The sequence below is a fragment of the Natrix helvetica genome, assembly GCF_964273705.1.
Source record: "Natrix helvetica genome assembly, chromosome: 5".
Classification (NCBI taxonomy): Eukaryota; Metazoa; Chordata; class Lepidosauria; order Squamata; family Natricidae; genus Natrix; species Natrix helvetica.
This window is the reverse complement of record NC_138551.1, coordinates 119,486,340-119,558,428: the sequence shown is the minus strand read 5'-3', so window position 1 is coordinate 119,558,428 and position 72,089 is coordinate 119,486,340. Positions and strand designations below refer to the sequence as shown.

Genomic DNA, 72,089 nt, shown 5'->3' with positions numbered 1-72,089 from the left:
CTTCTCTGGCTTGGTGGGATGGTCAATGGTTCTCATGGAGATTGGCTCGCATAGAATCTATCTTACCACTTTTCCTGTTCATTCTCTCACACATACACTTTTAGTACCGTGCATAGGAATCATTTTTTTAAAAAAAAGGTTTTTTAAAAGGTGTCAAATTCATTGGCAGTTGGTGAACAACAATTTCCTCTGAATGACTTTCACAGAGTTCTCTTTAGCAAGATTTATTGAGGTGAAAAGGAAGGCAGTTATACGAATTACAATCATTCAACCGTTTCCCATTTGGAAACATGTAGATATGTTATTTGACTCCTGCATACTATCTAAGTGGAAATAATTCAAGTATTCTTTCAAATAAAAGGACATTATACCATTCTTAGAATATCATGGTGTTTTTTCTCAAGTTTTTACATTTGTTCTGGCTGTAAGATGCTCCTTTGTGTTCAGGTCTGGCCTCAGAAGAATAATGTAGCACTTGGGGATGAAGATGCAGACCAGCAGACCAGCGCTGGAGGCCAGGATGGAGAAGACCTGCACAGCCACCATGTATTTCCCTTTGGTGCTCAGGTAGGTGGGCACAAAAGTCACCCAGACACTGCAGAAGACCAGCATGCTGAAGGTGATCAGCTTGGCTTCGTTGAAGGCCCCAGGCAGATTCCTGGCCAGGAAAGCCACTGTGAAGCAGATGACAGCCAGGAAGCCCATGTAGCTGAGGGTGATGTAGAACATGACAACAGCCCCTTCGTTGCATTGCAGGATGATCTCTCCATGCTGGGAGTGGAGGTCAGAGTCACGGAAGGGGGGAGAAACTCCAAGCCAGATGGAGCAGATGATAATTTGGACTGCTGAACAAGAAAGGATGATGGAGTTGGCCAAGCTCTTCCCCAACCATCTCTTCACTCGGTTTCCTGGTTTTGTGGCCAGGAAAGCCAGCACCACTGTGATGGTTTTGGCCAAGAGAGAAGAAACGGCAAATGAGAAGATGATACTGAAAACCATTTGTCGGAGAAGGCAGGTGGCTTTCCTTGGTTGACCAATGAAGAGAAAAGGAGACAAGAAGCAAAGCAGGAGGGAGACCAGGAGGATGTAGGAGAGGTCCCTGTTGTTGGCTTTGACAAGGGGAGTTTCTCGGTATTTAATGAAGATGATTAAGACAAGGCCTGTAGTTAGGAACAAGAGTAGGGCAAAAGAGACCAGGATGATTCCCAGATGTTCTTCATAAGACAGGAAGGTTATAACTTTGGGGATACATTGGATTCTGTCCTCATTTGGATATTTGTCATCTGGACACTTGGTGCATTTTTTTGTATCTGAGAAAAATAATAATATTCCCTTACTATTCTCTCCTTTTACCTTTCAGGAAATACCTTATTTGGACAAGTGATACCAAGAGATATTGTCTAGGATGCATTTATTAGTACCTCTAGTGAGAGACTGTAAGAACTACAAGACTTTTTTGTTTAAAAAAATCAATTTTTCTTTAATCGTCTATGAAAGTGAGAGAAGAATTGGGACCCAAATAATTTCCTGTGTGATGTTCAGAACCAAACATTATTATTTCATGTATGTAATGAATCAGTTCCACTTCCTTTCCTCCAGTCTCACCAACCTTCCTGAGTGGAGAAGGTCCCCTCCGGACAAGGAACGCAGTCATAGCAGCAAACTGGCTCTCCTTCTCGAGCCCTCTTGACAAATCCAGGATGACAACTTTGCACACATTTGGACTGAGGCAGAGACTGAGCAGAAAAACAAGGAATGCCAAAGAAAAGATGTTAGGACTCTCCGTCCATGGAAAATGGAGGGAGAAATGGATGGAGACAAGTAGCCTCTGGTCTTCACTGAGGTGAATATGAAATCTCTGACGACTTCTAAACAGATGCAGGAAGTATAACAACTGGCAGATTCTTCATTTAGTTCCTCCCTTTTGCTTTTGGAATTTAACATTATAATAAGGTAATTTTCTACTTAATTGTGGGAACAAGGTCACCATGGTATGTGTGCAGATCAGTTTTCCTGATTGGAACACATATATGGAATTTGGGACTGGAATAAATTGAGTAGTAAATGCGGGTTGAGATGGATGCCCACTGGGAGGACCCAAATTAGAAAGCTGTGTTTGCAATGACAATAGCAATGCTTAGATCTTAACAGGAACTTTCAAACTGAGGAAGTTACTAGCTGCATAGGAAACACGTGGTGAAAGCGCTTTAGCAGGTATAGCTAAAAATAACCATATTAGGAGAAATGCTTCATGTAACCAATAATATATTATTTCCTTATACGCTCTTAATAAAAGGGGGTTACAGATTACGCTCTGTGCCACTCATGCATCGAGGAACCTTGTGTGTTGTCTTCATTATGGGTGGTCCACTCTTTGCGGGGGGGGGCAAACCCGCAACTGGTGACCCCGACGTGATCTACAGAGATACGTTTCAGACCGCCCATGCCCATTGGCCGGAGAGGTGGCCGTGCACATTCGACTCGTCTGAAAAACGACAAAGTCTTTCGTGAGTATGGGCGGAAAGCTCTCCCAACAGCGAACAGCGCATTTGCAGGAGTTGGGGAGCTAACTGAATCCTCTACTAAAATTGCCTCAAATGGAGGGAAATCTCTCCCTCGTTTGACAAAAAAGGAGTTAATTGGCCTTCTGTCTTAAATTTGGAAACAGTGTCCATAAAATTTCGAATTGGACAAAATTGGGGGAATATTTCCATGCGGCTGCTAGAGCCAGTCCAAATTTTGACTACGTGGCGCGTAGTCATGGAATGATTTATTATAAATTTGATAATCAGGTGCCTGCAGAAGCAATACCTCCCCTGTATGATTCTGCAATGGCTTGCACTCATAGTAACTGCTTTATTACAGGAAACCTCAAGACAAGCGTTATTTTAAAAGAGAGTGTAAAAATCCAAGGAGGGGCATGTCTGTAACATCTCAGCCTCTCTTTCATCAGGGATCAAAACCCTAGTATATCATCATATGGAATTTTGTTCAAAAGTACAAAATGATTTCTCTATTTTTTTCCCTGTCTTCCCAGAAAAGGGAGCCTATCGTTTTAACAACAAACTTTTTTCCTTTCCTCTCACCCCCCTCTTTTTCTCTGGTGAGAAGGCAGGAGGGGGGGGCTGTGTTCTTTTCACCATTTTTTTTTCTTTTCTCTCCCTGACGTCTCAGACTGAGAAAGGCAGGGTAAAGGGTGATATTTGATGCCTGTATCTGAAGTTTTAATTCAACTTTGCTTTTTGGAAAATTTTAATATTTTATTTAGATTGTTTGTTTTATTTTTGAAGCTGTTTTTTTCTCTTTTATGTTTTTATGTTTGTGTGCACTTTGCATACTTAACAGATGGCACGTTTGTTTAATTGTTTGTTGGTCTGTTGTTTGTTTTTTTGTCTGTCGGCAGCGCTAGTTGCTGCCCTATTAGGAATTCTTACAGAGATAACTTAGAAATTACAATATGTAGTCAGAGAGAGTGAATAACATTTTTGTTTGAATCCAGCTCAGTTTACAAGGAAATCTAGAAAGACAAATTGATAATGAGGAACTTTCTCTGAGATTGGCTTATGAAAATGCTAATAGGGATTGTCAAAAGGTTCTTCAACCTATAGCAAATCGTCCCGGGGTTATTTTAGCTGATTTCCTTCAGGCTTGTCACATCGTGGGTACAACTGACCACAAGATGGGGGCTTTTGCTGCTGCGTTGCAACAAAATGGCGCGTTTCCTGTTTCTTCTTTTTCTGCTTCTTCTTCATCTGCTTCTTCCCGCCCTACCGGAAATTATTTAATTGTGGGAAACCTGGTCATTTCAAGGTTTAGTGCCGTGCCCTTGGGGGCGGTGCAAACAGGAACAATCTACAAAGAAGCTCCAAACCAAAAACTGTATCTTTCCTCTGGAACTCTCCTTTCAACCCTTTGCCTATCACAGATGCTATAATAGTGTTTGCTGATGGAAGCAAAAAATATGGTGCATGTGCCTGGCAGTTGAATGGCCAATGGCAAAATTACTCCTCCACAGTCCTCTGCCCAGCATGCAGAGCTGTATGCATCTTTGCTAGCATTTCAACAATTTTCTGATCAGCCTTTTAATCTCATTTTGGATAGTCTGTATGTCTCTCAAATTATTTCTTCTATCTATGAAGCTTACCTTTCTCCTTCTATTGAACCTACCTTGTTATCCCTTTTTCTTTCTCTACAAACTCTTATTTCAAAAGGACAACACTCCTTTCATGTTTCTCACGTCAGAAGCCATCAGCCTTTTCAAAGACATTTATGAAACAATTTGATCTCTCTTCAACAGAAGCGGCTGCAATCATTCAACAATGCCCCACATGCAGTCATCAAGCACATTCAGGGCCTATGGGAGTAAATCCCAGGGGCACTGAATCCTGACAGATCTGGCAAATGGATGTCACCCAATATGCTTCATTTGCCCCGTGGAAATATCTACATGTTTCCATTGACATTTATTCTGGTTTCATAATGGCCACTTCGCAAAGGGGTTAGGCCACCAAACATATGATAACCACTGCATTCGTACCTTTGCAATGTTGGGATGCCCAATTGTCCAACACACACACAATTGGCTTGCCCTGTGGTTCTCATGGCCAGGGAATTGCAGAGCGAGCTAATTAGACTCACAAACATGCCCTGAATAAATCAAAAGAGGAAAAATGCCTCGGCCTCCCAGCCTTGCAAAACAAACTCAATCCTTGTTTATTTACTTTGAATCAATTGAATTTTTCAATTTCTAATTCGACCGCTTATCAGAGGCATTTTCAACAAAAAACAAGTTTGCCTCTCTGGTATATTTACACCAATTACCAGACAAAACATGGTTATGACCGATTACTTTAATTACTTGGGGTGGGGCTAGGCTGCTGTGTTTACATCTACAGGGTCCAGCCAAAGATGTTGTGCCACCAACCCCTGACTCCTATCCCAGAGATGGCAACGGCGACTCTACACCAACCCGATCCTGTCATGCCAGTCATCCAGTGACATGGGGAGATGTGAAGAATTTAACCACTAAAGCGCACCCGAGAATTTGTGTGCTGCAATTTTTGTGTTTAATTGATAATAACTGTATTTTGAGCTGTCATATCACCCAGACATTCACTTGAACAACACATGAAACAAGACTTATGGGTACAGCTTGCATACATCACACAAACTGATGCCTTTTGTTTGTCTGAAGTGTATATATGGAAAATTTGCTTTCTACATGTTTAATCCCAAAACCACATCTCACGTTGGCCCAGAGTCAGGTTTATGCTTTGTATAGACAACTGCAGGGATATCCCTCTCCTGATAATAGCTCCTTTTCTAGCCTTTGTAAGAAGATGACTTTACAAACCATCACACTACAATCCTGTGCAAACATGGAAGGGGATGGACCTCTCTGATGCCTTTAGTGGATGGTGGTCAAAATTGCCTGGCTTGCAAACTGTAGTTGTGCTTATTGGAATGATTGCTTTAGGCTGCATAATATTACCCTGTGTTTTGCCAATCTTTGTTCATACTATCTCTAATAGTTTATCATTGTTAGCTGAAACAAGGGTAACAGCACGAGTTTATGCGTTGCTACACACTCATGGCTCCTATCAAATCCTGCCTTAGGAAGATGAGGTGTCTGCAAAAGTTCCCCTCACCTTAAACAGTGAGGATGAGAACAAGGACACCACTGAACAAGCCTCTGGCAGCATCCCCTCGCTCACTGCACCCTTCGCATTAACCAACTGAGAAGGGGACGAAGAAGAGTGTCTTTAAAAAACAAAAACAGAGGAGATGTGGGAACAAGGTCACCATGGTATGTGTGCAGATCAGTTTTCCTGATTGGAACACATATATGGAATTTGGGACTGGAATAAATTGAGTAGTAAATGCGGGTTGAGATGGATGCCCACTGGGAGGACCCAAATTAGAAAGCTGTGTTTGCAATGACAATAGCAATGCTTAGATCTTAACAGGAACTTTCAAACTGAGGAAGTTACTAGCTGCATAGGAAACACGTGGTGAAAGCGCTTTAGCAGGTATAGCTAAAAATAACCATATTAGGAGAAATGCTTCATGTAACCAATAATATATTATTTCCTTATACGCTCTTAATAAAAGGGGGTTACAGATTACGCTCTGTGCCACTCATGCATCGAGAAACCTTGTCTGTTGTCTTCATTATGAGTTAGCCCACTCTTTGCGGGGGGGCGAACCCGCACTTAATAGTCTAGAGGGATGGAATTGAAAAAAAGATTTAAGTATGATGATATATTCATATTAAAACTGAAAATAAAATTTACTATAAAAATTTTAGGAAATGTTTATTCCACTAGGTTTTTCAATAAAGAATAAAACAGTGATGAAGAAAGAAACCTCTGACCAGTAAGATCTTGAAAGGTTTCCATAAAACATGGCAAAGCTCCTCCACTTAGGTCCCATCTGTTGAAGAACTTCCATTAGATGACACCAACTGGCATGGAAGGTCAACCACCCTGGAGACTGTAGGCTTTGCCCACTTGAAATGGGACCTCAGGCTTTGGAAAACAGAGAAAAGACACCAAAATTTCTCCCACCTTATTGAGCAACTTTAGCTGTGAAAGAGCATTTTGTTTGATAGAAAATCTCTGTCTTATAAAATATGCCAGAATTTCTTTCCTGGGATCCTCCTTGGGGAGAACCAAGAAGCCATGAATGGCCAGATCTGCTCTTATCTCTCCATTTTGGTCCAAGTACAGTTTTCTCTGAGAAATATTCCAAAATTCATTCTTCTCCAGAAAGGGATGAAACTAGAATGGGAACATCCAGAAATTTGAAAAGCAGAAAACTTTGTTTGTTATCCCACATTGAATCTTTCTTTACAATTGTCTAATCTCCAAATATAGGATACAAATACTGCCAGTCTCTTCATAAGTGAACGGAAAGTTTTGATAAAATATCAAATCATATATTGATAAAATATAGAGAAAATATAATTGACACTGTTAGGAATATAATCTAATGGTTGGGTTGGCAATATATAAATCATATAACAATGCTGTACCTGTTTCTTTAAATCATGCTGTAAAATGTGATTGGCTGCTGTTTCCTCAACCGGCCATAAGATGGAGCCAGAATCACTGTTAGATGTTGATCTGATCTGATCTGAATGTTTGGAAGCTGGCTGTTAGAAGTGCCGTGAGCTATTGTATGTTTTTGCAACTGCTAGCAAACTTTGTGTACTGAACTGGTTATATGATACTGGACTATGTTATTTGGATTATCCCTTAACTAAAAGACGTTGATGACTTACTGTCTTCTCCGTGTATGACTTGGACTGTTTGGTGTACTCTGATACCTCTATTTCCATGAAAGTAAAAGCCTATTTAAACTGTAGTGTCTCTGTATGCTGGCTTGTGTGTTCCCCAACACAACTCTCACAACGCTTCTCTGAACGCACTCACTCTCCCAATGGGGAGCTTACCTAACAGATACAGTTGGTCAATTATAGGGAACATTTTAGAGCAGATAACAAATAAAATGAACAGAGAAAAAAAAAGATTATTCATAAACTCTTTGAAAACAACAGATTGATTCCCAGAAATCATGGGTTGATCAAGAAGAAATCTGTCAGGCTAATCTCCCTTGTAATCCTGATGGAAAACACCTCCAGATCAGGGGTGGGTTCCTACCTGTTTGGACCAGTTTGGCTGAAACGGTAGTAACCTGGTGGCCTGGGTTGCTGGAACCAGCAGCAACCCAGGCTGGCCACACCCCTTAACCGGTTCTCTCGGCCATATTGTTTTTGGCTTCTGTGCATGCGCAGAGCAACCGGCAGTAGCGGTAGCCAGAACCCACCCCTGGCTCGATCCCACTTAGGAGCCTCAGTTTACTCGTGACCCCATTGGCCTTTCTCCCTGCCTCTGCTGGCCAATGTGGCTCACGAGTAAACTGCAGCTAGGATCTTCCATGTTTTGCACGCCCAAAAACGGCATGGAGGCATGGGCGAAATCTGGGAGGGGTGTGCATCACATGGGATGGCACCTGGCCAGCCCTGCTGTCGCAGCAGCCATTCAGGCAAGCCACTCCTCACCTCCCCAGACCAGGCCCGCAACTCGCACCACACCGAGGTTGCAGTCGCCACCCACTCCCTTTATTCACCCAGCCAGCAGGAGCCGCAGTGGCACTGGTCATGGCTGAGAGCTTTCTTTGCCAGCTGGGAGCCGAAAAGTTCTCCCTTTTAAAGCCTCCAGTGATGGAGCTTTCGGATCCAACTGCTCTTTAACCAACCACCAACCAACAAACCAGGGCTTAGTTTGGAAACAGAAGAAGAAAGAACTGGTGAGTGGCTGCACCCAGGCAGGGAGGGATGTTATGGGGGGCTGGGGGAGTGAGCGGGAGGGTAGGAGGTCTCTGAGTGAGTGCTGGGCAAACTGGCAGATGGATGACTTCACTTTCCAGTCGCTGGTGAGTGGCTGCATCCAGCCGGGGGATTGGAGGGGGCAGCTGAGGAAGCGCTGGGCAAGCAGGCAGGAGGGAGACCTCGGAGGCTCATTGTCAACCCAGATTTGCATGCAGTCAGCTACAGTTACGCACAATCAGGTGGCTTAACGGTCGGGCATGGGGAGTTGGGGGATGCCGCTGGGCAGGAGTGGACGGCAAAGTGGACCGACTCAAAAAGGATGAAGGGGATCTTCAGTGGAGCCGGTTGAGGGAGCAACCCTTGGCTTATTAAGTCTAACTGTGGTTGATGGGCCTTGCCTTGGGGTGGGGGGTGGGCCAAAATTGTGCCCCACTGTGATTGTCTCACAGTGCAGGGAAAAACCTTGCACAGTAAAGAAAACCTTCTCGTGAGTGTGACGTAATTAACAATTTCTCGAACTCTTGGGAAGTTTTTCTTTACTGTGCAAGGTTTTTCCCTGCACACAATGTCTGAGAGACGCTCACAATGAGGTGCAATTTGGGGGTGGTGGGTGGGGCAGGGGATGCGCTGAGCCAGGCCATGAGATGCACATCTTACTGGAGACTGGCAGCTCCGGATCTTGTGGCTTTTGGGGGGTTTTCTTTTTAAAAAAATGCCTCTGCAGAGGAGCTGAAAACCTCTGAGGTTGCTTTGGGAGAGGGAAGACGGACAGCTACCCCCCCCCCCTTCCTCCCTGGGTGTCTGCAGCCTTGGAGCAACTCTGGGCCCTTCCACACTAAAGAAAATCTTCGGGCGAGTGAGAAGTTGTTCATTGCCTTTGCTGTGCAAGGGCCGGGAGTTGCTGCAGGCTCCGAGGCTGCAGGCGCCCAGGGAGGGGGGAATGCTGCCCATCTGCCTGCCCCCTCCAGAAGCAACCTGGGTTTTTTTTGGGGGGGGGATCCCCAGAGCATGTTTATTTTGCTCTGGTGGAGGGTGGAACGGAAAATTGGGGGGAAGAGGAAGGGAGATCCAGAGGAAACGGGAGAGGGTCTCCATCCCCTCTTCCCAGGCGGCCCACAATGTTGAACAGTTTCTGATTCCTCTCTCTCTCACTCTCCCATTCTTTCTTTTTCTTTCTCTCTTTCTTTCTCTTTCTCGCTCTCACTCTCTCTCTTTCTCTTTCTTTCTTTCTTTCTTTCTTTCTTTCTTTCTTTCTTTCTTTCTTTCTTTCTTTCTCTCTCATCTCCCATTCCAGCACGCGGTGTAAACAAGCCGCCTGTCCTTCTACCTCCTTGCAAGTCCCCCGCCTCTGGCTGCTCCATAGAGAGAAGCTTGCTTTCATGGAAGAGGCACCAATCCAATGGCACCACCAGTATATTGCCTGCGCCCAAGGAAGTTAATCAGCCGGGCTTTCCTAGGATGCGAGCGATGCTGCCGGGCGCTCGGAAAGGACTTTGGTGACCGATTGGAAATGAGTGAGTGTATGTGGGTATAATGACAGGTTTCACCCAAAGGAGTTTTTGTTTCAGGTGGGTCTCCTAGCTTTGGAAGGAGGAAAGGAAGGGATAGAAAGAGAGAAAGAGAGAGAGAAAAAGGGAGAGAAGAAAGAAAAGAAAAAAGAAAGAAAAGGGAAAGAAAGAAAAAGAGAGAAAGAAGGAGGGAGGGAGGGATGGAAGGAAGAGAAAGAAAGAAAAAGAGGGAGGGAGGAGAAAGTGAATGAGATATATTGGATGGCTGGATAGATAGATACATGGGGGGAGAGAGAGAAAAAGCAAAAGGAAGGAAGGCTTCAGAAGACTCTTTGAAACAGCAGAGCAATCTAGGGCTGGAAGGGACCTTGGAGGCCATCTAACCCCCTGTTCCAGCAGGAGACTTTATATCCTCTGGATTATTTTGGTGCCTCTAACAGAGAGGAAAATTGCCAGAAAAGGGAAGGAGTTTACTAGGACAAGGCTGCCATGCAGAGGAAGGAAGAGACAGTCCTTGACTCATGACAATTGAGCCCAACATTTTGGTTGCTAAGCAAAAGCGTTGTTAAGTGAGTTTCACCACATTTTACTCAATCCATGACATCTCCTGGCTCTAACAGTCATGTGCAGACTAGGGAATAACTGATCTGAAGGCCTGTGCAATGTTCTAATGTGCAGAGGTGATAGTTAAATGTGTGGCAGACTCTGGGTGTGTTTTTCCAAACACAATAAGTGAGGTTGAATGTGTATAGTTTTAGACAAGGGCTGTGTGTGTGTGTGTTTGTGTGTGCATACACATACAGTATATATAGTAAATAATGTATCTTTTTGTGTGCCTATAGACAGACTATAGTATGTAACATGTATGTACACATATGGCATATATACATAGGATTAAATTGTATATTTTGGATGTTCAATAGTAGTAAATAAATAGGGAAATTCTCATTGAGGTGAGGAGAGGCCAGACAAGGTACCCCTTGACGTGGGTGATGTCAAATTGGCCACACTAACCCAGTCACAAGACCATCAAGCCACGCCCACAGAACCGGCAGTAAAAAGATTTGAATCCCACCACTGGATACAACCCTCTTCCAATCAGTGACACATGTTACACACAAGTGTAAGATCTGCTCACTATTATTCCAGAGTGTCAGACATGGAAAAATAATTCAGCTACAAGAGAGGAGATTTTAGCTGAATGAGAGAAAAAAATATGATAAAAGGATGAGCTGTTTTAGAGCTGAGCAAGTAAAGCAGAGAAGTTCAGTCTCATCTTCATGGATTGTCTGAATGCAAAGACTGAGCAGCCATCAGTTAGAGAAGCTTCAACTGGGATTCCTGCAGAGAGGAGGGGTTGGGCTAGATCAGTGGTTCCCAAACTTTTTCAGTCCACCGCCCCCTTGGTGCTACAAACTGATCCTCGGTGCCCCCCACTCAGTGTTGGAATTCAATTTTTTTTACTACCGGTTCTATGGGTGTGGCTTGGTGGGCGTGGCTGGTCATGTGACTGGGCGGTTTGCAGGACGGAAGGAAGATAGTAACAGTAAAATTCAAAACTGTAACAATTAATTGCACATTTATTCAAAATCCAATTTAAAAACCTTTTTAGTTAATGTTAATTCAACAAAATTGTTGAACATGATCCAGTGATACCAGGTTTTCAAAATCTGATAGTCATTTATCAAGAACTTTAGTAACTAGTAATTTAGTAAACTCAGTAAAATTTAGTAACTACTTCACTGTTCTTAGTAGGTGATAATTCCTGTGTAGATATTGAAAGAAGTAATCTCAGTAAGGTATTATCACAAAGCACAAAACTGCAACAGATCTCATTAAGATATCACAAACGTACACAAAAAGATGTTGTTGTAAGAAATCCAAAATGGATAATAAACACTTTTGTCTTTTATCTAAAGTTTTTCATCTTTAGATCAATGACCTTAATTATTATTTCTCTCCCTCACAAACATACACATATACCAGTGGTGGGTGTCAATTTTTTTTAGAACCTGTTCTGTAGGTGAGGCCTATTTTGTGGGCATGGCTTGGCGGTCATGTGACTGGGTGGGAGTGGCCAACTTGTAAAATGTGGTGAAACTCATTTAACAATGCTGTTGCTTAGCAACCAAAATTTTGGGCTCAATTGTGATCATAAGTTCTCTTTATTTTTCTTTCTTTCTTCCTTCTTTCTTTCTTATATCTCTCTTTCCCTCTTTCTTTCTTTCTTTCCCTTCCTTCCTTCCTTCCATTCTTTCTTTCTTGTGTCTCTCTCCTTCTTTCTTTTCTTCCTTTCTCTTCTTTCCTTCCTTTGTTCCTTCTTTCTTTCTTGTCTCTCCCCCACTTACTTTCTCTTTCCTTCTTTCTCTTTCTTTCTTTCTTTCTTTCTTTCTTTCTTTCTTTCTTTCTTTCTTTCTTTCTTTCTTCTTTCTTTTTCTCTCTCTTTCTCTCTTTGTCTCTCTTTTTCTCTCTCCCCCTCTTCCTTCCTTTTATTCTCTCTTACTCTCTCTCTCTCTCTCTCTCCCACATTCTCTCTCACACACACATAGCTCCCAATTGGCAAAAGCTCGGGAGAGACGCGCAAACGGCCGCAACTCGAGCCTCCTGAGGAGGATGCTGGACACCGGGCGTGGCCGTGGTGCCCGCTAATGCTCTTCCGCTGCTCCCTGTAATGCAGGCTTCTTGGAGAGCATTAGGTTGCAGGCGCACCGATTCCAGCAGCTGCGTTTTCCCTTGAAATTTGCTGTCCGGGCAACCCGAAGGGGACATTCTCCCAGCGGCATCTCAGGCACTCCCACTCTTAGCCGCGAGGGAGTGAGGACGGCTGGGTGCAGTTTGGCACCTCCCAGCTCCCCTCAGATCATCAAGGGGCCTTGCACGCCTGCTCGCTCACATGGCCTGCATGCTTCCAGCGGAAATGGAAAGTGCAGGGATCTTAAGTAGGGCGGGGGAGGCTGGAGCGGGAGGTTAAATAAACAAATTTGGCTTCGCTTCCTTGCGCGGCAAGAGAGAAAGGTGCCTGAGACGCTGCTGGGAGAATGTCCCCTTCGGGTTGTCCTTTAGCAGCCCCCTGCTGCCACCCCTTGCCTCTTAGCGCCCCCCTAAGTCACCCCACCGCTCCCCAGTACCACCCACTTTGGGAACCATTGGGCTAGATGGTGTCAGGCTCTCCTCCAAATTTATAAAGGTTGTCATGCCACAACATATAACTGTTGTGCTGTTGTTGCTCTAGCCCCACCTAGTGGCTGGGGGCAGATAAGCCTAACTATATGGACTGAAGCCAGACTCCATTTTCTGTCAGCCTTTGGAGAAGACGGAAGCAGCCATTGTGACCGAGACACCTGGTCATCCAGAGATGCCTCCGTCCCCCACACGGAGCATCGCTGGAGAGGTTCCAGCTGCTTCTTTCCTGGCTGTTAGTTAATGCTGCCTATCTCATATTTACATTTGATTTCCACTGTTTGCATCTCCTCAGTTTTACCTGCCCTCTTCTCCCAATAAAGCACCCAGATCCACGCCAGGCTCCCTTTCATTGTAGGAGAATAGGGGGGCTTAGCTGCATGTCCAGCTGCACACAGACCCACGTGCAATGGGGACGGAAGAAAGGTGGAATTCCACCAGGCTCATCACAAACCCACAAATACAGGGATTTATTTTAAAAAGAATACAGCATTTTCAAATTAGCAGTGCAAAATATAAAAACGCCATGGTATCTACTCTTTGGAACCATTAATTCCCTGAGTAATTAAATTGGCCAGATCTGTTGAGATGGTTCCCCTCCTTCTCCTCTGGATTCCTTCTCCAACGTATCTAAGATTAATGGATCCATATCGGGACCCCCATACCTGCCACGGCTGCAGCCTTGGAGACCCTGACATATTTTCTCCCTCCTTCCTTCTCCTCCTCAATCTAGAGCAATAGGCGGCATTCAAGGCCTGGGCCAGAGTCTTCAAGCGACTGTAATATTGAGAGTAATTTGGGATCTGGATCCTGTTCATTTTATCCTGGGTCTCCAGTGGGGCTTTCTGGGTGCATCTTCTCCGGCCTTTGAAATAAAATATGTTCTTTGAAAGAGAACAGTGGAAATAATGATCTTGAAACTTTTCCTCCACAAAGAAAAAGGGTTCAAAGGCAGAATCTTCTGGCCTTTTTTTCAACAGATAACAAAACTTCCAAATACTATGAATGTATTTGAGAAGTCTGCGCTTGTCTATTGGATACTCTGCAAAACTGGTGAGGATCCAGACTTTTCCTTCAATGGGCCCTGGCAGACGCATAAGTGTTAAATGGAAAGGAAGAATTCTGTTCCAAATGGAATCAAATTCTATGAAGTGAACAAAGACGTTGACTTGTCTCCACTTAGAGAGGGAATCCCTGAGGTATGCAGTATATCCAGTCTTTGAGAACAGTTGTGATATAACCACACAAATTCCATTCCTGACAAGCAGAAGAGGGAAAGTCCTCATGAAATTTTCTCCCTTCTCTGTGTCTGAAGCAAAGAGGCCAATCAGGGTCCATCTGAAATGGAGGAGCAGTTGGACAATTGCTGAGTACTGGATCCCTTCTTTGGGGAGCATCTGGTGGAAAAAGGGGAATCGACTTTTATCACTCAGAGCCTCTGAAGCTCTTGCAAAACTGATCTGAAAAAGGAATTGAAAGGATTAGAGCCATGATGGGGAACCTGTGGCATGCAGAGCATCCTCTCCTGGCATGCCAGCCGCCCCAGCCCAGCTCCACTAGCATCCACATGCAGATGCTCCTCCTGCTGGCCAGCTGGTTTTCAGGCCTATGTCGAGGGCCAGGGCGGGGGACTTGTGAGTATGCAGTGTGGGGGGACTCACATTGTGCAGCAAATTCTATCTGGCTCGAAGTGAGTGTAAATGGCCCCCCAGTGCTTCATTGCTTAGTTGGAGGCTTCCTTCAGCCTTCAAACAGTTGCAGGGAGGTGGGGGTTGCTTCGAGGTTGGTGATGGAGGCTTTCCAGGGCCAAAACAGAAAAATAACCCTGCACTTTCTGTGCCCAATTTGGGCCTGGAAAGCCTCCTGCACCAACCTGGAAGCAAAGAAAAAAGCCCCCGCAACTGTCTAAAGGCTGAAGGAAGCCTCCAACTGAGCGAGGAAGCACGGGGGGGGGGGGGAGAGAACCAGGCAATTCACACTCACTTTCAGCCTGCCTGGAGTTCGCTGTCAGGGCAGAAATGAGAGCCTGTCCTGTGGAGCCCACTGCCGCTTGGGCGAGAAGTACAATGACAGACAGAAGAGGAGAACAATGGAGAGGCTTTGCAGGAGCCGGCAGGGAACAGGTCAGGTGGGGCTGGCTGGCTGGTTGGGGAGGGAGGAATCATGGTGCTTAGGTACATAGCAAAAGTGAAATTTGATCACAAGACAAGGAAGGTTTCCCCTTTTGCATTGGAGCATCCATGAAGGGACAGGAAAGACCAAGAAAAAGAAGGAAAGAGAGAGCAAGGAAGCAAAAAGAAGGAAAGAGGGGAAGGAAGAATGAAGAGGGGAGGAAAAAGAAGGGAAGGGAGGAGATTATTAGGAGAGAGAGTGAGGGGGTGAGGTAAATCCTACCTTAGCACTTTATCACCAGCAGCCCTGCTGACTTTTACCATCCTCTTGTCCCCTCCTCCTGACCTCTCCTGGTGGTCTCCCAGCCTATCATTAAGGATGCTTTGGTTACAAAGCTAGGTCTCATAAGGAGAGGGAGTGGGCCTCCCTCTGACCCACATACATTGCCCTCCTGCACACACCATGGGCAACCAAGGAGAGTGAGCAAAGCAGCAATGGGAACACGCCTACCATGGCCTCCAAAGTCAACAACAATGGGTCCCTCTTTGAAATTGAGTTTGACACCCATGAACTACCAGATAACCTGAGTGCTGCATGTGCTGCTCTCAAACTTACAAAGTATGAGTCAAGATTAGAAAAATTATCAGCGTGCATTCAAGAGCAAACCCACATTAATCTAAAGCCTGCCAAATGCAAACATTTACCTTTAAATAAAAAAGGTGTTTGTATCATTGAAAGTGCTGTTATTGTGGGGGGGTTTTCAGAGAAAAGATGTTAATCACGTATGAGTTGTTTTTCTAAACTAAAATCTCATTATTCAATTCATTAAATTGCCACGTTGGAACTCCGAGATAAATAAGTGGATTTTGGATTGCAGTTTGGGCATTCGATTTCTAAAAGGTTGCCATCACTGGATTAGAGCATACACAGAGTGTAACCTAATTCAGCTTTTGTTAAATTGCTGTTGAGAGAAGCTCCATTGTAACCTAAAGTGCCAACTACATAGATAAAACCTCTAGGCGAATTCCCAAGCTTACCCTAGCAAAGAAACCTCTTGTGAAAAGTAAAATGTGGATTCTACCAAGTAGCCTTGCTTGTAACTTGAAATGTGTGTTCAGCATTCCCTAACAAAGCTCTGAGCTATACACCAGAAAATGTATTTCTTTTCCCTTCTAAAGTCAATTATTTTCAGAGCGCTGAGAAAAATCATGAAATTCGCATGATATCTTTATGTTTCTATAGCAGTGGCATTCTGTGCAAGCTGTGTGATGCCTATTCCTGTTTTTCTATCTCTGCCTGCTCTGTTAAGGTGTGAGACAAAAAGGTCGTCCAGTCTTTTGCTTTCTGCAGAAATAAAAGCTGATAATCCGTAGCCTCATCTTCAGAGTTTCATTGGACTTATCAGATTCTGAGTTGCATTCAAAAACCTTACACAATGAAGAATGCTGTGTTATATTTGGGGTCAGATCAAGTCCAAAATATTAGATTTTAATAAATCCAATCTTGTTCTCATGAAAGCATTAGAATAATTTGTTAATTAGACATTGTTTGAAATATTAACGGCAATATTGGCAACATTGTATAATAAAAGTAGAAAATAATAAATTAAAAAACTATAAACAATGTAAATCCTATTACTGTATTTCACCCCTACAATTTATTTCAATTAGGTTAAGATGTGCAAATGCCAACTGAATTATTCTATTCCAATAAAGGGCCTACTATAATTTTTGAGGATTGCTGCATATTTTAATGCTTCTACAGCCCAGATTCTTCGTGGAGGAATCTTTTTAGCTTCTTCTCCAGTTGTACAAGAAAAAGGGAGACCTCAGTTCCTAATACAATTTGTCAGTAGTAGAATCCAAGATTGGTCTTTTAATTGAAGTTTTCTCCGTTCTAACAGCCACAATTTTCAAAGTCTGTCAGTTTCCATAGATTAAATGCCAATATCCATATTTTCTGATTTTTGACGAAGCAAAAATTATGTAAATTCCCAAATCAGCTCTGAGGGGCAGCAGCTGGAGTCCTTTCATCCACCCCAAGATCGTCCTCGGAGGCTGTGATTGGGTTGGTTCTGCTGGTGGTTTCTCTCTGAAGCCCCAAACATCAGATTGATATAAGAACATGGGGGAAGCCTTGGCCTCATATACTTCAATAATTGGGGCTGAGGAAGCTGGAGAGCTATGAGGTTTTCTTTTAATCATCATTTTCACTCATGTCTTTGATCTAAGAGAAAACTACCCCAGGTAATGAAAGGTCTTACTTGCTCTATTGGCTGACCATCTATGGCTAGGATGTCATTTCCCAAAGACCATAACTTTTGAACTTGATTTATTAATTATCAGATAATTATTATGAAAAAAGAACCCAAGTCTTCCTCACAGAGTATATAATCCAATGTGTAAGTATGATAATATCACAGTGTAAATCAGCATGGTCCAATAGGTATTTAACATGCTAAACATATGTACCCATAACAGAACTTATAACAAAATAAAAGAGTTGGAAAGGATCTTTGAGGTCTTCTAGTCCAACCCCCTGTTCAAGAAGGAGACCCTATACCAGGAGTCCTCAAAAAATGTCCTGCTGGCCAGATACAGCCCACTGAAGACATTATTCTGGCCCACGTGGGATCACAAGGCTGCCACACCCAAATCTCCCCAGCCACCTGCCAGCCCCCACCCGCCAGCTGAGCTCAGGCCTTACCTTCACAAGCCCCATGGACTGAAACTGCAAAGTAAGACCAAAGTTTTTGGCCAGCAAAATGCTTCTGGGGGCCGAGGAGGCCAAAAACGGAATGCACGGAAGCACAAAGAGGGGAAAATGGTGCCCTCTGCCTCAGCTTCTTAACTTGGGCTAAGTGGCACATAGAGCCATGTCGCCTGGCACACATAGCCTTGCCCGTTGCTCTTCCGGGTTTCTTATGTGCATGTGTGCATGCTGATCAGCTGGTCTTTGTGCACATGGCAGTGCCAGAAACTGGAAGAGCTGGTCTTTATTTATTTATTTATTATCTATTTTTGGATCCTTCATAAGTCCTGGTAAGTCATTCCTATCTATACTGAATAACAAGTGTTCAAATATGCACCTTTCCCCTCCCCCTTGGTAAGCATAGATCCTTCTTCTCATGGCTCCATTGAGCCCAAACCTCCCTCTCAAACAAGGCCTTGGATCAGGGCAACAGTCTGAGCTCCATTTTGAGGGCAATACATTGTCTCCTTGTTTCTCTGTTTATTGAGTCAAATGCTGCACTAACATCTAGAAAGCATGCAAACCTTGTTTTTCCTCACTAACATAGATTAGGTATTTCAAGACAAATTTGTTGCCAATATTAGATAATAATCTATGCATTATTTCTTATAAAATCTATATAGCATTCGTCAGAGTTTTGGCAGTGTGACTAGTAGTATGTGATAAACCCAGGAACAATAACACAGCACACAGGGTCTTAAAACAATTAACAGTGGTTTATCTACAAACTATATACAGACATATACAAGCAGGAGGTAAATTCCCTTTCCATTCACTACAGACACAAGGAGAGAACTGAATACAGGCTGAGAGAGAGAAACACCCTCTAATGACCACCTATATATAGACTCCTCTTAAAACAGTAAATGAGTTGTGTGGACCCCACCAGAGTCTTAAAGAGGCAATACCACAGCTGCAATGAATCAGCCTCATTGCATCAGCCACATTGCATTAGCTTACTGATTACAGCTTACAACTTTACATCAGCTGGTAGCTATTAAATCCTCAGTAACTTGACACATTTAACTCTTCCTAAAAACTTCTGTTTCTTCTGCAAGGAATGCATTTTTCTCAAGTTTAACTAAGAGGATCATGGCATAAATTTTTAGCCACAATATCTGCTAGTCTATTTGGCCTATAATTTCTAGAGTCCATTTTATTCCACTTTTTAGATAGATAAAATGCTACTATTACCAACTTCAATCCGACTGGATATTATTTATATGTGGAAATGAAGATGCCAATAGAGGCCCCAACAATCAGGGATATATTTTGATCAGTTAAATAGTTGGTAGAATGTCTTCTCCGGGGAATGTATTGCTTGCATTTCAGGCCTTTTATGATTAATCTCAATATGAACATAAAGGGGTAAAATATTGACATTTTTGCTAATATGGAGAAAAGCAGCTCTTGAACTCCATGGAGAAGACATGATTGCATCTATTGCTCACCAACCACCCACCACCCCTCACTTTACCAGATGGAGAAAAACACACAAACCTGTGGGACTTTGTAGGTGCTTCCTAATGTTGACATTTGGATGGAGATGTCCCTTCTAGCTCCATCAATAAGAGCCATGAGGTTCTCCTTCCTTCCACAGCCGTAGTTGGGGACATTGGCTTCTCCAGTGGAGAGAATGTCCAGCAAGGCATCTGAACTACGGAAAGTGCTCATATAGTTGTCATGGAGGCTGTAGCCAAGTGTGAGATTGTGCAGGAACTGGGAATTCTTGTTGATCGTTTGAATGTTGAAAAGGATTTTTAAGCCATATGACAAACCATAAGAATCCCTATTGTAAAAAAAGTGTTAATATAATCAACAGCAAAAACAAGTACTTTTAAAATATATATAATCTTCCAGAAACCTATTGGAGCCTTAAGCCAACATTGATCCAGAAGCAACGATCAGTTATACAAATATGGAAATTGGCTGAGGTACGGCAACTACAACTGGTTCCACCACTACTTTAAATAAAATTCATTATTCGAGTGATAAATTAAGGATTGAAGTGAGAGAGGAAAATAATCTGCAGCCCTTTCAGCTTTTTTTCAGAACCCTTTTTGAGTCTCTTTCACAAAATCAGACAAGAGAGAAGCCGTGGAAATCAAAACCATTCAGGAAATTAGACATATCTCCCAATATAGGAATAAAGGAAAAATTAAAAAAACAGAAAAGGAAAGTGTTAGAATGGAGGGAGTGCAACTCCATCACCCTGAATAACTTACGGATCTTGGAAAACAAACTGAACAGAAGGAGCCACATTGAAAACCAACTTTATATGCAATCTTTTCTTTCCAGTGGTGAATATGCCAATGAGATGGTCTCCTGGACTGTAAAAGCTCTGTGGTTGTTTTCCATCCTGGTTCTCCAAACTCAACGGGCATTTTACTCTCAGCTTCCCAGAGACTGGATGGGACAAAAGCAGAAGCAGAAGCAGAAGCAGGAGGTCCATCATTCATGGGGTGAGTCAATCAATCTCCTTCCTGTTTCTAAAGAAGAATTAGAACAATTCAAAGGACTCTCACAAGGTGGAATATGATCCAGTGTCTTTCCTGATTGAAACACAGAGAAACAATCAGCTTCACCTGGAAAAGAGAGAGACGTACATTCAAGAGCACAGACCCTGCCTGTCCCAAAACTCCATATTTCTCTGCCCAAAGTCTCTCCTGGAGGATTCGGCCAAAGAGCAGAGCTGAAACTTTTATCATAATTCTCCCTCTCAGGAGGGATCCCTGGATAATTCAACCAGTTCTTGGACTCAAAGGTTGTTGGGAAATTCTCTGGAGGGAAATCAAAGGGAAATAATCCCCATGTGATTCATAATAACAGGGGCACAGATGGAATTAAATCCATCATCTAGAATTGAGAGTTTTGGGATCTCCATGCTTGAAACTGGTCCCAGAGGGAATACACAGCACCTGTGGCTGAAGACAAAAAGAAATGTGACATTTGTTGGCATTGTGGTTAAGGAGAAAATCCCAGAGGCCAGTTAATGCCAGACCAGAGCATGAAAATAGACCTAAAATAGCTGCCTGCTGCGTTGGAGCCAAAATTTACTTTATTTTGAAAGCAAATGCTCAAAGGCACCACACAAAAGGGCTGATGAAATTGTGTGGCCAGACTCCAAGAACAAAATAAACTTTAGTGAAAAAGTAGTTACCAGAAGTTTGCAGAGTTAAAAAAAAATCACACACACACATACAAACAGAGGTTAGGAAAAAACCAAGTGAAAGAGATGGAGAAATCAAGGCTGCCCCTCACCCCACATTAGGAGGGGAGGGGTGAAGGGGAGCTCTTGCAGGGATGCCAGTCTCTGCCTGGCTGAGTGGGGAGCCCCACTTAGGAGGAAGAAGCTGGGGAGCCTTGTGTTGGGGAAGGGAAGCCATTCTGCAAAATCCCCATCCAGGTTCCATCTTCTGAGTCTCGAGAAGGGGGGGACCATATCCCATGTTGCACGGCCACCTCTTTCTATGTATGGGGCACCCAGGGGAAAGCAAAGCCCAGACCCACGGAGAAAGCCCAGGATGGCCAGGAAGGAGGAGGGGATGTGGGGCATTCCTGGGATGAGACCAACCTGGTTTATGGATCCCAGGGTTGAATGTTGGGGCTCCGTGTCTTTCCAGGAGAAGCTCCTATAGGGGAGAAGCCATGCAGGGCTGGGTCTTCCAAGGGGGATCCGGGGTTGTCTGGGAGGAAAAGGCAGCCAGCCTCACTCTGGAGGGGACCTTCTGTGACTCTGAGGAAGATGGGGGTCCCTGTGGCCCCTGCAGAGCCCCCACACCCCGCAGCTGAGGAGACCCTCTTCATTGCAGCCTTTTCTGGGGAGGGAGCTTAAGCCCCCCCCCTCCCTCTGCAATTCCGGGAGGTTTTGCCTTTTTCTCATCATCCCCAAAGCTCTGAATGTTGCTCTTTATTTGACCCCCCCCCCTTTGGCTTGGCTTCTTCAGCCTCTTCTCCATTAGGCTGAGGGCAGGGAAGCTCCCAGGCAACCCCTCTTCCCCTCTCCCCCCATTTGATTGGCTACAGGGTTGTCATGATGAAGGGGGCGGGCCAGGAATAGAGGCAACCACTAAAGAGAGGGAGGGCGGGATTTTTGTCTTCCTTGACAACCTGAGGATTTGAATGCGAAATCTGCTTTCTTTTAGGAAACCCTGCTCAGATGAAGCTCAGAATTAGAGGGAGGGAAGGGTCAGAGGAAACGAAGGGATATTTTAAAATATATTTTAAAAACCAAGTAAAATGTAGTCTTTGACAGAAGAAAAATAAAAAGTGAACACCAAACAATGAAAAAATGATCAAACTCAGTAGAAAAAGTTGTTTAGCTCCCTAGAGTGTGATCCACGAGATATACAGCAATTAAAAGCATAGAATGATAAAAATCCAGCCTTAAGCAAATCTATTGGAGACGCAAGGCAGAAAGATGGGAAGATGAAGGGAAATTGGACGTTAAAGAAAACAGTGTCGCCAAAGAGCTTATAGAAAATAGCTAAACTAGATATAGTGTTAACATTACTTTCTGCTCTGGTTGAAAGAATTTAGAATTTCTCTTTAATTTTAAAAAAATGTGTAAGCTTTCCTATTTGTGAAATAAAAATATTTCCCCAGCCATTGAAGGGAGAGGTAAATTCCCAGATCAAAATCAAGCTTCTAGTGCTTTGTGAGTATGGAGTCTGGTATGTCATTAATGTGGGATGGGTGGCTCTATAAATCATTTAAAATAAAGAGATTTCTGGGACTGGAGCCGAAAGTCCACAATCTCCAACTGCCTCTTCAGCCCAGACTGACCTCACATTGATCTGAACTGATTCAGTTGTGTCATACGAATGGGCCTCCTTCTCCTTTTCTTATCCTGGATTATGATGGATGGTTAGGAGGAGCCATTTTGCGGGCTTGCCTTCCTGCTCAGGGTGGGCTACTCATAATGAAGACAACACACAAGCATTTCCTCGAGGTGTGAGTGAGCCCAGAGCGTGTTCTGACCCCCTCTTTTATTAACAGCGTATAAGGAAACAAAAGCATTCTATCATTGGTTACATATAGCATTTAGCCTAATATGGTTATATTTAGCTCTACCTGCTTAAGCAGTGTTTTCAAATATGAGTATCTTAACGGCTTGAACCACGTGTTTCCTAGCTGCCTCAGCCTGGAAAGTCCCTGTTAAGATGGTTTCGATATTGCTTTGCCTTTGCAAGCACAGCTTTCTAAATTGGGCCCTCCCAGTGGGCATCCAGCTCAACCCGCGTTCAATACTCAATTTATTTCAGTCCCAAATTCCATATATGTGTTCCAATCAGGAAAACTGATCTGCACATATACCATGGCGACCTCGTTCCCACATCTCCTCTGTTTTTGTTTTATTAGAAGCGATCCTCTTGTTCAGAGTCACTGCCTGAAGTACAAGGATCCTTGAAGGAGGGGATGCTGCCAGAGGCTTGGTCAGACATGTCTTTGTTCTCATCCTCACTGTTTAAGGTGAGGGGAACTTTTGCAGACACCTCATCTTCCTGAGGCAGGATTTGATAGGAGCCATGAGTGTGTAGCAACGCATAAACTTGTGCCGTTGCCTTTTTTTCAGCTAACAATGACAAACTATTGGAGATAGTACGAACAAAGATTGGCAAAACACAGGGTAATATTATGCAGCCTAAAGCAATCATTCCCACTAGAGCGACTACAGCTTGCAAGCCAGGCAATTTTGGCCACCATCCACTAAAGGCATCAGAGAGGTCCATCCCCTTCCATGTTTGCACGGATTGTTGGAGACCATGGTTCGCATTCTCAGGGCAGGTGCCAGGCAGTGGGAGGATTTTTGTGCAGGGTCTGTAATTCCCGAGAGCTTCCTTGTGGCAGAATTATTCCGTTTGATGCACAATTCCGCAGGAAATGAGATAAAAAGTGTCACTGAGTAAGTTTTGTTCATAGTGTGATGGTTTGTAAAGTCATCTTCTTACAAAGGGCCAGAAAAGGGGCTATGATCAGGAGAGGGATATCCCTGCAGTTGTCTATACAAGGCATAAACCTGACCCTGGGGCAACGTGAGAGGTGGTTTTGGGATTAAACATGTAAAAAGCAAATTTTCCATATATACACTTCAGACAAACAAAAGGCATCAGTTTGTGTGATGTTTGCAAGCTGTACCCATAAGTCTTGTTTCATGTGTTGTTCAAGCGAATGTCTGGGTGATATGACAGCTGCTGATGCCAAAGTACAGTTATTATCAATCAAGCACAAACAAATTCTCAGGTGCGCTTCGGTGGTTAAATTCTTCACATCACCCCATGTCACTGGATGACTGGCATGACGGGATCGGGTTGATGTAGAGTCGCCGTTGCCATCTCTGGGATAGGATTCAGGGGTTGGTGGCACGACATCTTTGGCTGGACCCTGTAGATGTAAACACAGCAGCCTAGCCCCACCCCCAAGTAATTAAAGTAATCGGTCCTAACCATGTTTTGTCTGGTAATGCTGTAAATATACCAGAAGAAGAGGCAAACTTGTTTTTTGTTGAAAATGCCTCTGATAAGCGGTCGAATTAGAAATTGAAAAATTCAATTGATTCAAAGTAAATAAACAAGGATTGAGTTTGTTTTGCATGGCTGGGAGGCCGAGGCATTTTTCCTCTTTTGATTTATTCAGGGCATGTTTGTGAGTCTAATTAGCTCACTCCGCAATTCCCTGGCCATGAGAACTGCAGGGCAAGCCAATTTTGTGTGTGTTGGACCACTTGTCACAAAAGTCTGCAAAGGCAGTACTGATGTAAGCAGGGCCATTGTCTGTTTTGAGTTCCTTTGGGCGTCCCAAGGTTGCAAAGGTACGAATGCAGTGGTTGATCACATGTTTGGTGGCCTCACCCCTTTGCGGGGTGCCATAATAAATCCTGAGTAAATATCCATGGAAACGTGCAAATATTTCCACGGAGCAAAGGAAAGGTATAGAATCATCCATTTGCCAGATTTCACAAGTCCTCACATATTTATCCTCATGTTCCGTCCTCAAAAACATATCTCTGACTTCCTCTCACTATCTGAAATCCTCTCTTCCAATGACCTCTCCATCTGCTACTGTCCTTAGCAACCTGCTTTTTTCTTCCTCTGTCTCTGCAACATCCATTACCTTCCAATAAACAAAGCACATATCATTCCTTTTCCCACTTCCATCCTGACTTCCAAATCAGGCCAAATACTTGCTACCACATTCTCTTCCCATCTATAAGCAAAGTAACCCTTTTCAGCACCAATATCTGATCGTCCTTCTAAATTTCCTTGTAAACTGAGCTGGATTCAAACAAAAATGTTACTCACTCTCTCTGACAACATATTGTAATTTCTAAGTCATCTCTGTAAGAATTCCTAAGAGGGCAGCAACTAGCGCTGCCGACAGACAAACAAACAAACAAACAAACAACAAACCAACAAACAAATAAACAAACGTGCCATCTGTTAAGTATGCAAAGTGCACGCAAACATAAAAACATAAAAGAGAAAAAAAACAGCTTCAAAAATAAAACAAACAATCTAAATAAGGTAATTTGAGTCAATACTCTGAAATATAATTGGGTATGAGAATATCAAAAATTTCCAGAAAGCAAAGTTGCAGTAAAACTGCAAATGCAGGCATCTAATATCACCCTTTACCCCGCCTTTCTCAGGCTGATACGTCAGGGAGAGAAAAGAAAAAAAATGGTGAAAAGAACACAGCCCCCCTCCTCCTGCCTTCTCACCAGGGAAAAAGAGGGGGGTGAGAGGAAAGGAAAAAAAATTGTTGTTAAAATGACAGGCTCCCTTTTCTGGGAAGACAGGGAGAAAAAATAGAGACACATAAATCATTTTGTATTTTTGAAAGCCATTCCATACGATGATATACTAGGGTTTTGATCCCTGATGAAAGAGAGGGCGAGATGTTACAGACATGCCCCTCCTTGGATTTTTACACTCTCTTTTAAAATAACACGTTCCTTGAGGTTTCCTGTCTTGTAATAAAGCAGTTACTAGGAGCGCAAGCCATTGCAGAATCGTACGGGGGAGGTGTTGCTTCTGCAGGCATCTGATTATTAAATTTATAATGAATCATTAGACATTCCATGACTACGCGCCACGCAGTCAAAATTTGAACTGGGACTCTAGGAGCCGCATGGAAATATTCCCCCAATTTTGTCCAAGTCGAAATTTTCAGACTCCCCTTTTCAGGGTATGATGGACTTTGTTGCCAAATGTAAGACAGAAGGCCAATTAACTCCTTTTTTTTTCAAACGAGGGAGAGATTTCCCTCCATTTGAGGCAATTTTAGTGGAGGATTCAGTTAGTTCCCCCAGCTCCTGCAAATGCGCTGTTTGCTGCCGGGAGAGCTTCCCGCCCATATTCACGAAAGATTTTGTCGTTTTTCAGACGAGTCGAATGTGCATGGCCACCTCTCCGGCCAATGGGCATGGGCGGTCCGAAACGTATCTCTGTCATGGAGATCATGTCGGGGTCATCAGTTGCGGGATTGCCAACCCGCAAAGGGTGGGCTACTCATAATGAAGACAACACACAAGCATTTCCTCGAGGTGTGAGTGAGCCCAGAGCGTGTTCTGACCCCCTCTTTTATTAACAGCGTATAAGGAAACAAAAGCATTCTATCATTGGTTACATATAGCATTTAGCCTAATATGGTTATATTTAGCTCTACCTGCTTAAGCGGTGTTTTCAAATATGAGTATCTTAACGGCTTGAACCACGTGTTTCCTAGCTGCCTCAGCCTGGAAAGTCCCTGTTAAGATGGTTTCGATATTGCTTTGCCTTTGCAAGCACAGCTTTCTAAATTGGGCCCTCCCAGTGGGCATCCAGCTCAACCCGCGTTCAATACTCAATTTATTTCAGTCCCAAATTCCATATATGTGTTCCAATCAGGAAAACTGATCTGCACATATACCATGGCGACCTCGTTCCCACACCATTTGTCCGTTCCAGAGCAAAATCGAGAGCAAGGCCATTTTTGCGTGTGCCGGGACACGGCTGAAATGCTTCTATCGACACGCTCACATAATGTGTGTCCCAGGGGTGAGCTGCCCATTCTCAGAGTGGCTGGCATGGCAAGTTGGGTCAACTGTAAAACCCTCATTTATCCACAAACGAAGAGCGGAAGTTTTTCCCAATCGCTTCTTCTTCCAAGGCCTTTTATGGGTTTTATCCATTTCACACCCCCATTTTCAGTGGAGGCAAACCCCCTGCACAGCCTCCCAGAGAAAGGCCTGGGCTGCAGCCATCTCCCCTCTTTTGGTAGCAATGACTACGAGGCCCATTGTTTAAACCATGACATGAATTCCAGAGGCTTTGCTTTCAAATACTAACTGCCATTTCTTTAAAAAAGACATAATAATAAGGGCATCTGGGGCAGGGGATTAAATGGGTAGAAAACATGATAAGCCCACAGCTTCCTCCTCCTGCTGGATCTTTACTGACCAACAGAGAGTCCCCCAAACTCCCAGGTAGAAGTTTCTTTCTCAACCTGTAGAAAAGAAAGATCTCCCCACAAAGGACTCTATAACTATTGAGACTTACAGTCCCTCTGGGGAGGGGAAGGGAGGGCAGCGCTCTGGCTAAATGAGGGTGGCGGGGGGGGGGGGCAAGTGGGAGCTGTCCTAGGGGGCGAGTTCTGGAACTGCCGGGCAGAGCGAAGGGAAAGGAGGAGCTGGGATTCTGGCAGCCTAGGGGGGGGGGGGAGTAAAGGAGGGCCCCTCTTATTCTCTGGGGGAAGAAAGAGGGAGGATTGAATACTGCTGGGATTAAAAAGAAGCCCCAAGGGACCACGGTCGATCAGTCACGGCCACTCAGGAGCCTCCACGGTGCCCGGAGACTGGGAAGGTCTGGAGGGGGAGGAAGCGGCTCCACCTCAACCCGAAGAAAAGGGAAGTTTCAGCCCACCTGGATTTTCTCTTGCCATTTTTATATATCCCCCAAGTCAGAAGAAACCCCTCCTTTTCTGGGTGTGGCTGTCTGTGGTTGGGGGAGTGAAGAAGGGCCAGGCTGTTTCCCTCACTTCCCCCCCCCCCCGCCTGCTCCTTCCAAGGATACAGAAGACGGGGCAGGGTGTGTGTGTGAGAGAGCTGATGGGCCTCAGGGCAATTGCCGCTGAGAAAGTCAGGTGGAAAGGGGGCTTTTTTCTCCAATTTGCCCTCGGCTGCCCCTCCAGGGGCTTTTCAGAAGGCAGCTGCCAGCAGAAGGAGCGCCTGGTCCGACCAAGACCGGGGAAGCGATTAAGGGTGTGTTTCTGTTGGCGGGGGGGGGGAGGATTGAGGGAGCTCAAATCTGCAGCTGATGAAAAACTCCAGGTGATGCTGCTGCTCTTGTAGCTTTACCTGGACGCAGGCATGAATAGGGCGGGATGCTGACACCTTCAACGCCCACCCAAGAGAAGAGTCGCTTCCCTCCCCCCCCAGCCTCCAAATTGGCTGGGAGGGAAGAGGTGCAGGGAGCCCCCGCAGTTGGGCTGGGAAGAAGACTCCTGAGTTCCAGTCCCACCTTAGTTCTTATTGAATGGGGGTGTGAAGAACAGCTTCCATAGGTGCCTCTTCCTAGAAACCTCAAAGTCCCCTCCCACAACCCTTATTCATCCCACAGCTTCTTCCTGAACCTTCCCCCCCTCTCTCTCACACACCCACACATACGTTTAGCTGTAGGAACAAGTGCCCGAATTAATTTTTATAAGGTGTCACATTCAGTAGCTGTTGCCCAACAATAAATTCCTCTGAATGACTTTCACAGATTTCTCTTTAGTAAAATCTATTGAGCTGAAAGGGAAGGAAGAATTCCAATCATTCAACAATTTCCCATTTCGAAACATATAGATATGATTGTCTTTGACTCCTGCATACTATCTAAATGGAAAGAATATCTCCTTTCAAATAACAGAAATATTAACAATTCTTCCAAAATCATAATAGTGTTGTGTCTCATGCTTTTATAGTTGTTCTGGCTGTGAGATGCTCCTTTGTGTTCAGGTCTGGCCTCAGAAGGATAATGTAGCACTTGGGGATGAAGATGCAGACCAGCAGACCAGCACTGGAGGCCAGGATGGAGAAGACCTGCACAGCCATCATGTATTTCCCTTTGGAGCTCAGGTAGGTGGGCACAAAAGTCACCCAGACACTGCAGAAGACCAGCATGCTGAAGGTGATCAGCTTGGCTTCGTTGAAGGCCCCAGGCAGATTCCTGGCCAGAAAAGCCACCGTGAAGCAGATGGCAGCCAGGAAGCCCATGTAGCTGAGGGTGACATAGAACATGACAACAGCCCCTTCGTTGCATTGCAGGATGATCTCTCCAGGCTGGGAGTGGAGGTCAGAGTCAGGGAAGGGGGGAGAAACTCCCAGCCAGATGGAGCAGATGATAATTTGGACAGCAGAAGAAGAGAGGATGATGGAGTTGGCCAAGCTCTTCCCCAACCATCTCTTCACTCGGTTTCCTGGTTTTGTAGCCAGGAAAGCCAGCACCACCGTGATGGTTTTGGCCAAGAGAGAAGAAACAGCAACTGAGAAGATGATGCTGAAAACCATTTGTCGGAGAAGGCAGGTGGCTTTCCTTGGTTGACCAATGAAGAGAAAAGGAGACAAGAAGCAAAGCAGGAGGGAGACCAGGAGGATGTAGGAGAGGTCCCTGTTGTTGGCTTTGACAAGGGGAGTTTCTCGGTATTTAATGAAGATGATTAAGACAAGGCCTGTAGTTAGGAACAAGAGTAGGGCAAAAGAGACCAGGATGATTCCCAAATGTTCTTCATAAGACAGGAAGGCTATAACTTTGGGGAAAAGTCCCTTTTGGGAGAGGGGGCTGTCTACAAATATGAATAATAAATAAATAAAATAAATAAATAAAAATTGGACTCTTTTCTTATTTGGATATTTATCATCTGGACACTTGGTGCATTTTTCCGCATCTGAGAAACCAAAAAGCAACTTTCTTTAATATTCTGTCATTTCTGCCCAACTTACAAGAAATACCTTCTTTGGATAACAGCTGATGCCACTGGCATTTTCTAAGAAGTATTTCTTCGCTATTTCATTAAAAAGAGCATAAGGATATAATTTTCTTTTTTAAAAATGTAGTTAAGTATATTAAGCTGAGGAAAATTATAGGATGTTAATGTGTAGAATCTTCATAGGAACTTACATTATTAGAGGTTAATAATGAATCATACAATCTTTTTAGGCAAGCATCTTGAGTCCTGCCACATGACAGTTAATATACTGGACTTCGAGGATACGTACAGTATCCTGTAACATCTGGAAGCAACTTGGAATTAAGAAAAAACTTGCTAACAGTGAGAACCATTAACCAGTGGAACAGCTGGCCTTCAGAAGTTGTGGGTTCTTCAACATTGGAGGTTTTTAAGAAGAGACTGGACAGTCACTTGTCTGAAATGGTATCAGGTCTCCTGCTTGAGCAGGGGGTGAACTAGAAGACCTCCAGGGTACCTTAAAGCTCTACTCTGATTTATTGATCTACATGACTGGCAGACTATTTGTGTAATGAGTTTCCCCCATAAATATCCACAGCACCACATTATGGACCAGTGACACCTTTTCAGTGATCCTCAAAGGGAGGATCCAATATACAGTGAATTGCAAGGTCTTTCAGAAGGTGGATCTAAAACAATTCATCAAGTTTCAAAGAACTCAGATCTTCCTAGAAAGGTGAACTTAGCAGCACATGTACAAACTAAAAAGCAGAAGAGATATTTCCTATGCTGTTAGTAAAGCTTGCCCAATCTGCCATCACTTCCTCCCATCTCTTCCTAGCCCCTCCTTCAAAGTCTTTTTGATTTACTTCTTTTTAGATAAATAATTGTGCAGGTGATAAATAAAAATAATTAAAAACATCTGTCTTTTAACTTAAACTTTCATGAAAATATTCTGGATGGATCCAGTTCCACAAAGCCTCTCATTTTCCTCAGTGTGACCTACCTTCCTGAGTGGAGAAGGTCCCCTCCGGACAAGGAACGCAGTTGTAGCAGCAAACTGGATCTCCTTCTCGAGCCCTCTTGACAAATCCAGGCTCACAATTTTCCGCACAGTTGGACTCAGGCGGGGACTGAGCAGAAAAAATAGAGATGCCAAATAAATTACATTAGGACTCTCCGTCCATGGAAAATGGAGGGAGAAATGGATGGAGACAAGTAGCCTCTGGTCTTCACTGAGGTAAATATGAAATCTCTGACTACTTCTAAACAGATGCAGGATAGGATAACAACTGGCATATTCTTCATTTAGTTCCTCCCTTTTGCTTTTGGAACTTAACATTGTAATAAGGTATTTTCTATTTAATAAAATCTGGAGGGATGGAATTGAAAAAAGATTTAAGTATGAAGATATATTCACATTAAAACAGAATGAAGTTTACCGTAAAAAAATTAGGAAACTTTTATTCCATTATTTTTTTTAATATACAATAAAACTGATGAAGAAACAAACCTCTGACCAGTAAGATCTTGAAAGGTTTCCATAAAACATGGCAAAACCCCTCCACTTAGGTCCCATCTGTTGAAGAACTTCCATTAGATGATACCAACTGGCATGGGAGGCCAACCACCCTGGAGACTGTAGGCTTTGCCCACTTGAAATGGGACCTCAGGCTTTGGGAAACAGAGAAGAGACACCAAAGTTTCTCTCACCTTATTGAGCAACTTTAGCTGTGAAAGAGCATTTTGTCTGATAGTAAGTCTTTGTCTTTCAAAATATGCCAGAATCTGTTCCCTGGCATCCTCCTTGGAAAGAACCAAGAAGCCCCAAATGGCCAGATCTGCTGTTATCTCTCCATTTTGGTCCAAGTAGAGTTTCCTCTGAGAAATATTCCAAAATTCATTCTTCTCCAGAAAGGGATGAAACTAGAATGGGAAGATCCAGGAATTTGAAAGCAGAAACCTTTGTTTCTTATCCCATATTGAATCTTTATTCTACAATTGATTAATCTCCAAATATGGTTAAATAGGATACAAATACTGCCACTCTTCAAAAGTGAATAAAAAAAATTGAGAAAAAATTATCAATCATATGCTAATAAAACATAGATGATATAATTGACACAATTGTTCAATTACAGGGAACATTTTCCAAAAAAATAAATAAACAGAGAAAAAAAGAGATGATCCATCAACTCTTTGAAAACAACAGGTAGATTCCCGGAAAGAATGGGTTGATCAAGAAGAAAGTTGCCAGGCTAATCTTCTCCTTGGTAATCCTGATAGAAAACACCTCCAGATGTGCTAATTCTACTTGATTGTAATTTGACATTAACAACATTTTGCAAATTTGAAAGAATAAATCTCCCACTAACTATTTTCTCATCCTGAAAAGTTAGCCAGGATCCTTTCTGAGTTTCTTTCTCTCCCATTATGCAGCTGCAGGATTCTCCCCTCTTATCTGATCCTTCTCTAGGCAGCCTCTCTTTTGCGATCTTAGAGTAAGCTAATTTGATGTGATTTAAAGAATATAAAGTCTTTCAACTTACAAGCCTTATTTGAAACTTCATTTAAACAGTTTAATAAAATAACAATGGTTTTAAATCAACTTAAAGGCGATAAAGGGAAGGAAGAAACAATTGTTGAATCGGATGGATTGGATGGATGGACTGGAGCTTAATTTGCTGCTGGCATCCCTGGAGAAGGAGTCTGGTTTGAAGGCAGGCTGCTTGGAGATGGCTGGAGAGGCCATGGACCCTGAAGACTCAAAGTGGACAGAACGGAGGACTGATGAAATGGATTCTTTCAAGAAGATTGAGGGAGATTGGGGGATGGAGTTGTCATATTTAAATGGAAAAGAAGTCTTAAGAGCCATTGTTTTTCCATTTACAGGAGGTCCTATGACTTTGGGGAAGGGAAAGCAGTTGTTGGGAAAGATCCTAATTAAAATTTTAAGGCAATGTATTATTATTAAGAATCAACCAAAGATGTTTAACCCTGGACAGATTCTGGATGGATCAGAGATAATGATTGTGGTGGTCTGTAGTAGATAAGAAGCGCCTATAAATATTCTGTGAGTTAAATACAATAGCAGATTACACAGACATTTGAAGTTTTGAAATTTAATTTTATTGTTGGATTGCCTGTTAACTTCATTTTTTATATACAGCAGATAGATGACAAGTCAAGTAGTTGTAAATAGGCGTATAGTTTATAATCGTGGGCCTATTTTCTCTCTCTCTCTCTCTCTCTCTCTCTCTCTCTCTCTCTCTCTCTCTCTCTCTCTCTCTCACACACACACACACACACACACACACACACACACACACACACACACACACACAATATAATTTACACCCTCTGTTGGGCTTTGAATTTGAGCTTGTATTCTGATTGGTTGTCAGACTCGCATGGGGCCAATCATGGTTAACTTTGTAGGTTGTCTTTTGAGTCCCAGTCCTGGTTGAATCTTCCTGGTTGATGATGTAATGAAGAGGGTTTGGGCCAATTCCTATTATGGCTGGGGGCTAATCCTACCTTTGTTGGACATTGACTGAGGGTATTTGCTTATGAACAGATCTAGCCATCTCTTTATCTGTTAAGTGCTGATATCTGCTGTGGGTGATTGAGGAGGGTGGGGCCTATTAAAAGGGACCCTGCTTCCTGCCTAAAAAAACATGTTTCTCCATTTCCCAACTCAAGGACCAGGTCCCCTTGCAGCAGAGGTGGGATTCAGCAGGTTCAGACCAGTTCTGGAGAAGCAGTAGCGGAAATTTTGAGTAGTTCGGAAAACTGGAAAATACCACCTCTGACTGGCCCCACTCCCATCTATTCTCTGCCTGCCGAGTCCCACCTGATTGGGAGGGAATGGGGATTTTGCAATATCTTTCCCCTGCCATGCCCACCAAGCCACACCCATAGAATCAGTAGTAAAAAAAACCACGGCCTTGCAGGGACCAAGCTTGGAGGCGAATTTGCACAAACTCTGCGTGAACTTCAGGGAAGGATAATGAAGCCAAGGAAGAGCTCAAAGGAGTTGCTCTTAGCCTTGAGGAAAGACAAGAAGGAGAAGAGCTGAAAATTAGGAGGAGTCTGGGAGCCCCTTTTCCAACTGACACAATCTCTCCGTTGGAGAAGGGAGGATACAGCCCTCTTCCAATTACTGACACACATTACATACAAGCCTAAAATCTGCTCACTATTATTCCAGAGTGTTAGACATGGAAAAAAGAATTGTTAGAAGAGGAGATTTTAGCTGAATGAGAGAAAAAAAATATGATAAAAGGATGAGGTTCCAGCTGCTTCTTTGCTGGCTGTTAGTTAATGCTGCCTATCTCGTCTTTCTATTTAATTTCCACTCTTTGCATCTCCTCAGTTCCACCTGCCCTCTTCTCCCAATAAAGCATCCAGATCCACGCCAGGCTCCCTTTCATTGGAGGAGAATAGGGGGGCTTAGCTGCCTGTCCAGCTGCACACAGTCCCACCTGCAATGGGGACGGAAGGAAGGTGGAATTCCACCAGGCTCATCACAAACCCACAAATACGGGAATTTATTTTAAAAAGAATACAGCATTTTCCAATTAGCAGTGCTAAATATAAAAATGGCATGGTATCTACTCTTTGGAACCATTAATTCCCTGAGTAATTAAATTGGCCAGATCCGTTGAGATGGTTTCCCTCCTTCTCCTCTGGATTCCTTCTCCAAAGGATCCAGGATTAATGGATCCATATCAGGACACCATACCTGCCACGGCTGCAGCCTTGGATACCCCAAACTCTCTTCTTTCTTCTCCTTTCTCCTCCTCGATCTGGAAGAATAGGCAACATTCAAGGCCTGGGCCAGAGTCTTGGTGATACTATAATGTTGGTATTTATTTGTGACCCGGATCCTGTCCCTTTTCCTCTGGGTCTCCAGTGGGGCTTTCTGGGTGCATCTTCTCCGGCCTTTGACAGAAAAGACATGCTTTGAAAGAGAACAGCGAAGATAAAGATCTTGAAACTGAGGTTCCAGAAAGAAATAGGGTTCAAAGGCATCATCATTTGGTCTTTCTTTTGCCATATAAGCAAAGTTCCAAATACTATGGATGTATTTCAAAAGTCTGTGCTTGTTTTTTTTATAGTCTTCAAAATTTGTGAGGATCCAGACTTTCCCTTCAATGGGTCCTGGCAGACGCATAAGTGTTAAATGGAAAGGAAGAATTCTGTCCCAAATGGACACATATTCTATGAAGTGAACAAAGACGTTGACTTGTCTCCACTTGGAGAGGGAATCCCTGAGGTATGTAGTATATCCACGTGTTGAGAATCGTTGTGATATAACAAAGCAAATTCCATTTCTAACAAGCATAGGAGGGAAAGTCCTCATGAAATTCTGTCCATTTTCTGTGTCTGAAGCAAAGAGGCCAATCAGGGTCCATCTGAAATGGAGGAGCAGTTGGACAATTGCTGGGTACTGGATCCCTTCTTTGGGGAACATCTGGTGGAAAAAGGGGAATCGACCTTTATCACTAAGAGCCTCTCCAGCTGTTTGATCATTGATCTGAAAAAGCAATGAAGAAAGCTGTGTTATATTTGGGGTCAGATCAAATCCAAAATATTAGATTTTAGTAAATCCAACCCGGTTCTCATGAAAGCATTAGAATCATTTGATAATTAGACATTGTTTAAAATATTAAAGACAGACTTTTAGCAAGATTGAATTATAAAAGTGGAAAATAATAAATACATTAAAAATCAATAAACAATGTAAATCTTATTACTGTATCAACCCTAAAATTGACCACAATTAGATTAACACGTGCAAATGTTGACTGAAGTATTATATTTCAATAAAGGGCCAATTATAATTTTTGAGGATTGCTGCATCTTTTTCTGATTCTATATCGCAGATTCTTTCTGGAGGAATCTTTTTAGCTTCTTCTCCATTTGTACAAGAAACAGGAAGACCTCAGTTCCTAATACGATTTATCAGTAATACAATCCAAGATTGGTCTTTAGTTGAAATTTTGTCTGTTCTAACCGCCACAAGTTTTGGAGTCTGTCAATTTCTATAGATTTAGTTCCTGGGTAGGATTGAAAAATTTCAGCAACCGTTTTGCTGGGGTGGGCATGGCCATGGGGGCATGGCCTATTCAGCTTCCAGAACCATGGGGAGGGTCGTTTTCACCCTTCCCAGGCTCCGGAGGCTTTCATCGAGCCTCCAGGAGGGCGAAAAGGGCCTTTCCCGGGCTCCAGAGGCCCTCCAGAGACTGGAAACAGACTTGTTTTCGGACTTCCAGTGGGTCCCTTTTTCACCCTCCCAGAGCCTCCATGGGGTCCCTGCACTTACCTTGCATCCAAAATGGACCTCATGGAGACTCCTGGGTGGGGAGGGGAGGGCTTAGCCAATCTTGCAGCTACAGGTTAGGTAAACCAGATTAAAATTAACATCCGGTTCACCCGAACCAATCTGAACCCACTTAATCCTACCCCTAATTTACTTTTAGGCTAATACCCATACTTTCTGAATTTATACAAAGCAGAAATTGTGTAAATTCCCAAATCAACTCTGAGGGCAGCAGCTGGAGTCCTTTTGTCCACCCCAAGATCCTCCTCGGAGGCTGTGATTGGGTTGGTTCTGCTGGTGGTTTCTCTCTGAAGCTGCAAATATCAGACTGATATAAGAACATGGGGGAAACCTTGGCCTCAGATACTTCAATAATTGGGGCTGAGGAAGCTGGAGAGCTATGGGGTTTTCTTTTAAGCACCACTTTCACTCATGTCTTTGATCTAACGGAGCTCCTTTGATGATGAGGGAGCCAAGGTTCAGTCTCAGAGAAAACAACCCCAGGTAAGGAAAGGTCTTACTTGCTCTATTGGCTGACCATCTATGGCTAGGATGTCATTTCCCAAAGACCATAACTTTTGGAATTAATTAATTAATTATTAGATAATTATTATGACAAAAGAACCCAAGTCTTCACATGGTATGTAATCCAATACGTAAGTATGATAATATCACATTATCAGTGTAGATCAGCTTGTTCTACTAGGAATTTAGCATGTTAAACATGTGTATCTATAACAGAATTTATAACAAAATAAAAAGGTTGTGAGGGACCTCGCACGTATTCTAGTCCAACCCCCTCCTCAAAAAGGAGTCCCTATACTATTCCGGACAAGTGGCTGTCCAGTTTCTTCTTTAAAACCTCCAATGATGGAACAATCACAACTTGTGAAGGCAAGTTATTGCACTGATTAATAGTTCTAACTGTCAGGAAATTTCTGCTTAGTTCTAGGTTTGTTCTCTCTTTGATGAATTTCCATCCATTATTTCTTGTCTGGCTTTTGGAGAACAGGTAGACCCCCTCTTCTTGTGGCAGTTCCTCAAATATTGGTACACTGCTATTATGTCACCCCTTGTCCTTTTCAGTACGCTAGATATACCCAATTCCTGCAACTATTCTACATATGTTTTAGTCTCCAGGACCTTAATCTTCTTTATTCCTCTTCTCTGCACTTTTTCCGGAGTGTCTACATCTTTTTTATAATATGGTGATCAAAACTGGATGCGCTATTCCAAGTGTGGTCTTGCCAAGGGATTATAAAGCAGTAATAATACTTCATATGTTCTTGATTCTATCCTTCTCTTGATGCAGTTTAGGATTGCACTGGCATTTTTTGGCGGCTGCCACTCAGTGCTGGTTTATATTTAACTTAGTTCTGACCTAGGCTTCCTGAGACAGTAAAAAGCCATACTTTTTACCCATGTAGCTTCTGACAAAGAGTACTCTTTCCAGAGTACTAAATACTGTAAGCAACCACAATGCAGTCTAGAGTCAAGACTCTTCTTAATCTCATAATGAGTTTCCTCCTGCACTACCAAAGATTGGGGAGGAGCAGCTGGTATGAGTCTTAAAGTAGATCCTACCACTGCTTTCAATAAGCTTGTTCTGACCTAGGCTTCCTGAGACAGTAAAAATCACACGCTTAGTCCCCAAACACCTTTTTGATTTCAATGACTGTGAATTATGTTCACTCACAGCCCATAATGATTCACAAACAGTCCGTGAAGAGTCCGACATATGTCTGCCAATCTTTTAGATAAGCACCTACCTTTATCTCCCTTGAAACACTGCAAGAAACCTAACTGCCAATTAGTTTTGCAAGGCCAAACTGAGAACAGAGTCAAACGGAGCTTCTCAGAGTTTGAACTGACCAGAATAAACAAAGTTGCTTCCTGCAAAGGCTCACATCCGTTTGCTCCTCTTTTGTGTCTTATGGGATGGTCCAATCATCTCCAAGCCTTACTCCTGAGTCAGATTAATGTCAGCATTCCAGAAAGACCCAACCCCAATGAAAAACTCTGAGACAGGCATTTTCTCAAAGCTCCCATTTATTAGCCTAGGTATATAGGCACATCTGGGAAAACCCGAATCTGAGAGCTCCGGCCTTTCCCTCATTAAGTCAAAAGTCCAAACCCATCCCCAGAACCCATCAGTCCATCACATGGTCCAATCCCCATCCGTCCCAACTCGAGACATCACTTCAACCACTCCTCCTCCAGGTGCAGGAATACTATGACCTTGACCAAAAAGAAGAATGCTATTATGTCTAACTACATTCCCTCTACTAAATCCCCCTTCTAATTTCCCAAGCACAAGAATGTGGTAGCGTGGAAGCCTCCAGTGTTAATATGGCTTTCAAAGCTGACAGTATAGATCCTTCTTCTTGTGGCTCCATTGAGCCCAAATCTCCCTCTCAAACAAGGGCTTGGAGAAAGGGCTTGGATCAGGGTCAAAAAGTTGAGCTCCATTTTGAGGGCAATCAATTTCCTCCATAACGTTTCTCTGTTTATTGTATCAAATGCTGCACTATCATCTAAAAACCCAGCAAACTGTGGTTTATCTCACTGATATATTTTATGATTAGATATTTCAAGACAAATTTGTTGCCAATATTAGATTATTAACTTATGCATTATTTATTATAAAATCTATATAGCTTTTAAATCTACCTAAAACATTCTAGTTCTTCTGCAAGAATGCATTTTTCTCAAGTTGAACAAAGGGGATCATGACATAACTTTTAGCTACAATATCTGCTACTCTATTTGGTCTATAATTGCTAGAGTCCTTTTTATTCCACTTTTTAGATAGATAAAATGCTACTATTGCTAACTTCAATCTGAGTAGATAGATCTTTTATATGTGAAAATGAACATGCCAATAGAGGCCCCCAAAACCAGGGATATTTTTTGATCAGTTAAATGGTTGGTAGAATGTCTTTTCAAGGGAATGTTTTGCTTGCATTTCAGGCCTTTTATAATTAATTACAACATGAACATAATGGGGTAAAATATTGACATTTCTGCTAATATGGCGAAAAGCAGCTCTTGAATTCCATGGAGAAGACATGATTGCATCTATTGCTCACCCACCACCATCCACTTCACCAGAAGGAGAAACACACACAAACCTGTGGGACTTTGTAGGTGCCTCCTAATGTTGACATCTGGATGGAGATGTCCCTTCTAGCTCGACCAAGAAGAGTCAGGAGGTTCTCCTTCCTTCCACAGCCGTAGTTGGGGACATTGGCTTCTCCAGTGGAGAGAATGTCCAGCAAGACATCTGAAGTGCGGAATGTGCTCCAATGATTGTCATGGATGTTGTAGCCCAGTGTGAGGTTGTGCAGGAGCTGGGGATTCTTGTTGAGCACTTGAATGGCAAAAATGAACCATGAGCCATGTAAAAACCCATAAGAATTCCTATTGTAAAAAAATATTATTTAATCAACAGCAACAACAAATAATCTGGAGTCTTTTCAGCTTTTTTTTTCAGACCCCTTTTTGGATTTGAGTCTCTTTCACAAAATCAGACAAAAGAGAGAAGCCATGGAAATCAAAATCATTCAGGAAATAAGACATATTCCCAATATAGGAATAAATGAAAAAACAAAGAAAAAAAGTAGTAGTGTTAGAATGGAGGGAGTGCAACTCCATCACCTTGAATGACTTACGGATAATGGAAAACAAACTGAAGTGAAGGAGCCATTGTTAGATCTGGGCCACGAGAGAACAGACTGCGGACACGAAGTGACTTAACAGCTCTTTATTAATAGTAGTAGTGATCCAGCTTGCTCTGTGGCCGGAGGGTTCCCCTTTTATAGTACTCGGGTATGCCTCTCGACCAATCAGAGCGATACCTGTTTCCCGCTGTAGCAGCGGACCAGAGAGGAGACTTCCTCCGATATATGTTAATATCTAACACCCCTCCCCTCCTAGACGGAACGTTGCGGTTAGTAACATAGTCTTTTAGGTATGTTGGAGTTTGCCTTACTCGGGAGGAGCGTCGCAGTTCGGGTTGGTTAGAAGTGGTTGCAGGATCGGATGCTTTTTCTGTTTCTCGTTCGGGTGGTTTCGTGCCTTCGTTGCTAGGGCGTTCCGGAGTCTGCTCGGTTACGTTGCTTGGGGGTTGCTCTGCTTCATGCTCGATCTCTTGTTCAGACCTGGGCTTGCAGGTGTCTTAGTTCTCTGTATTGGGGCTCTCGAGTGGCTGACTTTGCGTTGGTAGGTAGCTCTCGTCCTCGGTTCGAAGATCTGAGTGTGCTAGGCGACCTCGAAGTTGATCGATGTGCCTTTTCCAGTTCCGCCCATCTTCCAGTTCCAACAGATACGATCATGGACCCGTGATGCCAATGACCTTTGCCAGCATCCACAATGTTCCCCCTGCATAGTTGTGGGCGTATACTGAATCCCCTATGCTAAAGGTCCGAATTTTGCTTGTGGAGTCTGGGGGTGCTGTGGCAGAGTAATTTGGGTGAAGACGGTCCAGGTGAGACCGTAGACGGCAGCCCATGAGTAGTTCAGCGGGGCTCCTACCCGTCGTTGCGCTTGGGGTAATATGCTGAATTAGGAGGTAATGGTCAATGCGTGTTTGCCAATCACCTGGACCCATCCTAGCGAGGGCCTCTTTTGCGAATCGCACCATTCTCTCCGCCTGTCCATTTGACGCCGGATGGAATGGCGCGACGAGGGCGTGCCGAATTCCCTGACCTGCTAGATATGTCTCAAATTGCATGGCCGTGAACTGGGGCCCGTTATCGGAGACCAGGAGGTCGGGCAGGCCATGAGTAGCGAAAAGTCGCCGTAGAACCTTAATGACTGCCTCTGCCGTGGTTGAAGTCATTAGGACTACTTCTAGCCATTTCGAGTATGCATCCACAACTATAAGGAAAGTCTGACCTTGGAATGGCCCTGCGAAGTCGATGTGTATTCGCGACCAGGGTGCTTTAGGCTTCTCCCATTCTGTGGCGGGCGCTTCCGGGGGTGCTGGTCTCGATTCCTGGCATGGGTCGCAAGTGGCCACCCATTCCTCTATTTCTTTGTCCATGTTTGGCCACCAAACGTAACTTCTTGCTAACGCCTTCATCCTAACAATCCCCGGATGACCCACATGTAAAGCATCTAATACATTCCTACGTAAAGCATACGGAATAACAACTCGATCCCCCCACAATAAGCAACCTTGTAACACTGAGAGTTCGTCCCGTTTTGACCAAAACACTTTGAATTCCGGGCCCACGTTTCCCTTCGGCCACCCCCTCCAAACCCAAGTTTGAACTTGCTTTATTAACATGTCTTTAGAAGAAAACCTTGCAACATCGTAGGAAGAAACCGGTCCTGAGTCCAAACAATCAATGAGCAGCACCGGTACTTCTGGAGTGGGGTCTGGCAAAAGGTCCGGTAGTGGGCAACGGCTGAGTGCGTCTGCGTGTCCTAGAGTGGAACCCGGTTGATGAATTAATTTGTATGAGTACGCAGCCAGGAAAACAGTCCACCTGGTCATGCGTGGAGAAAGGGAGACTGGAGTGGGGCGGTTTCCCGCCAAAAGTCCCAACAGCGGTTTGTGATCTGTAATCAGTTCAAAATCGCGGCCGTAGAGGTATTCGTGGAAACGTTTTACTCCAGCTACAGCAGCCAGCGCTTCCCTGTCCATCTGGCTGTAATTCCTCTCGGCCGATGAAAGAGTCCTGGAGTAGAAGGCGATGGGTGCTTCTTTTCCGTCGGCCATCCGGTGGCTGAGGACTGCGCCGACTCCAAAAGGTGATGCGTCGCAGGTCAATACCAGCGGTAGTGTCTGGCTGTATTGGACTAACAGTGAGTCAGTGGTGAGCAGGCGCTTTACTCCGGCAAAAGCTGCTGCTTCGGATTGTCCCCATTTCCATGGTGTGTTCCTCTGGAGTAGACGGTGTAGTGGCTCAGCAACGGTCGCCTTCTGTCTCAGAAAAACGCTGTAGAAGTTAAGTAGTCCGAGGAAGGCCTGCAACTCGGTCTGATTTCGTGGTGTGGGGGCGTCCTGGATCGCCTTAATTTTCTTTGAAGTGGGGTGTATTCCCTGACCATCGATTCTATAACCCAGGAATTCTACGCTAGGCACGTTAATTTGGCATTTTTCCTTTTTGAGGCGGAGACCCTTTTCTCTGATTCTGGCCAAAACAGTTCTGACTCTTTTATTTAATTGCTCCTCGTTTGCAGCGGACACCAAGATGTCGTCAAAATAGGGGACGACTCCCGGTATCTCTTGCAAAAGCCGTTCCATGACGCTCTGGAACAATCCTGGAGCAATACTCACGCCGAATTGTAGCCGGTTGCATTTGAATGCTCCTCTATGCGTCACTATAGTTTGGGCCTCCGCTGTGGCGCTATCAACGGGCAGCTGCTGGTAAGCTTGTGCCATGTCTAATTTTGCAAATACCTTTCCTGGCCCCAACGAGTGCAATAAGTGCTGTACTACAGGCACAGGATATGCGCTTTGTTGTAGCGCGACATTAATTGTGCATTTATAGTCCGCGCAGATGCGGACTGATCCGTCTGGTTTGACTGGGGTCACGATGGGCGTTTCCCAGCGCGCGTGATCCACCGGCTCAAGGATTCCTTGCTCCACTAGCTTATCTATTTCCTTATCTATTTTTGGGCGGAGTGCAAAAGGCACTCGTCTCGGTTTAAGTCGGATTGGCGCCACTTTGGGGTCTAAATTGAATAAAATCGGTTTACCCACATACTTACCAAGACCGGGGCTGAACACATCCTCGAACTCCTTAAAAATCTGCTCAGCGCTGCTGTTTTCCACGGTGTTGATTCCGGTGACTTCTAGCCCCAAGGATTCAAACCAATCCAGTCCTAGGAGGTTTTGTAATGGTGCGCTGGCGATGGTCACGGGCAGCTGGGCTACGATGTCCTTGAAACGGATCTGGAACGTGCCTTGGCCTACGATGGGGACTCGGTTCCCCTGGTAGTCTCGTAGCAGGATGTCTGGAACGCGTAGTTGGCTCTTTTTGAGGCTAGGGATAGCCTGTTTCATGGATGCCCATGAAATGATCGTCAGGGACGATCCTGTGTCAACTTCCAGCTCGCAAGGTGAGCCCTCCAAGAGGACTGTGACTTTCAGCTTTTTAGGCCGCTTGGTGCGGACCTGGCTTATTGTTGTGAGATACGTTCGCAATTCCTCTCTCTGGGTCAACTCTATCTCATCATCTGTATCCTGAAAATACTCTCGTTGAGCGTCTTGATAGACCGCTCTCTCAGCTCTTTGTGTGTAGTCTCTCTGGGAATACGCTCGCTCAGCTCCTTGTGTGTAATCTCTCTGGGGATACGCTTGCTCAGCTCTTTGGGAATTTTCTCTCTGGGTAAACACTTGTGGATTTCTCTCTGGGCGCCCTTTTTGATTTTGCCAAGCCCCTGGGTTGGGCTTCTGTTGGCGGTACATGGGTGGCTGCCGTGAGGCAGGGACTTCGCTCCGGCACACTCGTGCGATGTGCCCAAGTTTGTTGCAGTGCGAACAAACAACGTTCCTGAACCTACAGGTAGACCTGGGGTGATTCCCTCCGCAACTTGCGCAGGGCGGCAAACGGGATCCGGGTCTCCCCCCAGGCCTCATGTGACTGCTCCGCATCAGGTGACTGTCCTCGAACTCGGGATCCTCGTAGTCGGGGCTTGTGTCCTCGTAGTGAACTCTGGGTTGCCTTGGTACTGGCTGGTTTACGCTGAAACCTCGTTGTATGGTTACCGATGATTTCTCTGCTGACTCTGACGCTCTTGCTTCGTTTAGAGCTATCTGTAGGGTTAAATTCGGGTTTGCCAACAGCTTCTTTTGTAGTGAAATGTCTCTTAACCCACAGATAAGCTGCGCTAAGATATGCTCGTCCAGATCCCTGAACTCGCAGTGAGTTGCTGCTTTACGCAGGGCTGCAACATATTGATTGATTGATTCTCCCGCTTTCTGGTTCCGCGTGTTGAATTCCTTGCAGCAAACATGGCGGGAAGGTTTTGGCGCGTAATGGGTCTGTAGAGCCTGTTGCAACGCCGTCCATGATACTGCCTGTATTGGAGTAGGCGCGGTGAAGTCTCTGGCCGTGTTGAAGACTTCTTTCCCGCAGTAGCCGAGGAAGATGTTTTTCTTCCGGGCATCGGTAATCCCCGTGTATTCGTTCGCTTCGAGAAAACACTCGAAGCGAATCATGAAGGCTTCCCACTCGTCGTTCGCTGGGTCAAATGGAGCGGGGGGAGTGTGCATCGCCATTTTCTCTCGTTTGAATTTGCCGCGCTGCGGTGACCGAGATGGCTGCCGGAATTTCTGCCGAATTCCTGGGCTGGATCAAATCCGGAGATTCTGGAGTAGCGTTCTTCGTCCTATCTGTCTCTCGATCCCACCTTCGTCACCAATGTTAGATCTGGGCCACGAGAGAACAGACTGCGGACACGAAGTGACTTAACAGCTCTTTATTAATAGTAGTAGTGATCCAGCTTGCTCTGTGGCCGGAGGGTTCCCCTTTTATAGTACTCGGGTACGCCTCTCGACCAATCAGAGCGATACCTGTTTCCCGCTGTAGCAGCGGACCAGAGAGGAGACTTCCTCCGATATATGTTAATATCTAACAGCCATGTTGAAAAGCAACTTTATATACAATCTTTCATTTCCAGTGACGACTATACCAATGAGATGGTCTCCTGGCCTGTAATAACTCCATGGATTGTTTCCATCCTGGTGCTCCAAACTCTGCGGGCACTTCATTCTCAGCTTCCCAGAAACTGGATGGGACAAAAGCAGCATCAAAAGCAGAAGCAGGAGGTCCATCATTCATGGGGTGAATCAATCAATCCCTTTCCTGTTTCTAAAGAAGAATTAGAAGGATTCAAAGGACTCTCACAAGGTGAAACATCGAGTGTCTTTCCTGATTCAAACACAGAGAAAACACTCAGCTTCATCTGGAAAGGAGAGAGACGGACATTCAAGAGCACAGACCCTGCCTGTCTTCAAACTCCATATTTCTCTGCCCAAAGTCTCCCCTGGAAGATTCGGCCAAAGAGCAGAGCTGACACTTTTATCATAATTCTCCCTCTCAGGAGGGATCCCTGGATAATTCAACCAGTTCTTGGACTCAAAGGTTGTTGGGAAATTCTCTGGAGGGAAATGAAAGGGAAATAATCCCCATGTGATTCATAATAACAGGGGCAGAGATCGAATTAAATTGGTCATCTAGAATTGAGAGGTTTGGGGTCTCCATGCTTGAAACTGGGCCCGGAGGGAATACATGGTGCCTGTGGTGAAGAAACAAATCTGAGATTTGTTTGCATAGTGACTAAAGACAAAACTCCAGAGCCCAGTTAATGCCAGAGCATGCCACAAATCTGAAATAGCTGCCTGCTGAGCTGAAGCCAAAATTTACTTTATTTTGAAAGTTAATGCTCAAGGGCACCACCACAAAAGGGCTGATGAAATAGTGCAGTCAGTTTCTAAGAACAAAATCAACTTTAGTGAAAAAATAGTTCCCAGAAGTTTGCAGTTAAAAATAATCATTCTCTCTCTCTCATACACATACACACACATACACATACACACAAACACACACAATCACTCTTGTGCGCGCGCACACACAGATGGAGAAATGATGAAAAAAAAGTGAAAAGAGATGAGAAATCAAGGCTGCCTTTCACCCCATGGAAGGGAGGGAGGGAGCTGCAGACATTTTCCCTCTTTTGGTAACAATGACTAGGAGGCCCATTGTTTAAACCACGACATGAATTCCAGAGGCTTTGCTTTCAAATACTAACTGCCCATTTCTTCAAAAAGACATAAAACTAAGGGCATCTGGGGCAGTTGGGTACAAAGCATGATAAGCCCACAGCTTCCTCCTGCTGCTGGATCTTTACTGACCAAGAGAGAGTCCCCCAAAATCCCAGGCAGAAGTTTCCTTCTCAACCTGTAGAAAAGAAAGATCCCTTCACAAGCGTGGAAGATGTTGGGGCTTCCTCTGCAAGGTCCCCTTTCTTCCCTCCGGGGGGCCTCCTGCCTCCTCATCCAGGCCCCCTCAAGAGAAACCCCACCTTCCCCAGGACTCCTGAGGCTCCCCAAGGGCCCCTCATCACACAGGCCTTCAGAAAAGGCTCCCCCGTTTTGGAACTCAGCCCCATCTGAGGCCTCTGCAGGGCCCACAGATGAAGCCAGGTCTCTGGGCAACTCTGGGAAGGCCAGTCGGACAAGGTTCTCAAGCTGTTTCCCTCCCACATGGACCATGGATCCGATTCCCCCTTAGCAACCGGGAAGCCATCACAATGAGGAGATCATAATGGAAGCTGGAGATGGAGGCCCCCCTGATACACACAGGGCCCCTTTGGCAGAAAAGTTGCAGGGAAACCATGTTTGTCTCCTTTAGTTGGTCACATTGGACAGGCTCTCTGGGGGAGGGGAAGCCCTGCTTGTGTGGGGGAGGCCCCCTTTCCTTGTGCTGTGGGGGTGGGAGGAGCCCCTCTGCCCTCCGTGGGTGACTTCCCCACCTGGCACAGGGGTGGACGATGGGTTCTCCAGAGGAGCCCCCTGAGAAGCTGGGACTGTTCTGGAGGAACAAACCAAGGGGCTGGACCTCACTGAGGGAGGAGTGGGCCTTGTTCTCCTTTGGCTCAGCCCTGCTGCTGCTCTTCTGCTGCAGGCAGGGCTGTCTGATGGGCACTTGCCCTTGGGCCCCATGAGCATAGTTGCTAATCTGTATGTTAACCCTTCAATGCACCTTCTATCACATAAATACAGCAATGTATTTATTACATTTGACTGCATTTTTATTAATACTAACATGCCAATAAAATAAATATATTTTATCAAATTTACATGATTACTCCTGTGAGTAGTTGTCATAGGGGCCTCTAATGCTGTCAAGAGGGCCTCGCCTGCAGGGGCAGGAAAGCTCCTCTTCCCAGTCCACTCAAGGGGTCTCTGGGCTGCTTCTCCCACCCCTTGCAGCTCCCATTCTCTGGGCCTTTCCTTCCCTGGCTTCCCATTGACCTCCTGCTGGCCGGACAGGGAGAGCCAAAGGGCCACGAAATGCCCAGATCTGACCCAGCGGAGCAGGACTTCCTCCTCCCATCTGATCCTGCAGCTCCTCCCTTTCGCAGGGACCCCAAACCCCAGCTGGAGAAAAGAGAAGGGAAGGGAGGCAGCAAGCGAGGAATTGGGACATTCAATGGAGGTTCAAGGAGGAAAAAGGCGAAGAGGATCACCCAACGGAACCTAAAAACCAAATTATGAGCTTTATTCAGGATACCAAAGGTTTTTCTTCTCTGAGATTCTTTAATTGTCCTGTTTTATTTCACTCAATATGCCATGTTCTGCCTCTATATGTCATACAAAGTTCTCTTTATAAAGTTCTTTATAAAGTTATAAAGGGGGTTTTATCCCTTTTTGTGTGTGGAGGAGCAAAACAGTCTTGGGGTTCCTTCTAGCGTCTTTCCATAAGGATGAGGCTGTTTTGGCTCCCTAAAAATGTTTAATCCAAGCTCACTCGCATCAGGTGAGTGAATGGTGGAAGACACAGCACACAGGTGTGTATTTCTTACCTTTCCCCACCTGAAGTCCCCAAAGAGATTAACTCAGGCCTCTAACTTTGTATCATGTATTCATAATCCTGTCTATACTTATATCTGTTATCTAATTCATATTTGACTAAATAAATAAATAAAAAATAAGAATCTGGGCAGATTTTGTGACTCTGCCCAAGTCTGAAGGGCCAGGAAGGGGCTGAATTCGTAGGGCCTCCCAGGCTTTGCTCAGGGTTGGCTTAGGGCAGCCTCAGAAGCAACCAGGATGGCTCCCAAACTAGGATCAGGGTCTTAGGGTTATATGTCAGTCCAATTAATTGTGGAAGGATTTGATTCTGATGGTTATAAGAAATCATGGTTTGTGCATTATGCAAAATCGGTGAATAACTAATGATCTCTTCAGGTCTGTGTCTTGTTTTCAGAATGGAGGTAACATTTTCAGACACTCTGGGTGGGCCACAGGGGACCCCCATCTTCCTCAGTCACAGAGGTTCCCCTCCAGGGTGAGGTCGGCTGCCTTTTCCTCCCGGACAACTCTGGATCCCCCTTGGAAGACCCAGCCCTGCATGGCTTCTCCCCCACAGGAGCCACTCCTGAAAAGACATGCAGCCCAAGCGAGGCTGGAGAAACCCCAGGGGCTGTGTCCCCCCAACCTTCAACCCTGGGATCCCTAAAGCAGGTTAGTCACTTCCCAGGAATGGGATGTTGGGGGCTGCCCCAGATCCCCTCCTCCTTCCTGGCCATCCTCAGCCTTCTTCATGGGTCTGGGCTTTGCTTTCCCCTGGGTGTCCCATGAATGGAAAGAGATGGCAGTGCAACATGGGATATGGTCTCCGACCTGTTTCCAGGACTCAGAAGTGAACCTGCTTCCCTTCCCCAATATGAGGCTCCCCAGCTTCCTCCTCCCAAGAGGGCTCCCCACTCAGCGGGACAGAGTCTTGTCTGGCATCCCTGCAAGAGCCTCCTTGCCTGGCCTCTGCATGGGAAACGGTGGCAGGGGAACATGGGATATGGGCTGCTGCATTCCCAGGTCTCTGGAAGATGGAAGTTGGGTTTTGCAGATCAGCCTTTTCATCTGCAGCATGAGGATCCTGAGCTCTCCTTCATTCCCTCCCTTCATTCCTTTCCTTCCTCCCCTCCTCACATGGGGTGAGAAGCAGCCTTGATTTCTCCATCTCTTTTCACACTCCTCTCTCTCTCTCTCTCTCTCTCTCTCTCTCTCTCTCTCTCTCTCTCTCTCTCTCTCTCTCTCTCTCTCTCTCTCTCTCTCCCTCCCTCCCTCCCTCCCTCCCTCCCTCCCTCCCTCCCTCCCCCTCTCTCTCTGATTTTTTTTTAAGTCTGCAAAGTTCTGGCAACTACTTTTTCACTAAAGTTGATTTTGTTCTTAGAAACTGGCTGTACTATTGCATCAGCCCTTTTGTATGGTACCCTTGAGCATTAACTTTGAAAATAAAGTAAATTTTGGCTCCTACTCAACAGGCAGCTATTTCAGATCTGTGACATAGTCAGGTATTAACTGGCCCCTGAAGTTTTGTCTTTCATCACTATGTCAATAAATGTCACATTTCTTTTTTTTTCTTCAGCCACAGGCACCGTGTATTCCCTCTGGGGCCAGTTTCAAGCATGGAGACCCCAAACCTCTTAATTCTAGATGACGGATTTAATCTAATCCCTTCCCCTGTTATTATGAGTCACATGAGGATTCTTTCCCTTTCATTTCCCTCCAGAGAATTTTCCAACAACCTTTGAGTCCAAGAACTGGTTGAATTATCCAGGGATCCCTCCTGAGAGGTAGAATTATGATAAAAGTTTCAGCTCTGCTCTTTGGCCGAATCCTCCAGGGGAGACTTTGGGCAGAGAAATATGGGGTTTAGGGACAGGCAAGGTCTGTGCTCTTGAATGTCCATCTCTCTCCTTTCCAGATGATGCTGAGTGTTTCTCTGTGTTGAGAAAAAGCAACTGGATGTTCCACCTTGTGAGAGTCCTTTGAATTCTTCTAATTCTTCTTTATAAACAGGAAGAAGATTGATTGATTCACCCCATGAATGATGGACCTCCTGGTTCTGCTTCTGATGCTGCTGGTGTCCCATCCAGTCTCTGGGAAGCTGAGAATGAAATGCCCGCAGAGTTTGGAACACCAAGATGGAAAAGGACCACAGAGCTTTTACAGGCCAGGAGACCATCTCATCAGTATAGTCATCAGTGGAGAGGAAAAATGGCATATAAAGTTGCTTTTCAACATGGCTCCTTCTCTTCAGTTTGTTTTCCATGATTCGTAAGTCATTCAGGGTGATGGAGTTGCACTCCCTCCATTCTAACACTCTCCTTCTTTTCTGTTTTTATTTTTCATTTATTCCTATATTGGGGAATATGTCTAATTTCCTCAATGATTTTGATTTCCATGGCTTCTCTCTTTTGTCTGATTTTGTGAAAGAAACTCAAATCGAAAAATAGGCCTGAAAAAAAAAGATGAAAGGGCTGCAGATTATTTTCCTCTCTCAGTTCAATCCTTAATTTATCACCTGAATAATGAATTTTATTTAAAGTAGTGGTTGAATCAGTTGTAGTTGCTGTACCTCAGCCCATTTCCACATCTGTGTAACTAATCAATGGTTTTGGATCAATGTTGGCTTAAGGGTCAGTAGGCGTGTGGAGGAGTATATATATATATTTGTGCCTTACTGGGATTCGAAGCCTATGGCTAGCTGATGAGAGCTAAATAGCTCGAAATGGATCTATACTAGTCTCCCTTTATTTTATCAGAACAAATACAACACAAATATAAAAAGGCAACATTAAAAATAATAAAATATGGGTTTCTGCCTGGATGGTTTTCTGTGATGAGCCGAAAGGACAGAAAGAGGGAGGAGTGAGCTCCCTCCCATATTTAGGCATACCAGGGGTTGTAACACAAACACATATATATATATATTAAAAATTGTTGTTACTGTTTTTTATAACAACACATTTTTTTACAATAGGACTTATTCTCATTTTTCATATGGCTTACTATTAATTAATGTCATTCAAATGGTCAACAAGAACTCCCAGCTCCTGCACAATCTCACACTTGGTTACAATATCCATAGTAACTATTGGAGCACTTTCTGCGCTGCAGATGCCTTGCTGGACATTCTCTCCACTGGAAAAGCCAATGTCCCCAACTATGGCTGTGGAAGGAAGGACAATCTTTTGGCTTTTCTTGATGTAACTGCCAGGGACATCTCCATCCAGGCGTCAACCTTAGTAGGCACCTACAAAGTCCCACAGGTTTGTGCGGTTTTTTGTCCATCTGGTAAAGTGAGTGTTGGGGGGTGGGGGGTTAACAATAGATGCCATCATGTCTTCTCCATGGAATTCAAGAGCTGCTTTTCTCCATATTAGCAAAAATATCATTTTTACCCCATTACGTTCATGTTGAGATTAATCATAAAAGTCCTGAAATGCAAGCAATACATTCCCGGAGAAGACATTCTACCAGCTATTTAACTGATCAAAAAATATCCCTGGTTGTTGGGGTCTTTATTGGCATCTTCATTTTCACATATAAATAATGCCTGCCCTATCCAATATATCCAATATAGAAGAAATGGATTGCCCTTAAAATGGAGCTTAGACTGTTGGCCCTGATCCAAGCTCTTTCGCCAAGCCCTTGTTTGAGAGGGAGGTTTGGCTCAATGGAGTAACAGGAGGGCTCCTATCCAGGAGGATCGATACTTACCAAGGGGGAAGGGAAGGTTGCATGTTTTTTTAAACAAGCTTTATTAATTTTAATATAGGGAAGGTGGCATATTTGAACCCTTGTTATTCAGTAGACATATGAATGACTTACTTGGAGTAATAATCCAAAAACAGATCACAAATGTTATTTTATTTCTTGACAAAAATTACTAAATGAGTGGACAAAGGAAATGCAGTGCATGTAGTATACTTGGATTACAGAAAGGCTTTGACAAAGTGAACCACAACCTATTTCTCAGTAAGCTTAAAATATGTGGGATAGACAGCATCACCCCCAGATGGACTCAATTTGTGGTCCTCAATGGAACTACATTTATATGGAGGGGAATAAGCAGTGGGGGACCCCAAGGTTCCATTTAAGGCACAGTACTCTTCAACGTATTAATGAATGATTTGGATGAGGGGAGAAATGGGGAAATCATCAAATTTGAAGACAAAACTAAAGTGGCAGGAACAGCCAACACCCCAGAAGACAGGCTGAAGATCCAGATGGATCTAGATAGACTTGAACACTGGGCCTATCTAACAAAATGTAATTCAATGTAGAGAAAAGTAAGGTTTTACCCTGAGGCAAGAAAACCAAATATATACTTACAGATTAGGTGAAACCTGGCTCAATAGCAGGAACTGTGAGAGGGATCTTGGAATCTTAGAGGACAATCTCTCAAATGTGAGCCAACAATGTGTGGCAGCAGCCAAAAAAAGCCATTGCAATCCTAGGCTGCATCAACAGAAGGATAGAATCCAAATCACGTGAAGCATTGGTACAGCTTTATAATCCCTTGGCAAGACCACACTTAGAATACTGCAGCCAGTTTTGGTCACCATATTATAAAAAAAGATGTAAAGACTCTAGAAAGAGTGCAGAAAAGATGATTAAGGGCCTGGAGATTAAAACATATGAAGAACAATTGCAGGAATTGAGTATGTCTAATATAGTGAAAAGGACGAGGGGCAACATAATACCAGTGTACCAATATTTGAGGAACTGCCACAAAGAAGAGTGGGTCAACCTATTTTCCAAAACACCAGAAGACAAGAAACAATGTATGGAAACTAATAAAGGAGAGATACAAGCTAGAACTATGGGGAAAAATCCTAACAGTGAGGAATGTAACTTTTCGCCTTCAGAAATGTTGGGTGCTCCATCACTGGAGGCTTTAAGGAGAGACTGGACAGCCACTTCTCTGGAATAGTATAGGGTCTCCTGCTTTAGCAGGAGTTGGACTAGAAGACCTCCAAGGTCCCTCCCAAGCCTTTTATTTTGTTTTAAGATCTGTTATAGGTACACTTGTTTAGCATGCTAAATTCCTATTGGAACACATTGATTTACACGGATAATGTGATAGTATCATACTTACACATTGGATTGTATACTCTGTGAGGAAGACTTGGATCCTTGTGGCATAATAATTATCAGATAATTAATAAATCAAGTTCAAAAGTTATGGTCTTTGGGAAATGACATCCTAGCCATAGATGGTCAGCCAATAGAGCAAGTAAGACCTTTCCTTCCCTGGGGTTGTTTTCTCTGAGACTGAATCTTGGCTCCCTCATCATCAAAGGAGCTCAGTTAGATCAAAGACATGAGGGAAAGTGGTGCTTAAAAGAAAACCTCATAGCTCTCCAGCTTCCACAGCCCCAATTATTGAAGTATATGAGGCCAAGGTTTCCCCCATGTTCTTACATCAATCTGATGTTTGGGGCTTCAGAGAGAAACCACCAGCACAACCAACCCAATCACAGCCTCCAACGAGTATCTTGGGGTGGACAAAAGGACTCCAGCTGCTGCCCCTTAGAACTGATTTGGGAATTTACACAATTTCTGCTTTGTCTAAAATCAGAAAATATTGGCATAAAATGTAACCTATGGAAACTGAGAGACACCAAAATTTCAATTAAAGACCTCTTGGATTGTACAACTGACAAATCAAATTAGGAATTGAGGTCTCCCTGTTTTTCTCCACAAAGAATCTGGGATATAGAAGCAGAAAAAGATGCAGCCATCATCAAACATTATAAAAGGTCCTTTATTGGAATAGAATCCTTCAGTTGGCATTTGCACAAGTTAATCCATGTGATAAATTGTAGGGCTGATACAGCAACATGACTTACACATTTTATTGTTTTTTTAGTTTGTTTATTATTTTCTACTTTTACTATAATATTCTGTTTTTAATATTTTTAACAATGTCTAATTAATAAACTATTCTAATACATTGAGAACCAGATTGGATTTATTAAAATATAATATTTTGGATTTGATCTGACCCCAAATATAACACAGCTTTCTTCATTGCATTTTCAGATCAATCTTATAAAGGCTTCAGAGGCTCTGAGTGATAAAAGTAAATTCCCCTTTTTCCACCAGATGTTCCCCAAAGAAGGGATCCAGTACCCAGCAATTGTACAGCTGCTCCTCCATTTCAGATGGACCTTTATTGGCCTCTTTGCTTCAGACACAGAAAATGGAGAGAATTTTATGAGGACTTTCCCTCCTATGCTTGACAGGAATGGAATTTGTGTGGTTATATCACAACAATTTTCACAATCTGAACATACAGTCTCCCTCAAGGATGCCCTCTCTAAGTGGAGACAAGTCAACATCTTTGTTCACTTCATAGAACATGATTCAATTTGGGACAGACTTCTTCCTTTCCATGAAACACTGATGCGTTTGCCAGGACCCATTGAAGGGAAAGTCTGGATCCTCACAAATTTTGTAGGGTATTATCTATACCAGCACAGAATTTTGCAATACATCCATAGTATTTGGAACTTTAGTTATCTGTTCAAAGTGAGGCCAAAAGATGATGCCTTTAAACCTTATTTATTTGTGGAAGAAAAGTTTCAAGATCATTATTTTCGCTGTTCTCTTTCAAAGAATGTATTTTCTGTCAAAGGCCGCAGAAGATGCACCCAGAAAGCCCCACTGGAGACCCAGGAGAAATGGAACAGGATACAGTTTGCAAATTACTACCATGATTACACTCTCATAAAGACTCTGGTCCATGTGATGAATGCCGCATATTCCCACAAATCAAGAAGGAGAAGGAAGGAGGGTGAAAAGATGCTGGGGGCTCCAAGGCTGCAGCCGTGGCAGGTATGGGGGTCCCAATATGGATCCATTAATCTTACAGTAGTTCTTTTGGAGAAGGAATCCAGAGAAGAAACAGGAGAACCATCTCAACCTTCTTATGCTGCAAAAGGTCATCAGATCTGGACTCTCTAATTGCTCCTGTCTGATACTCCGGAATAACAGTGAGCAGATCTTAAGTTTCTGTTTAACCTCTTTCAGTTATTGGAAGAGTGTTGTATTCTCCCTTGCCCAGCTGAGAGATTTTGTAGGTTGGAGAAGCTGCTCTCATAATCTTCTCCTTGTCTTCTCCCAAGACTCACTTTCAGTTTGCAGTCAAGTACGATTTTAGGATCATTTTCTTAAACATGTATTTATTTAGTTACAAATAACTCAAGGTGGTCAATGGATCCAACATCTCTTCCTCCTTCAGTCAATCAATTTTTATGAGACAGACAGACCAGCATTACAAATAAAAGCATTAAAATAATGGGAAATCATACATATTTTTCTGGAAACTCTGTAATGTTTAAGTCAGATCAAATTATATTTGCCTGAGAATTGCTATAAAACTTTTATTAAATCTTGTATTACAGAGTTTTATTGACACTACTGTATTAATGACAACATAGAAAAATTGATAACTTACTTAATAGGCTTCTAAAGAAAATTGTTTTTACTATTTTATGAGACCAAGTTATATCAGCAGTATTTTCATGTTCTATTTAGGAAGTGAAATGATTTGTGAGGAAAACTTTTGGGAGAAGAGATGCTGCCTAGGGAAGGGTCAGAGAAAAGAGAGAGAATCCTGCAGCTGCATAAAAGGGCAGAAAGTAAAACTCAGAAAGGACCCTCCCTCACTTTTCGGAATAAGAAAAGAGTTGAGATTTGCACTTTCAGACTTACAAAATTCTGTTACTGTAGGATTACAATAAAGTAGAATTAGCACATCTGGTTGTGTTTTCCATCTGGATTACCGGGGAGATTAGCCTGGCAACTTAGTTCTTGATAAATCCATCCTTTCTGGTCATCAAATTGTTGCTTGCAAGGACTTTAAAAATTTCTTTCTTCTCTTTTTCAATTTGTTTGTCACCTGCTCTACAATGTTACCAATAATAGATCAGTTGAGGATAATTTGGTAAAACAAATTAGGGACCAGAGTCAAATGCATATAAAAAGGTTGTATAATACACTGATAGAAATAGACTCGGAAACAGAGTTAGTTAAAGATTGCATGATAAAATGGGCACAAAACTTTGAAGAACCAATATTGATGGAAACATGGGAAAAGATTTGGGTAAAAAATGCAAAATTTACATAAGCTCAAAATTTGAAAGAGAATTTTTATAAGATGTTCTATAGAGGGCATTGTGTTGATGCTACATTTTATCATGTATGGTGGACTTGTAAAAAAGTTAAAGCATTTTGGATAAAAATATGGTGGATTATTCAAAATATTCTTAAAAAGAAGATAAAGTTCACTCCCCAGCTGTTCTTGTTAGGTATAATTACAGTTTGTACAGCTATAGAGACTAATTTGATTTTGAACTTTATAACGGCAGCAAGATTGTTGGTGGCGCAGTACTGGAAGAAGGAAGAATTAGAATAGACATTAAAAGTAGTAAGCAGAGATGGCCAAAATCCCAGCATATTTGAAGGATTATTCAGATGAGAAATACAAGATGGAATGAAAAAGATGGACTGACTACATTCAAAATAAATATCGGACTAAGAAATTCCAATTAGCTTATGAATGAACAAGGAATGTTACAATTTATCTAAAGTTAGTTTAATAAAAGGGGAGTTAAAGTACAAGAGGAGATAGGATGCTATAGTCAGTTAGCTTATGTTAGCGTATGATTGTTAAATGTTTATACCCTGTATTTTGCTCTGGGAGGTTGTGGGGAGGGAGGGTGGGAGGAGGGGTAGGGCTGGGGTGGAGGGAGGGAAGAGGAAGGGGAAATATTTGTAAAATTATTAAATTCTTAATAAAAAAATAATAGACCAATTGTGTCTATTACATTTTTTCAATATATACAGTATATGATTGACAATTTTTAAATCTTTTTGTTCACTTATGAACATAGCAGCAACACCTTTTCTCCTAATTAAGCGAACTTGCAAGTTAGATAACTAGAAGAAAAAAAATCAAATTTGTGCTTTTCAAATTCTTGGATTTCAATCCCAGTTTCATCCCTTTCTGGAGAAGAATGAATTTCTCAATATTTCTGAGAGAAAAATGTACTTGAACCAAAATGGAGAGATAAAAGCAGATCTGAGCATTGACAGCCGGTTGATTCTCCCCAAGGAGAATCCCAGGAAAGAGATTTTGGCATATTTTCAACGACAGAGAATTATTATCAGACAAGCTGCTCTTTCACGGCTAAAGTTGCTCAACAAGGTAAGATAAATTTTGGTGTCTTTTGTCTGTTTTCCAAAGCCAGAGGTCCTATTTGAAGTGGGCTCAGGGTGGCTGACTATTTCTGAGAATTGAATCTGGGGAATAGTAATCGGATTGTTTTCTTACACTGCTTGAAGGCTCCATGAAGAGTGGAGGGATGTATGTTTGTTTCTAAGGATTTGAGAAGGAACCCCCTGATTGTCCCTGAGTTCTTAAATCTTCTCTCAGTTCCATCCCTCCAGATTTTAGTAAGTACAAAAATCCTTTATTGCAATATTACATATCAGAAGCAAAAGGGAGGAACTAAATGAAGAATCTGCCAGTAGTTATATCTTCTATATCTGTTTGGAAGGAGTCAGAGATTTCATATTTACCTCAGTGAAGCCTAGAGACTATTGGTTAATGTTCATGGACTACTCCATTTCCCATGGATGGTGAATCTTAACACATTTTCTTTGGTATTCCTTGCTTTTCTGCTTAGTCCCTGCCTCAGTCCAAATGTGTGGAAAGTTGTCATCCTGGATTTGTCAAGAGGGCTCGAGAAGGAGAGCCAGTTTGCTGCTACGACTGCGTTCCTTGTCCAGAGGGGACCTTCTCCACTCAGGAAGGTGGGTCACACTGAGAAAAAGGATTTGTGGAAATATATACATACATACACACACAGTACAGTACATACATACATACATACATACATACATACATACATACATACATGTGTGTGTGGGGGGGGGGGCTCAGGTCCACCTCCTCAAAGGCTCCTTGGAATGGGTTCTACATGGATCTCCCTTGAGGATCACCATGAAGGTGTTGCTGGCCCAGAATGAGGTGGTGTGGATTACTATGGGTGCCACTCATTACATCCATCTTACCTTTCCTTTTTAGTGCCCATTCTGGATTATTTGCAGAAAAGTCTTTTTCTCCCAGCCAACTAGATTTCCAAAGATGGTATCCTAAAATCCATCATATTAAAAAGTGCCATGTGGGAGGCAGGACTCAGGATGTTTGCCTAGAAGGATAATCTGATTCATTATTTACCTCTAATAATATAGGTTCCTATGAAGATTTTGCACTTTAGACAGGAAATAACTATCATCCTACTTCAACTTCATAGATTTAGCTATATATTTCTATATATTTAAAGGACAGAATGTTAAGGAAATATTGTTTTTTCCCTTTTCTCAGATACAGAAAAATGCACCGAGTGTTCAAATGATAAATATCCAAATGAGGCCAGAGTCCAATGTATTCCCAAAGTTATAACCTTCTTGTCTTTTGAAGAACATCTGGGCATCATCCTGGTCTCTTTTGCCCTATTCTTGTTTCTAACCACAGGCCTTGTTTTAATCATCTTCATTAAATATGGAGAAACCCCCCTTGTCAAAGCCAACAACCGGGACCTCTCCTACATCCTCCTGGTTTCCCTCCTGCTTTGCTTCTTGTCTTCTTCTCTCTTCATTGGTCAACCAAGGAAAGCCACCTGCCTTCTCCGGCAAACAGTTTTCAGCCTCATCTTCTCAGTTGCCGTTTCTTCTCTCTTGGCCAAAACCATCATGGTGGTGCTGGCCTTCCTGGCCACAAAACCAGGAAACCGAGTGAAAAGATGGTTGGGGAAGAGCTTGGCCAACTCCATCATCCTTTCTTCTTCTGCAGTCCAAACTATCATCTGCTCCATCTGGCTGGGAGTTTCTCCCCCCTTCCCTGACTCTGACCTCCACTCCCAGCATGGAGAGATCATCCTGCAATGCAACGAAGGGGCCGTTGTCATGTTCTACGTCACCCTCAGCTACATGGGCTTCCTGGCTGCCATCTGCTTCACGGTGGCTTTCCTGGCCAGGAATCTGCCTGGGGCCTTCAACGAAGCCAAGCTGATCACCTTCAGCATGCTGGTCTTCTGCAGCGTCTGGGTGACTTTTGTGCCCACCTACCTGAGCACCAAGGGGAAATACATGGTGGCTGTGCAGGTCTTCTCCATCCTGGCCTCCAGTGCTGGTCTGCTGGTCTGCATCTTCATCCCCAAGTGCTACATTATCCTTCTGAGGCCAGACCTGAACACAAAGGAGCAGCTTACGGCCAGAACAAATGTAAAAACATGAGACATAACACCATGATATTTAAAGGGATTGTAGAATGTCCTTTTATTTGAAAAAACCATTAATTATTTCCACTTAGATAGTATTCAGGAATCAAAGAAAATCATATCTACATGTTCCCAAATGGGAAGTTGTTGAAAGACTGGAATTTTTGTAACTCTCTTCCCTTTCCTCTCAATAAATCTTGCTAAAGAGAACTCTGTGAAAATCATTCAGAGAAATGTGTTGTTCAGCAACTGCTAATGAATTTGACACCTTTGAAGAAATCATTTGATCAAGTATTCATACTGACAGCAGCTAAAAGTGTATGTTTGAAAGAATGAGTAGGGAAAATGGTAAGATGTGGGAGCCAAGTTCCAACTATGTTGTTTGACAATCTCCATGAGAATCATTGACCATCCCACCAAGCCAGAGAAGGTGGGGGCCTCCAAGTCATCTTGCTTAGATGTTCCTGCCCAATGAAACCTAGTTATCTCACTTTCCCATAATTATTCCTGTCCTGTTAAAGAAGCTTCTCCATAAAATCCACCATCCTGTCTCCATTCTCTTATTGGGTGATAAGGACACTGTAAACAGCCGGTTCTTTTTCCCAATGCATGGGCCAGGTTGAGACTGGAGCCCAGAAGATGTGGGTGGAGAAACCCCACAGGAGAGTTAGACTGCATCCTGATGAGATTGGGCTCCTTGTGGCTGCACCAAGTGAATAGCAGGAGATCGGGCATGTCTCAAACTCCATCAGAGGAAAGAAAGAGGGTCTCTCTCTTTCTCTCAAGGTGGGAAGCCCAGCAGTGCAAACCTTGAAGGCCTGATCTGGGGGGTTCCCCTCAGTCATCTCAGGCTGCTTCCAGCCTCAGAAGCCCCGGAAATAAGCCCTTCAGAAGGACTTTGCTCCCGGCTCCCAGGAAGCGAGCAGAAGGGAGAAGAAAGGGAAAGTTCTGCTTACAAGATCCTGAACGTCCATGGAGACAAATTCCAATGGACTATTAGACAATCAAGGTAGTCCTCCACTTATGCCCACAATTTCTGTTTCTAAGCAAGGCAGTTCTTAAGTAAGTTCTGCCTCATTTTACAACCTGTTTGCCACGGTTGTTAAGCAAATGAGCGTGGTCGTTAAGCAAATATTTGATTGATCCCACTTCCCTGTTGACCTTTTGTGGAGGGTTGGAGGTTTCTTCTGAGAGGCTTCTCCAGAGCAGCAAAGGGAGGAAAAGACACACAAGTGGGAGGCTGCCAATCAGGATCTCTCATTGCAGGGGATTCTTCCTCTTTCCTGGAACTGAGGAAGGAGGCAGGAAGTGGGAGAGGGGAAAGAGCTCCTGGGTGCAAACATGGAGTCAATCTTCAGGAGGGAATCCATGAGGTCTCTTAATCTGTCCCTGGGTGGCTTTCCTCAGCTTGGCCATTTCAGATAGGTTCAACTACAACTCCCAGAATTCCCAGCAGAGCTTTGATTGCATCATCGTGGATGCTTCTGACCTATGGCCCATTGAGCCCTGGGCCTTCTTGGAATTATAGTTGATGCACCTGCCGGATGATGGAACGGAGAAGGAGGCTCCTGGAGGCCATCCACTCATGTGCGATTTGCAGCCTGGATTCACGCAAGACATGAGGACGTAAACCATGAGGACATAAACCCAAAGGAACCAAATTGTGGGATTTCTATACTGTTTAATCCAGGGTTTGTCATCTTTGGCAACTGAAATTTATTAATTATTCTTTTTAAATTTCTTGAATTAAGCTGGAATAGAAAGAAGAATCAAAGATAAGTATAGAAAAAAGACTATTGTGCCACAAGACACAGACACACACACACACACACACTTCAGAAATTATTTATATATGCAAGATATAAAGTTTTATGTAGCAGTTTCCGTAAATGACACCCATAGTTATAACAGCCAAAGCCCAGTTGACATCTTTAAGTAACTGTTCAGAAGCTGCAAAGAAAAGCAGGATTTCCTTGAGGAATCAGGCCCATAAAGTTCCCCTTCCAAGGTTGGAGACCAAAAGGCAGAGAGGCCATTTCTGTGCTCTCTCCATCAGGATCCAGATAACTGAGGTGCCCTTAAAGAGGAGAGGGGCCTGGGCAATGACTGGGAGCTACCGGTCCAAGGGAAAGTCCAAGGATCTGGTCACAATGTTGAGGTCCCCTTTTATTCTAGGTCTCCCAGGGCTGCAGCAGCAACAGACACAACATCAAAGGTTCTTTCTCCGTTCTACAAATAGAGCCGCACCAGTGTTGGCAAATACACCTGGGTCCTCCTTCTCAGAGGAAAGTGGCCTTATTTGTTGCCAAGCATGAATCACGAGGATGCATGAATCAACATCCGGAGGCCACCAGATTGGGGCAGGCTGTTCTCATTCATTATCCACAACTGATAGAGCCTTAACAGCCATGAATCAACAGGTGGAAGGCTCCTGTCCAGTAATTAATGGTCAGTTCTGTCCTATTTTTTAAAATATGATAACTGCAACCTGCGTGTGATGGTGAATTCCTTGAAGACACATGAATTGTTCCTTTATCTGAGGAAAGTATTCACTACATGGGGAACAGTCAAGTCTATCCTATGTCTTTTAGGTCCCCTTCTTGGTAAATGGAATTGTATTAAATCAAATCAAGTTTATTACAATCAAAGACCAGAACAAATAAAAACACTCAAGGACTATCCAGTTAAAATTCTAGAATGAAATAATAAACCACAGATGAAATCTATATTAAAATCACAATTTGACATCCAATCTGTCAGTTATACATGGCCTAACGATACTATAATATCAGTCCTTAACCTGTGAGGCCCATAGTCATTAAATACTAAAGGCAAAGGAGTCGTAATGCAAAAGGGTTTCCTACATCAGTAGTTTGAAATAGCTATGGTGGATTAATCCCGTGTTTCCCATGGATCCCCAGTGCTGCTGCGGAGAATCGAGCCACCTTTGCTGTAACCACAGTCTGTTCGGCCTTAAGCAGCCACTGGAGCTAAGCAATGTCAGAATGGCCAGGATGCCTATCGGTTATTGGGAGGACATGTTTCTTTCTCATATCTCCATAGAAAGATCATCGAAGGAGTCTGTGCCCAACTGTCTATCCAGGAGAGGAAGGAGGATTGGGGGAGGGAGGGAGGAAGGGAGGGAGTGGGGGACTTGCTACCTCGTGTGCCAGGTGAGTCTGACCAGAGCCGGAGCTGGGAGCTGGAACTGAGCAGCCAAATGGGCTGAGCAGTCGGGGGCAGAACAGCCCGTAGGAGAGGAGGGGAGAGGATAGCAGCCAGAAGCTGAAGGGGAGTCCAGGGGTCCCCAGGAGAGGCCTCGGGGGAGCAGAGAGCCCTGAGGCAGCAAGGCTGAGGGAGCAGGGGAGCAGAACGGGAGGACAGGGCTGGGTAGAGGGTCTTGGGGTCAGGCAGAAGCTCCTGCTGCTCCAGAGCCTCTCAGGGGGAAGCAAGAGAAGGAGGAGGCCATGCCTAACATCTACCTGTACTTCCCCCCACTCCTCCTGCCCTCATGCATACACCCCATGCCACCCCATAGATGGCCTCTCCCACCGGTCAGACAAGCACATCCACCCCACACCAGACCCGACTCTCACCCCATAAAGAAACTGGCAAGCACCCCATTCACCCCTCTGGCTCAAAGCCTATGGGGAGTCCCCCAAACATTCTTCATCAAGCACAGGGAACTTCACCAACCGTAACAGTCTTAGAGAGTTGGAAGGGACCTTGGAGGTCTTCTACTCCAAGCTCTGCTCAAGCAGGCTAACAGTGGAGCCTTTAAGAGAGTTCTGACTTCAACAAGCTAAGAGAGATCTAACAGAATGAAATTCAAAGTAGAGAAAAGTAAAGTCTTAAACTTAGGCCACAAAAGCCAAAGGTACACATATAGACTGGGTGAAACCAGGCTTCATAGCAGTAACTATGAGAGGAATCCTGGAGTCTTAGTGGAGAACCAATTAAATATGAGCTAGCAGTGTGCGGCGGCAGCCAAAAAAGCCAATGGAATCCTAAAATGCCTTAACAGAGTGATACAATCAAGATCAAGAGAGGTACTAATACCACTCTGTAAAGCCCAAGTAAAACCACACCTAAAGTACTTCATCCAGTTTTGGTCACCACACTATAAAAAAGATATTGAGACTCTGGAAAGAATGCAGAGAAGAGGCGCTGTGCGGACCCCATAGCCAGGGAAGACCTGGGGGTCACAGAAACCCCCCAATCTGAAAGCAAGCTACGGAAAGCCCTCAGGTAAACCAGGAAGAGGTGGAGAGGATCCTCAGGGATCTAATCCTGCTGGATCCTCTCCCCAGCTTCCACCCACCCACCCCTTCCCGGGGGACTCCTCCGCTGATTCTCTCGGGAAAGGCGCCGCTTCGCTTCACGGAAGAAAAATGCCATTTCCTTCCTTCAAACACGCGTCTCTCCTGCTCAGAACGTCTGGACGAAGCAGCCCCTTCTAATTTCCCGCCCCTCAACCCCGATTTTGCCCAGAGACTGATGACGCTACAGAAGGGAGAATTCAAATTGGTCCGCTGGGGCTTCATCGGATCTGGGAAAACACGATTCTCTGGTTATAGCCTGCATTTCTCTGCACATCCCACATTTCTCAGGCATTGCATCGTCTGAAGGCCCGTTCTGGACTCGGCAGCGCTTGCGTGTATCTCCCCGGCCTGATGCTTCCAGCCCCAGAGGAGGAATCTGGAATGTTTGTCTCGGATTTCGGAGGTGGGAGGGCCGGGCCAGAACTAGCAGCAGCACCAATGAGAATTCTCCCTTCTTGAGCGTCATCGGTCTCCAGGCAGAGTCCTTTGGGGCATCAGCTGAAGGAGGAAAGTCAGTTCTGCGGAGGGAGAGAGGCAGGGAAAGTCGAAGGGGGGATCTTGGCCTGAAGAACCAACTGGGGCTTCTTCTCTGCTTGGAAAACGCTCTCCTGCACTGGATGAATTAGAGGGAGACTCTGCCCGGAGACCGATGATGCTGCAGAAGGGAGAATTCCCATTGGTCTTCCTCCTTTCTGGACCCTCCGAATCCCAAAGTTCGAGGAAGCCCCATTCTGGGCTCTGAAGACTTTCTGCGATTCCTTCGCTTTGCGTAGAGAGAGAGCCACCGGGGAACTGGACTGCCTGAGCGAAAGAGTTCCATGGGATCTTGAGACAGGGCATTTTCTTGTGGGGGGACACACACACCCTCAGGAGGGGATTGGGGGGCAGGCAGAGGCAATTCAGCCGGTTGGCCAAACAGCTCATACAATTAACAACCCATTTTAGGGAACCCGTGGAAATTGTCTGAATTCCATCCCTACCTGGTTCCATGATGGGCCAAGTGATACGTCCCTCCCCCCTGCTTGTGGGCAGACCAGAGGCATCTGGGGGGTCAGCGTGGATTTTAGACTGACCTCAGTCTGATCCATCAAACCTTTTCTACCTGCTTAAAATGGAATTTGCAAAGTGACCCGAGTGGCAATCAGAAGCCATTCTGAAACCCCAGGCTGACTCCTGATCCACCCACAATCTCTGTGGGTGGAAAGCAGAAGATTTTCCATGGGTGCCTCTTGCTAGAAACCTGGATGTGCCCCCCCCATCTCCGATACTCCCCCTCCCCTTCTTGACCTGGCTGAATAGGCGGCATTGAACGCAGGGAAAGGCTTTATGGACAAATTAGAGAGTGGGAAATTAAAGGGCCGGAATAGTGTTAGTTGCTGCTATTTTCATTCTCTGGATGAGGAAGGAAAAAACAGAGTGGGGATTTCTAAAAGGTAGATACTTAAATAATAACAAAACCAAAGTGAAACCTCAGACAGCTGTTCCGGTCGATGCTTTCTGTGAAAGGGGTTTTATCCGGAGATCAAGAAAGAAGGACATAATAGTGATGGAGAGCAGGTCAATCCCTGCATTCCAGGTCATTCTGCTATTCCAAGGCTAATCATAGAGATGATCCAACAACACGGTTAGAGCAGGGCTCCTACAGCTCTCATCTTACCTTAGGATCTTACTCTCTCTCTCACATACACAAACACTTTTAGTTTCTGTCAGTAGGAACAAGTGCCTCAATTATTTTTCATAAGGTGTCTGGTTCATTGGTAGTTGCTGAATATTACATTCCTCTGAATGACTTTCTCCGAGTTCTCTTTAGCAAGATGTATTGGGTTGAATAGGGAGATACAAGAAGTACAGCCATTCAATCATTTCCCATTCTGAAACAAGTAGATTTGATTTTCTTTGGCTCCTGCCTACTATCTAAGTGGAAAGAATATCTCCTTTCAAATAAAAGAAACATTAACAATACTTCCAATATCATAATGGTGTTATATCTCATGTTTTTACATTTATTTACCTTCAAATAAAAGCCAAAGGGGCAACTTGGAGCCAATCACCAGGGGACTCGAGTTCTAATCCTCCCTTAGGCATGAAAACTTCCTGGGGGACTTTGGGCCAATCACCAGGAGACTCCTGAGTTCCAGTCCCACCTTAGTTCTTATTGAATGGGGCTGTGAAAGTTGGAAATATTTAATCAGATTAATTTGGGATACCAGAATTGGGGATTCCTAGAGTGTGAGATGTCCGAGTGTCCAATATTGTGGTGTGTGATGGAAGACAGGATCCCTCCAACCTCCTTCTGGGGAGAGTCTCAAGGTCCCCTTTCTCTGGACATCTTCTCCAGCCCTTCACAAAGAAGACAAGCTTGGAAGAGGACCAGAGAAAACGCTTTAGGTAGAAATTGTAGAGTGGGAAATTAAAGGGTATGAAAACCGCTATTTTAATTCTCTGGTTGATGAAAGAAAAAAAAATACAGTGGAAAATTTACACATTTTTTATTTACTTTTTAATTATTTTGGTGTGAAGTTCCTACCAAAATAAGAACAATCCCAAACTGAAATCCCAGACAGCTGTTCTGCTGAACACATTCTGCAAAGGAGGTTTTATCAGGAAATCAAGAAAGAATTATATATTCGATTTCCCTCCCCAGCTGACAGCCAGTCAAACATGGCATTTCACATCATTCTGGCATTCTCAGGGAGAGGATCAGGCAACCAGGCTGGTTCTTGGTTCCCACAGCTTCCTCCTGAACTCTTTTCCTTCTCTCTCTCTCTCTCTCTCTCTCTCTCTCTGTCTGTCTTTCTCTCTCTCTCTCTCTCATACACACACACACACACACTTTTAGCTATAGGAACAAGTGCCCAAATTATTTTTAAAGGTGTCAAATTCAGTAGCTGTTGCTGAACAGCAAATTCCTCTGAATGACTTTCAGCAAGGTTTATTAAGTTGAAAGGGAAGAGAATTAGAACAATTCAATAATTTCCTATTTTGAAACATATAAATATTGTTTTCTTTGACTCATGCATACTATCTAAATGGAAAGAATATCTTCTTTCAAAATAAAATAAACTTTAACAATTCTTCCAATATCATAATGGTATTATATCTCATGCTTTTACATTTATTCTGGCTGTGAGATGCTCCTTTGTGTTCAGGTCTGGCCTCAGAAGGATAATGTAGCACTTGGGGATGAAGATGCAGCCCAGCAGCCCAGCACTGGAGGCCAGGATGGAGAAGACCTGAACAGCCACCATGTATTTCCCTTTGGTGCTCAGGTAGGTGGGCACAAAAGTCACCCAGACACTGCAGAAGACCAGCATGCTGAAGGTGATCAGCTTGGCTTCGTTGAAGGCCCCAGGCAGATTCCTGGCCAGGAAAGCCACCGTGAAGCAGATGGCAGCCAGGAAGCCCATGTAGCTGAGGGTGACGTAGAACATGACAACAGCCCCTTCGTTACATTGCAGGATGATCTCTCCAGGCTGGGAGTGGAGGTCAGAGTTAGGGAATGGGGGAGAAACTCCCAGCCAGATGGAGCAGATGATAATTTGGACAGCAGCAGAAGAAAGGATGATGGAGTTGGACAAGCTCTTCCCCAACCATCTCTTCGCTCGGTTTCCTGGTTTTGTGGCCAGAAAAGCCAGCACCACCGTGATGGTTTTGGCCAAGAGAGAAGAAATGGCAACTGAGAAGATGCTGCTGAAAACCGTTTGTCGGAGAAGGCAGGTGGCTTTCCTTGGTTGACCAATGAAGAGAGAAGGAGACAAGAAGCAAAGGAGGAGGGAGACCAGGAGGATGTAGGAGAGATCCCGATTGTTGGCTTTGACAATGGGAGTTTCTCCATATTTAATGAAGATAATTAAAACAAGGCCTGTAGTTAGGAACAAGAACAGGGCAAAAGAGACCAGGATGATGCCCAGATGTTCTTCAAAAGACAGGAAGGCTATAACTTTGGGGATACATTGGACTTGGTCCTCATTTGGATATTTATCATCTGGACACTTGATGCATTTTTCCATATCTGAGAAACCAAAAAGCAATTTTCGTTAACATTCTGTCCTTTTATCTTACAGTAAATACCTTCTTTGGATAACAAGTGATACCATGGACATTTATATATGTATTTGAAGTTGAGGGAAGTCCTAGGATGTTAATTATTTCCTGTGTAATGTGTAGAATCTTCATAGGGAGCTACATTACTAGAAATTAGTAATGAATCATATAATCTTTTTAGGCAAACATCCTGAGTCCTGCCACATGGCAGTTAATATACTGGACTTGGAGGATACCTACACTATCTTGTAACACTTAAAAACAATCTTGAATTAAGGAGAAACTTCCTAATAGTAAGAAAAATTAACCAGTGGAACATCTGGCCTCCAGAGGTTTTGGGTTCTTCAACATTGAATGTTTTAAAGAAGAGACTGGACAGTCACTTGTCTGAAATGGTATAGGTTCTCCTGCTTGAGCAGGGGTAGAAGATCTCCAAGGTCCCTTCCAGCTCTACTCTGATTTATTGATTTACATGACTGGCAGAATATTTGTGTAATGAGTTCCCCCCATAACTATCCACAGCACCACATTATGGACCAGTGACACCTTCTCAGTGATCCTCAAGGGGAGGATTCAATATACAATGAATTGCAAGGTCTTTCAGAAGGTGGACCTAAAACAATTCATCAAGTTTCAAAGAACTCAGGTGTTCCTAGAAAGGTGAATTTAGCAGCACAAGTCCAAACGAAAAAGCAGAAGAGATATTTCCTTAAATAGTAGTAAAGCTTGCTCAGTCTTCCTCCTCCTCCTCCCAACTCTTCCCAGCCCCTCCTTCAAAGTTTTTTTTTAATTTACTTCCTTTTAAATAATAAATTGTGCAGGTTAAAAATAAAAAAAAAACATGGTGAACTTCAATCTGTCTTTTAACTTGCACTTTCATGAAAATGTTCTGGATGGATCCAGTTCCACAAAGCCTTCCATTTTCCTCAATGTGACCCACCTTCCTGAGTGGAGAAGGTCCCCTCCGGACAAGGAACGCAGTCATAGCAGCAAACTGGCTCTCCTTCTCGAGCCCTCTTGACAAATCCAGGATGACAACTTTCCACACACTTGGACTGAGGCAGAGACTGAGCAGAAAAACAAGGAATGCCAAAGAAAAGATGTTAGGACTCTTCGTCCATGGAAAATGGAGGTAGAAATGGATGGAGACAAGTAGCCTCTGGTCTTCACTGAGGTAAATATGAAACCTCTGACTACTTCTAAACAGAGGCAGGAGGGATAACAACTGGAAGATTCTTCATTTACTTCCTCCCTTTTGATTTTGGTATTTAATATTACAATAAAGTACTTTTCTACTTTAAATTTTATTAGCAGATTGAATTGGAAAAAAAATTAAGTATGATGATATATGTAAAAGGTTTCGGAAACTTTTATTCCATTAGGTTTTTTAATACAGAATAAAACTGATGAAGAAAGAAACCTCTGACCAGTAAGTCTTGAAAGGTTTCCATAAAACATGGCAAAGTCCCTCCACTTAGGTCCTGTCTGTTGAAGAACTTCCATTAGATGACACCAACTGGCATGGAAGGCCAACCACCCTGGAGACTATAAGCCTTGCCCACTTGAAATGGGACCTCAGGCTTTGGGAAACAGAGAAGAGACACCAAAATTTCTCTCACCTTATTGAGCAACTTTAGCTGTGAAAGAGCATCTTCTTTGATAGAAAGTCTCTGTCTTTCAAAATACGCCAGAATCTCTTTCCTGGGATGCTCGTTGGGGAGAACCAAGAAGCCGTGAATGCCAACATCTGCTGTTATCTCTCCATTTTGGTCCAAGTACAGTTTTTTATCAGAAATATTCCAAAATTCATTCTTCTCCAGAAAGGGATGAAACTAGAATGGGAACATCCAGGAATTTGAAAAACAGAAAACTTTGTTTCTTATCCCACATTGAATCTTTCTTCTACAATTGTCCAATCTCCAAACACGGTTAAATAGGGTACAAATACTGCCAATATCTTCATAAGTGAATGAAAAAGTTTGAGAAAAAATTGTCTGTCACATACTGACAAAATATAAAGAATCCACACAGTTGGTCAATTATAGGCAACATTCAATAAAATGAACAGAGAAAAAAAAGATGATCCATAAACTCTTTGAAAACAACAGGTTGATTCCCTGAAAGCATGGGTTGATCAAGAAGAAATCTTTCAGGCTAATCTTCTCCCTTGTAATCCTGATGGAAAACACCCCCAGATGTGCTAATTCTGCTTTATTGTAATGTGACTTTAAGAAAAATGTTAAAATCTAAAGAACAAATCTCCCACCAACACTTTTCTCAGCCTGAAAAGTTAGGGAGGATCCTTTTTGAGTTTCTTTCTCTCCCATTATGCAGCTGGAGGATTCTCCCCTCTTATCTGATCCTTCCCTAGGCAGCCTCTCTTCTCCTCATCCCAATAGTCATTCTCACATAACATTTCACTTTCTAAATGGATTATGGGAACTCTGGTGATATAACTGGATTTCAATAAAGGACTCACAAAGAATTTTGTAAATTTTGTGGAAACTTGAGGGGTGGTATGATAAATAAATGGATAAAAACGATCGTCAAAATGTTACTAAAATAATTTTTAACAATTTTCAATCTTTCCTATGAAACCTGAAGGTGATGGATTATAATTTGCCATTGGTCATCAATTTTTCTGTTATTAATACGGTAATTAATATGATCTTAGAGTAATCCAATTTGATGTGATTTAAAGAATATAAAATCTTTCAACTTAGAAGCTTTATTTGAAACTTTATTTTAAATTTCATTTTAAAAGTTTGATAAAATAACAATGGTTTTAAATCAACTTAAAGGCAATAATCAGAAGCAAGCAACAATTGTTGAATAGGATGGATTGGATGGATGGGCTGGAATTTAATTTGCTGCTGGCATCCCTGAGGAAGAAGTCTGGTTTAAAGGCAGGCTGCTTGGAGATGGCTGGAGAGGCCATGGACCCTGAAGACTCAAAGTGGACAGAACGGATGACTGATGAAATGGATTCTTTCAAGAAGATTGAGGGAGATTGGGGAATGAACTTGTCATATTTAACTGGAAAACAAGTCTTAAGAGCCGTTGTTTTTCCATTTACAAGAGGTACTATGATTTTGGGGAATGGAAAGCAATTGTTGGGAAAGATCCTAATTAAAATTTTAAGGAAATTTATTATTATTAAGAATCAACCAAAGATGTTTAACCTGGACAGATTCTGGATGGATCAGAGGTAATCATTGTGGTGGTCTTTGGTAGATAAGAAGCCCCTATAATTATTCTGTGAGTTAAATACAACAGCAGATAACACAGAAGTTTGAAGTTTTGAAATTTAACTTTATTGTTGGATTGCCTGTTAACTACGTTTTTTATATACAGCAGATAGATGACAAGTCAAGTAGTTGCAAATAGATGTGTAATTTATAATGGTGGGCCTGTTTTGCAAGGGGGAGAAACTATTATAGCTGTATTGTATTCAACTGGGGGGACGATATGCATGTTTTTGTCTGTTTTTAATGCAAATTTAAAAAATGTGTTGTCTACTTTTGTTTTGTCATTGTAATAGTTTTATTTTAACTTTTTGAATAAAATAATTAATAAGAGGAATATCAAATTACCAGAAACAATATTTATGATTAGCACACAGAGAAGGGTTCATAAGTAAAAAGCAGTAGAAAAATATCTGATTTTTAGCAACTAGGACTTGACTAACATTAGAGTCTCATGTAAGAACATGAATGATGGACTGGAAAAAAGATGAGGGATACCAAACTTGATATGTATGCTTGTGAAAATGATCTCAAAATCATAGTTAACTGGAAACACAATCTGAGTCAGCAGGGAGATGTTCATGGAAAGAAGGCAAATGCAGCCGTAAGAATCTCAGGAAGTGAATGTTCTGGTTTGGGGAGACCCCAACTCAAGGACCAGGTCCCCTTGCAGGCACCAAGCTTGGAGGAGAATTTGTACAAAATCTACGTGAACTTTAGGGAAGGACAAGGAAGCCAAGGAAGAGATCAAAGGAGTTGCTCTTAGCCTTGAGGAAATACAACAAGGAGAAGAGCTGAAGACCAGGAGGAGTCTGGGAGCCCCTTTTCCAACTGACACAATCTCTTGGTTGGAGAAGGGAAGATACAGCCAATGGTGGGATTCAGCAAGTTCAGGCTCCTCGGTAGTAAAAATTCTGCCTGGCCACGCCCTACCCCACCACTATTTGCCTCGCAGGCCTTGGCTGGTGCCTTAGAGTCATAGCTGCAGCTTCTCTATGGATCCCTTGCCTCAACCACGTGTCCATGCAGCCCAGCCATAAATCCAATAAACAAACAAACAGCCTGTTTGCCTGTCTTTGCCGTGGCCTCCTGCTCGTCTTGACCTGCTCCCGAATGCCCTCCTCAGGCTGCTCCCAACCACTCCAGCAGCGGCCATTCTTCACCTTTTCCCTCTTTCCTTTCCTTTCTCTTTTCCTTTTTCCTTCCATTCTCATTCCCTCTGTTTTTCATCCTTTCCTTCTTTCCCATTTCTTTTCCTTTCCCTCCACCTCCTTCCTTCCTTCCTTCCTTCCTTCCTTCCTTCCTTCCTTCCTTCCTTCCTTCCTTCCTTCCTTCCTTCCTAGGGTTCTGAGGGACCCCTTTCCTCCTTGACCCCCTCCCCAACATCTGCTCTGATGGCAATTATGGCTAAAAGGCCTTTGGAAGCTGGGGCTACCCCCTCCCCCCCTCCCCATTGCAGAAACTCCTCTTGCTGCAGAATTGGGATCTTTCAGATCTTCTTCTCCTGCCCCCCCTCCTCCTCCC

The 72,089-nt window shown here is 43.7% G+C and overlaps 1 protein-coding gene across 1 annotated transcript; it reads right to left on the bottom strand.

The window, feature by feature from the left end:
- Positions 1-13,553: 13,553 nt before the first annotated feature.
- On the bottom strand, positions 13,554-46,364 carry LOC309392695 (uncharacterized protein; the record flags this gene model as incomplete). The annotated part of the gene is made up of 6 exons (XM_081954124.1): positions 13,554-14,480; positions 19,384-19,672; positions 20,109-20,289; positions 30,818-30,944; positions 34,556-34,755; positions 46,175-46,364. The coding sequence occupies 6 exons, from the start codon at positions 46,362-46,364 to the stop codon at positions 13,554-13,556; spliced, it is 1,914 nt and encodes a 637-aa protein (XP_081810250.1).
- Between the last annotated feature and the right edge of the window lie 25,725 nt (positions 46,365-72,089).